The sequence below is a fragment of the Pezoporus wallicus genome, unplaced genomic scaffold (assembly GCF_028554395.1).
Source record: "Pezoporus wallicus isolate ANWC-B61680 ecotype Strahan unplaced genomic scaffold, APGP_CSIRO_Pwel_v1 contig_8108, whole genome shotgun sequence".
NCBI lineage: Eukaryota > Metazoa > Chordata > Aves > Psittaciformes > Psittacidae > Pezoporus > Pezoporus wallicus.
The window spans coordinates 674816-745480 of NW_026638088.1; the positions used below are offsets into that span (position 1 = coordinate 674816).

Below are 70665 nucleotides of genomic sequence, written 5' to 3' on the forward strand. Positions count from 1 at the left end.
ATGCACTGCAAAGCATCCTCACATTGAGTCAGCTGCCAGCACTAGTGCAGAGGTTTGTGTTTTGCATCTAGTTGGGTTGCAACCCCACAAGGACTGTGCGTAATTGCAGGGGGAGCGGGGCCCGGTCACGTATATCACAGGATGTATGGGGAGGTTTCTCTTTAATTAGTTTAATTTAGAAAAGAAAATCTTAAGTAATTTCCTTAGGAGACAAAAAAGAACTTGCACATGTGGCCAATACAAGATTTGCCTGTAGCTCTTGCAGAGCGTGTGATTAATAGACTTCAAGAGCTGTGGGATGGGGAGGAGGATGAGGAAGGAGTCAAGGAAGGGAGGTGTTTTCTTCACAGGATTAATCCTAAACATGCCATGGAAAAAAAGCATCCCCCCAGGTAAACTGTCTCAACAACTTCCATCCTCCCAGCAAAGGTGAAGGACACAGAGCACGTCCCAGCCTGCTCTGAAGCCAAACACACACTTCAGCTCCCCGAACTCTCCATCTCCTCTAGAGAAGTCTAAATATTTGGGCTGGCAAGGCTGCAAAGCTGCGCATGCTTACAGGGGCTTGCTTTATTTATTTTCTTATTGCAAGGATGGATGCAGGCCAATGCACTTAATAGTAACCACATGGTAAAATAAATAAGAATGCCTGTATAGACTTAAAAGTAAATGTTCAATATTTGCTCTGGGGTTTTTTTTTTCCTGATGTCTTCTATGCCAGCTTTGAAATGGCCGTATGGCAAACAGCGCTTTTATTTTGCTGTGTTTCCTTAAGCCTGGAACATTTAATAATTTCTAATTAAACCAGCTACAATTTTAGGATATTTATGAGCAAACTGAGAGGGGCTCTTACAATGTGCTGGGGAGGGGCAAAAGCTGTACACTAAGGTCATGTTTATGGGTTTTTTTTTCCTCCAAAGTCATGTAAAAACCCCTATCCACGTTCTTCTGCTTCAGAGAAGGTACCCACTGGATACACTGAGGAGAAGCCATTAGCAATTTATATTTCTCTTCCTACAGTTAGGAGCATTTTACTTTAAATAAGCAATCATCCTCCAGCCCCACAGCGGAGAAGAGCCCGAACACAGGGGCAACTGTTGGGTAACTGCCTGCTGCTGTGAGGCGGTGGGAGCCAGAAGTCAGCCTTTACATATCTGGGATGCCAAAGTTAGCTTACAAAAATAAAGTAAATTTGGACTGAATGCTTTATTTACTCTTTTTTCATGTTTTTTGGAGAGAAATGAGTCAAATTTTCCTCCATTCTGTATATTTAACACAGCACGAGTGGTGTGGTGCATACTTCTTGTCCCAGTACTTTTGTCAAGACCAAAGCCAGTTCAAATTTATATGGTTTGTTTGTTAAAGAGCAAATCTTTGGGGAATTCTTGCAATTCTAACACCTAAACCAGAGAGTAACAAGATGGAGCAGGTAAACTGCAAATGTAGGTATGTTACGGCTATTTCAGAGCGGACCAACAAGGTATTCCAAAAAGTGGGAACTACAGAACATAACTAATGTTGAAATAATCTGCGAAGACGTGCTCTAAATAACAGACAAAAAAGGAAAATCTCTTGTGCATTAAGCAGTGTAAAAGTGTAAAAAATAAAGCTTTATTTACACGTGCATCACCACTCCACAGGTGATCAATGTGGGGTCTCATGGACACAGGAAGCACAGAGAGACCTTCAGGGATGCTCCTGGGAGAGCAGCTCTCAGTTAGCAGTATCTGTCTCAAGAAAAAAGGCAGTTTCACAGCAGTGGGCACCTGGGCAATACAGGAGGTTCATTTGTACCAATTATGCATGAGCATGCAAGGAAATGATACTGCAGCAGGGAATTTAAGGGTGTGTTTTGGCAAGGCAATGCACACCAAGTGGCCCATGTTTGCAGCAGATGTGGATTAATATGGCATATCTGAAGGCAAGTCAAGAATCTCCAATTTAGAAAAGTCATGACTGGATGGGGTTTTTTTTAGCCGCAGTTGGACCCAGCAAACCAGCAGCCTAAAACTGGAAATACTTCTTTAATATTTAATACTGGCTGTTTACATTAACCTTCCCCTGCCTTCAGAAGTTTTAAGTACATTTCCCCAGCTCTCAGATATCTATACACAGGAAGGAGAAGAAAATATGCATCATAATAAATAAAATCTGAGTTTACCTGAAGTTCAAGTGCTCCACTAGAACATACCCGTCTGAGAAGGGGGGAAAGAGAAGTAAATTAGTAAACTCCTGAGCAAATAAAGTCACAGTGGCTAAGCACAAAGACTGTACTGTTGCTTGTGAAGCTTATTTGCCCCTCAAACCAGGACTGCAGTGACCACCCCTGCCAGAGGCTCACATCTTAAGAACTTACATCTGCCCTCCGAATTGCGGCAAATCACTGCATTGCCCTCTGCGACATCGATAACGTCCAGCTGTTCTCCAGCTGTGACCGGGAGATCAACTCTTCTCTGACTGGGGACCGAGCACTCAGCAGTGGCTGTGCTGATGACATTGATCTCCTTATCATACTGCAGAAAAGAAATACAACCACAAGTTACTATACACTCAGTCAATCTCCTTAAAGGCGGTGGGGAGGGATGGAGAAAAGACTTTCCAGGATGGGTTGTGAGGCTTTGGGGTTGAACGGGGAGAAAACCCCAGCAACATTCCTGAGGAAGATCCCAGATTAGAGGAGAAGGTGACCAGTCAGTGGGACATCTCTCCCAGCATAGCTAAGGACCAGCTTTCCACCATGCATCTTTTAAGTATGAGCTGTAGATGCTTTCCTCCTCTGACACTATTGGCTCTCTAAAAAGACACATACCATAAATGTTTCTCGAAAAGACTTCTCTTCTTTTCCCATCTTCTTGCTTTTTTCTGCACTGCTTTTCTTGACTTTGAAGATATTTCTGTATCAAGAGAAACACACACACACTACTCAGCTCCATCTAAATAACAACTGGCACACTGGGAAATGAAATCCAGAGCCCAACAACTCCAGCCGTGTCTGCAATGAACTCTTGGAAGAGCAAAGCACACCATTCACATTGCTGTTTTTCAGGAGAGGATGAACACACCACTCGGATCTGTTGGTGAGCAGAACTTGAGCCATTTTGTATCTCCATTTGGAATAACTGTTTGCTCTATAAGCAGTGTGGGAACAAACAAACTATCAAGTGTTTCAAATCAAACGTATTTTTATGGAAGACAACAATTCACTTTTCCCCCAGCAGTTTGTCTCCTTCTGGTTTTATTTATATCCAAACATAAATGGTCCCCCGATAACTCCCATCCTAAGTCATTTATGGAAGCAGGGTTTGATATAGCTCTCCAGATTTGTGTTGCGTTTTTAGTACATGGAGGAGAAAGTCACCCAAGCAGACATTTATATGGCATGGTAAAGTGAAAAACAAGCTCTTATAACCAGCTTAAAGGGAGCAATTGCCATTCATGCTAAGGCATTCCCTGGGCATGGACATGCCGCTCTTTCTGGTTTGTACATGAACTTCCAGCTATGACAGTCATTTTAAAACTAAGAGAAAAAAAGAAGCCCAATCAACCAAACAAAACCCACCAAGTTACAACAAATCAGCCCCCTTTGGCTAGCCTTCACGCACTTAAAATGAAGAGGAGGGGAAACAAGAGCTGAAATTAGGAACTTTTAGGGTGTGAAGAGATTTCTCCTTGGTAAGCTCAGCCTGCAGGTCCTGCCACCTTTAAGGAGTGGATGAAAATGCATTGACTTCCTGATAGCCTGCAAAATCATACACATGACTGTGCACAACAGAAGTGGTGTTTGTACCCCATGGAGGAGCTCTGTGGTAAGAACGTGGACAACAGATCTCTGATTTCCATTTGCTTGAAGTCCCAGGTATTGGGTCATGAAAAAGCTCATTGCAAATACCTATTTTTTCTGATTTAAAAGGGAAATGAAACCTCCTATTTCCATGCACATTTTTTTTCTCAGCACCGGTAAGAAAAGGTTGTATTTTTGCTTTTATGCACAAATGCTACAGCAACAGCCTATAAACAGCCATAAACCCAATTGGAAAAAGAAGACCCAAGAAATCACTACTTTAAAATAAGGGCAAGAGGAATACACAGGCAATTACTACGCTGTGTACAGGGCTTCTAAACACAGTGAGCTGCCAGAATAAGAATAGCTGATCATGGAGATCAAATACTTAACCAATGCACAATTAAAGAAGCAATGGGACAGAGCATGGCAGAAAAGCAAACGAATATACAGCAAATAACACCTTTTCATTTCAGCTAAGTGAGACACATGATAGGACTAAAGACCCCCAGGGTATCCCCCACTTGCAAACAGCTCAGATCATAGAGTTTGCTTTGCCCTCAAGATGCTGTCTGCAAAGTCTCTTGAAAGCTGGATTCAAAGGGAAAGAAAGGACCCTGAAGCAGCAGCAAACACAAAATGTCAGTGCAATCAGGGCCAACCCACTCCTGCAGACAACTCAAGGGACAGAGGTACAGAGTGAGACAACGTGGGAAAACACAGAACAGAAATCAAGACCTTTCCACATCGCCACTGCTTTTCCTTTGGTCCTTATCCTCTTTCGCCATCAGAAATTTTGGCATCCAGGGTTTGTATTTGTCATCCTTCTCTCTGGGAAAAGGGGAAAGAGCCACAGAGAAATTCCAGTTTTTTCCCAGCAGACCATGTCCCCCCTTCCCAAACCCATGTACCTACAAAGTCATGATTTTTCTCTCTGTCTCCCCCACCATGACCACCACAGAAACTCAAACACTTGCTGTGATTTATACCAGCACGCACTGCTGCCGCAATCATCTGGCAGCAAGACATCAAGACATGCTGTTCCTATTAAAAGTAATTTTTCTGACAAGGAACTTGCCAGGACGGGGCTGATTATGAGGTCTGGGAGCTGGAGTTTTCCTTCCTTAGCAAAACTACCTGAATTTTCACATGTTTCAGGGAGCAGCTCTCACTTTTTCACATCTCTGGCGCTGAGTAGGTAACACTGAAGAAACATTCTGTGGGATGCTATTTGCCAAATCAAACACACATGGAGAGGGCACCTGGAATTTCTCCAGAGGGCTGAGTCCCAACCAGCTTCATGACCCTCAGTGGCTTGCAGTACCACAGGCTCCCCAGGGCACAGGTCTGTGCCAAAAGGAACATCTTCTTGCCCAAGACCAGCCTCAGGAATGGACACCGTCCTCACCTTGGCTCTCTCTGCCCCACCTCGACATCATCATACACCATGTCCTCCTGGGAAACAGCCCCTGTCAACCAAAACGCAGCAAAGAAAGTTAATATTAAACGTCATCCTGAGCCAAGTACTCAAAGCCATGTATTGCAGAGGAAAACTGGGCTGCTGCTAGTTGCTCAAACCCAAAGGGACTAAAGCAAAGCAAAAGGAAGATCCCAAAACCTCAGGGCTCCGAAACTTATGCCAGAGCAAAACTCCAGTATAAGGCAGGATGCTTGGGTTTGTTAGTTGTCTCTATGGACAATTATCTAGATGGGTTTGGCCACCCAGATCCAATAGGAGCAGCAGCTTCACCCTGTAGTCAGCCCAGGCAGGGTTTCCATCCTGAGCAGTTTCTCAAGCTTGATTATTGGGACAGGTTTTGTGTCCACCCCCATTTACACAGGCATGAACTTGCCCCTCCACCAGGCAGCAATAAGTAGTTTTACAGGGAGCTGCTGGAGTGCCACTGGCTGCTAAATGCCACTGCATGGACCACTTCACACATTGCCTTCCTAAGTATATATGTATCTACAGGAGGAATGGTCCTCTTCAAGAAGAAAACACTCAAAAATGAGGAAAAAACCCCAGTCTCCAGTGAAGCACAAATCTCTATCAAGTCTTCAACATTAACACTGCCACATTACATGATTTTCAGAGAGGCACGATGCATTAAGGTTGATTTTCCATTGTGCAATGCATTTACCTCTTCAAACACAAGCACAAAGCCCCAAGAGTCAGATACATATGTTGCTTACCTAAATTTGGTACTGAAATGGAAAACAACCTGTGGATAGAAAGAGGCTTTTAGGAATGAGTCTGCACATCACCGTCACCCTAAAGTCATGAGCACCAGCTCTCTGCTGAAGATGTATTTGCTAGAAATACATCCTTTGCTGAGTAAGCAGCAACTCCATCCTTTGTGTTCATCAAGCAGGTTAGGAGACGTCTACGTTGCACCCAAAGAACAATCCAAATCAGCAAAAGGAACCTTCTCCTTCCCACCTCTGCACCCCTTTCCCACAGCTGGAGGGTTGATGGGCAGCTGGTAACTGTAGTCAGTAATAATTCACACCTTGTAGTCTGCCAATATCATGGGTTGCCCAGGAATTTAAATGTGACAGTAACTGTAGATAACTAAGATGCTTACTGGAGCTTTAAGGGTTCTTTGTGACATGAAACCTGGTGGCTCTTTCCTTGGAAATATATGCAGCAGTAATGCAGGAAGGAGCCACTGACATGGCAGAGCACCTTGTGTGAAAAGGATTTTAAGCAAAACAAACCTTCCTCATTTAAAAGAGGAAAGGATTAATCCAGAATTCCCAAAGAAATAAGAAAAAGTAGCATTTTCCTGGACTTCAGGCACTGTGCGTGAGATGAAGCACATACTGGCGGCAGTGAAGGATGGGTTCTGCAGGCAGCCACTCTGCACTGGAGGAAAAGGCAGTTTCCATGGAACCTTAACCAGGGTTTTGAATGTTAGGGTACCCAAAAGGGCACTACAGGAAGTTATACAATATCCTCTCTCCTTACTTTTTAGACTAAAGACTCAATAATAAACCTCTTCAGCAGATGCTGTTGCCAGCTTGACTATAAATGGAATAAGAGTAAGTGCTTGGAATAAGAAACCTCAACCCTTGAGAGCCACAACAGCAAGACTTTGCCTAATCCTGGCCCACAGATCCAGGCAGCAGGTAGCACATTTCTATGTTCCCTTGTGTATTTGCATCATGTTGAGGTATCAGAAAGGTACCAAAGGCAGCAGAAAGCCTGTGAAAGCTTGGACACTACTGTAGGGCCAGCACCTGTAGCTTCCTGATGCCAGAGACTTTGGAGAAGCTGCTCAGATGGACCACTGGCCAACAGAGAATCATGGAATCATAGATTGGTTAGGGTTGGAAGTGACCTTAAAGATCATCTAGTTCCATCTGCCATTGCAGCTTCTGTTGAGTAGATAGAAGCACTTTGGGCATAACTTTCCCAATAAAGCTGTATTTCTTACTCCTAGACCTCCTCCTCTCAAATTATTGCAAATATGAATGCTCAGGACTGGAGGGGGAAGGGGTTGCACAACCAGCATTTTCTTACTTTAAGTTTTCCTTGAACCTGGTATTCTTCAGCTTCAACTTTTCTATCTTAAACAAGTTTCCAAATCTCTTTTGTTTTTTTGTTCTGTCCAAAAGAGAAACAGATTTCAAATTAAAGAGGCACCAAATGCTGAAGTATGTGAGAGTTGCAATACTTGCTGCTCCAGAGATCTTGAAGCAGATAAAGGCAGGTCAGCAGACCTTACACCTTAGCTCAGCATTAGGTTTTAAACCTTAACAGCATCATACAGATGAATGATGGATTCAGTGGGATGGGCACCAACAAAGCAAAAGATGCTTAATTATGAAATCCAAGCTCAAACCTTTGCTTAGATTTAAACTTTGCAATTGAAGGTGTTCTCAGACCGAACTACAGAATGGTCCAGGTTTATTTGGAGTAAAAATTCCTGACAAAAGGGAGAAAAACTCCCCAGAAGCAGACAGTGACCATTAAAGGAGCACATCAGGACCATTTACCTGTCTCTGCCACCCTTCATCACACATTTCTGCTGTGTATGCTCTTGAGAGGGACCTTTCACTACATGTGCTTCTCTTTGTGGCTTACAGGGGGTTGCACAGCTACAACACAGCAACTTCCTAATGAAGTATCTGCGACCAACCCAGATCCTCACATGGGGGACATTACCCATGTGCAAGTACTATTCAAAATATTTGATCTGTATCAGCACCCTTAATCCTGCATGTGGCATCAATGGAAAGATTACAGAAAGACTGGTTGGGGGATTGAGACATTGACCTCTGAACCCTGCGAATTTGGTCCCAACCCTAGCTTTGTCATGACATTCCCTTGCAAGCTCAGCAAGACGCACTGCTCCTCTGTGAATTAGCAATGGAGTTTAATTTCTGCTACTGTTCAGCACCCATGTGCAGAAAGGTGTAGAAGAGGTGTGGGTACGCTTCCCGATAGGTGGAAGACATACAGGGCTGGTCCAGGAGCCAGATATGGATGCCAGCACACTACTTACTCCCTGTCCAGGGAAGCTCAGGCACCTCCAACACACAAAGCCATGGATAATTTGCAGAGAAATTACTTTGCCTTTTAATAACTGCCCAGTCACCTCCATGCTTTTAGGTTTCTCAACCCTTTTTGCCCTCTCTGACACACACAGGCTCTGCATCCACACAGAAATTAGACTTGAATCCAGATGCAAGCCAGTGCGAGCCTCACATCCGTAAGGGAAAAGCAGATGTACAGCAACACCTTATTATTCCTCCCACACCGCTCCTTAGAAGAGAGCCACCAGCTGCATTCGAAGCAATTGCGCGGCATCCCCAGCCCATATGCTGCTCTCAAAGGCAGTCTCTATTTCTTACAAAGGGATGCAGGAAATCTTTTACTGCAGGAGGGTAAGGAACCACACAAAGCTAATAAGTAAAAACACAATGAACTTCACATTTCACCTCTTAATCCATTTGGGAAGCTCAGGCAACCTATAAATCTGAGGCTGCAAAACTCATTGCTTTTATAACACACCCTGTGGAAGCAAGTATCTTGAGAAGCTGAATAAAAAAGAGCAGGTTGCAAGTTAGTTACCGCATGTCAGCCTGGGCTCCTTTCAGCTTTCCAACCTTCACTGAACTGAAATGTGAGCGTTTTGTCCCTTTTTATGGGGACAAGGTCCCCGTTTGTCCCTTGACACACAAAAAAGATGCCCTTTCTCGGCTACAGCTGAGCAAAACTTTTGATCAAGAGGCAGCCAGCAATACTGTCCTGTGTGTTTTATGCAAGGAGAGTTCTGTAAGGGAAGTGCTTCCAGTGGATGGGGAGTGCTACAAGTTCTAAGAAAAAGGCCTCACTGCTTAGGGATTTCATTCTGGTAACTATTTTTCACTCCCTATAAGTGTCAGCCAAAGGGGAAACAGGGAGGAATAGGAAGAAGAAACCCACCCATACAACAACTCTTCTGCAGTTGCATTAGGGAAAAAAAAGGCTTCCAGCCAGTAACTGGCATGTGAGATCTAGGAAGCATGGTCAGTATTTCAAAACACAGAGTAAGAAATTGCAACTTACTCCACTTTTGCTGGATTATCACTCCCAATCTCAACATCTTCATATGTTTCTTCATAGCTGTTTCCTGAAACTTAAAACCAAGGCATGCCATTATCAGAAACCACGTTCAGCAGCGATGAGGTGAGGCTCACTGGACAAATTGCACCCAGGCTGTAATATTTTACTCTTACAGATGCTTCAAGGTTGCTCAAATTAATTCCATGCAAGACACGGTTATTGCTCCCCACTGGTTTTAATGGGAATTTAGAGCAACCAGGCCAAAAGGAGACGCTGTAGATGTTGAAAGTTAAATGAAACTATCCACATCATCTCCCAGGGACCAGCCCAAATTAAAAGCAGCTCCTGTTTGAGCTTCTCCACGTGCTGCACTTACCGCTGGCTGAAGTGAATGGACGTGAGGCGTCTGACCCATGGCTGCTAGAAGACAGAAATATCACATAGGGATTTGCTACAGCATAGCTTTTAAAAGCCATCTCGTAGACACAGCTATTGCAAAGAGCCCAAGTCCATACTCACCGCCTATCTTGCATTTCTTCAACGTCATCATATATATCCTCTGGTGCCTGCAGAGACTGCCAAGTGCTTTGGTCCAATGCTGTTCTTTCTACCCCTGGCTCTGAAGCACCAACATACACATAACGCACTGGAAATGAGAAAGGAGCTTTGCTTTAGAGGCTTTTCTGAGGACCTTGTCACAGGGCAAGGACAGCTGTTGAGGGTAACAGTTGATAGCACGAGAAATAAGAGCGTACAGACATACTTTCTATTCCAGGAGTCCAGGAAAGTCTCTGCTCTGAGCCACTTTGAGATGGACAAGTGAAGAATTTTAAAAGATTTGAAGTTTTAAACATTTAACTTTAAAATATTTTGAAGTACTAAAATACTTTAATAAAAATTAAAATGCCCATCAATATTCTCAACTGTGGCAGCTCTGGCTCAAGTCCTCCTCACCAGAAGACATTCCAAGAGACTGTTTATGAATGTCCAGAGAAGTGATTTAAGGGAGGGCTTAGCATGGTTGGTGGAGATGCTAAGATCCAAATAACAGGCCTCTCCATTGGGAATACACCTATAAATCAATATCTCAGAAATGAAACAAGGAGGGAGAGTCTCCCAGAGATGTATTTCACCAAGAGCTGGAAGCAAGCATGAGAACTGCACTTCATGAGCTTAGAAAAAAGATTATTACTAGAGGACTTGGTTAGTGGAAATAGCAAATCCTTAAAACTGATTTAAGGGAGTTGAATGTACATGTAATACAGAAAGGCAGCCACACAAATAGAAGCAAATAGTGTTTGTAATGAACATGGGTGTTTGCAGTAGGTCTCACCAGAAACATGCACCACCACAGTATGGTGGAGTTAATGACCAAAGTTTCTGCAGAGCATTCAAACCCTATGAAGAAGAAAAGGATGGGGTGGGGAACCAAACAATTCCCTAATGAAGCAATGGCAGGAGGCTCAGCATGAGCACTTCTAAGGCAGATTCCCAACAGAAATTGCCTCCAGCTGTTCAAAAGTCAAGCAGATTTCATACAAAACCAGACACCAACCATAACAGAAAATTGCTATGAAGTGATTTAAAATAATAATAATAATAGTAATAATAAAACAACACCTGAGGACCACACCACCACCACCAGCCAGTCAATTTACACGTTCTCCTTCATACGCCTGGTCTGTCCACAGAGCCCAATAGAGCTACTTTTCCCTCTTTCATCTTTGAAATGCTGCCATACCATACTAATGGCTTGCAGAGCGGGAGTAAGCCCACGCACACTTAAACCTGAAGCTGCAAAATAGTATTGGCAAAGGAAACATGACTGAGTTTAATTGTGCAACTATAGTGCATATCAGAAGCTCCAGGTGCTACCTTAGAGCATTGCGAAAGAAGGAGCCCAAAGAAAAGGCTCACAGGAACTACTAAGAAGATGGACCAAGGAGCCATCATCCATCTTCATAAGGGACAGGGCGAGACTTCAGGCTCTCATCCTGCTCACGTGTGTTTCTATCACAAGCCTTAGCCAAACCCTTTTCTAAGACTCAATAAATTATGAGGAGCAGAGGAGATGGATTTCAGCTCTCTTGGATAAGGGCAATCTGCTAGAAAAACAAACACCTCGGTTTGAGTTACACAGATGGTTAACCAACTTAGGAAGCTATTTGCAAAGCCAAAATAAATGATTCAGACCAAAATACAAATGCACATGCAACCTTTTGCCCTGGTTTAACTAAATTGGTTCAAGAGTTGCATCCAAATTTAACATTATTTCCCATATGGAAGAGACATTTGGGCAACAGATGGGACTGAGGATTGAGGAAACACTCAAGAGCGCAATGAGATACTCACAGAGCTCTGCTCTGTCTTTTGCCAGCCCTTTTGGGGTAGGATGCTTTGCAGTCTGGGTACTGGTCACATCCTCCTTCACTTGCAGAGCCTTCATCCCGCTTTCACCATCTTCCTTCGTTCGGTTAGTGGGAGATACATATTCATTTCCACCTGTCTGAGATCAGACATTTGGTTTGGTCAATACAGTCTTTAGAAACAGCTTTCCAGTAGAAATGGGTATAACTTACATATGCATATCTGTAAGAATATAAGTTATCTTTGGACTTGAAACAGTTCCACACCTTTTTCCATCAGGAATTTCTGGTAGACACAGATGCTGTTTGGCAGCACTACCTTTTAGGTAGTCTTTTAGGCAGCAGCAGTTGAGCAAGCAAAAGAGAAGGCAGAAAAACCCAGGTGATTAAGGACCCACATTCCAACTGTTTTCCAAAGAAAGGGAGGATAAAAGGAGAAGAGATATCCCACAGTAGTTATTAAAAGTAATCTCAAGGATACAATACCTTGAAAATTTTCTTTGCTTCCTGCTCCTCTCTTTCAAAATTTGCTTTTCCCTCTTTTTCATCATCTATTGTAGCTCTTCCAGGACTGAAAGTTTGAGAAATGAGAGATATCTCAGAACATAGACACTTTAGTAAAGTCACGGACAAACTGATTGCTTTACACCTGTGCTCAAATAAGCAGCTCATTTTCCCTTTGAATGAGGTAGGTTACAAAAAGACTGTCTGTACCAAAAGTAAGGACAAATCCAAGTCTAAAGGTTGCTGGTTACCTGGAGTAATAGCAGTCACTTTTGGAAAAGAGACAAACTAAGATGATTGTTTCCTAATAGCAGGAATGGACAAGCTAGATCTATTTGCCAGTGGTGGTACCTGGCTCACGAGCTGTGCCTCTCACCGTACTATATTGTGGCTTAGGAAAGAAGATACAGCAACAGGAGGAAGAACTTGATAGCTTTCTTCCAGCATCACAACATTTCCCACTGAAGGGACCCTGTTTTATCACATGATTCTTCAATTCTCATTGAAAAAACAGCCTTCAGCCAGTGACAGTAATTATAAAGTGCAAGGAGTCTGAAACGTGACATTTATAGGGTGAAATTCAGTGTAGACCTTGACTTACTACACAGCTTTGGACCTGGAAGCAGGTGTCCCAGTTTGAGAGCCTCATACCTCATACCTTCTTATACTGAAAGAGTTCAGGTTTCAGTAGGAAAAGATAATGTATTTCCTTGTGTGCCAGAGGAGAGAAGAAAATCTCCCTTCCAGATATGATTTAGAATGAAAACAATCATGAATGCTGACACAGAAGAGCATCATTGTCTACATCGTCCTGGTCACAAAACGTATGATATTTCTTTGTATTTACTGAGAGTTACAGTATTCTAATCCTAACCTGAATTAGTTGTGGGTTTAGAAGAGGCTTGAGAGAAAGGAAAGGAAATTACCTGGATTTGGCAAAGAGAAAAGCCTTCTGTTTCTGAAATAAAGAAGAGGAAAGCCTTCAGTCACTGTGCTTTTCTCAACAGTCAAGCTTTTATACAAGGCTTCAGCTGTCATCCAGTATTTAAAGAAATATTTCTTTAGAAAGCCCAGAAGCATTTTGCATTTGGAATAGTCATCAAACAAGGATATTTCCTCCACTTCGCAGGACAGGAGATACACATATTGACAAGCTATGTAAGGATAATATAACAGTGCAAGCTACTGGTCAGAATGAAAGCAATTACAGGTTGGAGACCTTACAGAAGAGGAGGATTTTTTTATTAATTAAAGATTTTCCAACCTACCATAAAATAAGACTGCAGCCAAGCCAGAGAACCTCTCTGCAAGTCATGCATAGATAAGTGCATTTGGAAACCTGTGTTATTTCCTGGACAATGATTGCTTTGCAAGTCAGGGCTTGAAAGAGGAATTTGATGTTTCCCAAAGTGTAGTTTCCCCTCTTACCAGAGCCAGAACTGATACCCAGTACATGATCATCTCCTGACATGAGGTGACCTGTTCTCTTAGCCCAGCTACTCACTGTGAGCTCAGCCATGCAGCCAAGCAGGTCTTCTCTAGGACAACAGCTTTAGCAGTTCCTTCCCTGTGCAATGCACTATCCTGGCTTCATGGCAGGATGTCCGCACTGCCATGGTGAACAGCCACCCCTTTCGCAGCCAGAGTAAAACGAAGAGAGTCAAGTTGTAGTTTGCAGCAGAGATAGCCCCAAAACAGGGGATGGAAATCTGAACAGTCGCGCCCACAGCAGTTGCCCTCACTTCTGAGCCAAAACAGGGAGCGTGCTGCCATGACAAGGAACCTGGCACAATTTCTCTTTGATGCCTTCATAGAGGGTTTACCAGCACCAGCCCATCTTTGGCAGGAACCTCCAGAACAATTCAGTGGGTTTTTCCTCCAGGAATTCATGATCTTGATATCAGTGCTCGACACTTACTTGGTCTACCACCAATGTCCAGATGGTGTTACTGCTTCCTTACAACAGAAGTCAAGGGAACTTACTCTCGCCCCTGGTGTGTTTGGAAACCTCATTAGTCTTCGTGTCCCCTCTGCAGCTTCTTGTTTATTTTATGAGAGTCTTCACAGACAACACACACAAATACTCAGCAGGCAATAAATGCCGCTATTAAAAGGTTTTAGGACAGGAAAACATGGTGTGTATGGCACTGTCAAGACTGAGAGATCAAAACTGGCTGTGATGAGAATTCTTACCTTGTGTTCTTGAGGTTCTGCCTTAGGTACTAGAAAAGAAATTTGTGAATATGTATTACTTTTTAGACCATGTTAAAGTCACCACACTTTCAGTTGCAAAACCCAACTTCAGCTTGCACACTCAGCATCCAGGCACACGTGCACTATGGCATGCTCACCACGTCCTACAGGCCAGCATCCTTCAATGTGTTATTTAGCACTGGCTTACATGCACAGGACTGTAGCACTGAGCTTGACTTGCCACAGGTTTCATAGTCCAAGGGGCAAACCCAAGAAGGATGTAGCAAGTACCCCCAAGGAAGTTGCTTGGCTCCTGATCCCGTGGGAGAGAAAACCAATGCACATGGCAGAAACAAACCTCCCCCAAAAAGTAGAAGTAGAGCAGTGGCAACTCTGATTGATAGAGAAAATTATACTGGGAAGAAGTACTGCTCTGTCTCTGTACCCGTTCCCAAGAAGATGCTGAGGTTTGCCTCACTGTCTTCTTTTGTTTCTCTTCTACATCCGTAGCACCTCCTGACTTTTCCCCACTGCAGCTTTACTGCAGCATTTCACCACCAAAATGCTAACGTCTGTGCCCCAATGTCCTCACACATAGCCAGTGCAAAGAGAGACAGTACAGGCAGTCATATTTGGTCACCTGGACCGGTGTGCATCTGCTTTTCTCAACTGTGTTATTTCCTTTCTCAAAGGCTCTATCCCAGATAGCACATAATTCACCTAGGAATGAATCATGCTTTTCAAAGTACCTTCAATGACACACAAGGTTGTGGTGTCCCCAGACTGATTCAGGTACATTGGCGTTTCTTCATAATTATGCTGCTCTTCAAGTTGAGCACTGAGAAGATGAAAGAAAAGAGAAAAGAGACTTTTTTTTTTCTGGCCCTTTTAGAAGTTTGGGGGAAAAAAAATCATCTTAACAACAAGGAATTCAAGTGTTTTGATACTGAGCCTACAAGAAAGCAAAGTGAAATCGGGAATTCCTCGGAGGAAGACCTGTGCCACTGCTTTTCCTTTGGGAGGCCAGGTTGTGCTTACAGGACTCAAAGCACATCAGGGCACTTCATACTGCGATTATGGTCTTCTGCCTACAGCAATCCCTCAAAAGTAGAAAGAGAACAATAAAAATCCAAGGAAATCAAAGTGTAGCATTTTTCAAGCCTACTGCAGCTACTTTAAAATGAAAACCAACCCAGTTGCACTGTTTGGCATGCTATTTCTCAATTAAGGAAACAGGAAGGGGAAAGCAGAGGTATCAGAGGGTAGGTTTAAACATCCTGCTCCCAAGTTCAACAAGCTACATGCTCCATGCTGACACAGCATGTGGGATATACCAGCCGCATCTCAGCCCCAGCACCACAAAGCCTCAAGTATTGAACTTCCCAACCCAGTCTCCACCTCCTCATTCTCCTTTTTCCTTTCTTTCTCTGGAAATTTAAATTAGCATCATTTGGGAATAGGTGCAGGGAGAAATCCAAGCCTTCCCACATTACCCAGGCAAATCCCAGAGGCTTCTTCCCCTGTGCCCCCTGCAGCAGAGGTTTAGGCACCTCAGGAGCGTACTAAGAATTGGCAAATGCACATAATACAGCTTGTAACACATGCAGAGGACAGGGTAGGGTGGTGAAAGAGTACCAAGAAAAGCTATAGTGAGAAGTTCCATCTTTTAACAGTAAGTCTATTATAAACCTCAGGGAGGGTTTGGTTTTCCTTGAATCACCCTAAACTATCACAATTCATCTTCAGCAGAGTAAGGACTAAGTAGTTGTTGCAAAACAGAACATGAGGAACAAGAAACTCAAATTGCATGTTAAAGTAAAGTAATCAGAGTAAGAAAGGGCACCTAAAGTCAGTCAGAAGCTTGTGCTAATACCAAAGGCTGCCCTAGTCCCTGTTCTGAAGCCCCTAGGACTGGGGGCAGTGCCTCCAGCTTGCTGGTCCCACAGCTGTTCTGGACATGTCTCCCACTGAAGGGGACACACATATACATACAGGTATTTTGTCCCTGGTACCATCACTTGAGGAAATGGAGGCCAGGAAAACCCCTGACCTTTCACTTCCCCAGCCCAACCCCCGGATAAAACAGCATCCTGGGAGTTTGGCTGGACTCCAGACAGCCCTTTATATACACCACGGTGCTACACCAGACCTGAAATACAACTGGGTTGATGGATCCCTGACTAGCACCAGTGAAAGCAGAGTGTTTATCCCCAAACAAGGAATCAGAGCTCCAGATTGGTTGGCCCAAGCAACTGTGTCAGGGTCTCTAAGAGACCAGACTTTATTACAGGTGAGCCGTAGAGGAGGGGAATTTCTGCCTTTCCAACCCCATGATCAATGCTGGAATTCATTGAATTCATTTCCCCAGTTACACCTGATTAATATTTAACAAGTGACCTATTGTCAAGACCATATCAGAAATACTAGCGTAAGACAGCTAATCTTGCTGCAATCTATTGCTAAGACAGCTTCCTTGTGGTGCATGACAGCTTTGGAGCTGGTTATTTTTTGACCACTTTTCTTCCGACAAGCACAGGTTAAAAGTTAAACGAAACACCAGCCAACACTGGCAGGAACACCTCATGATGTGAAAAGCACAACTTGCTATGTCAATAACTGCAAGAGTTCATTGTTTGGGAACAGAAAGTATTTTAAGTATTCGGCTCTTTTTGCCTTGGATAAGCCATTCTGTTTCCCTTTTTTCACAGCTGTATATTCAGGCAGATAAGACAAAACACATATATGACTATTTTCCGACACTTCAGCTGTTCTTGTGGCAAAGAACCAGCACCACTAACAACCACTCATGACAACTCAGAGACACAGCAGGAAAAATCCCCTTGTATACAAAAGCAATGGTGTCTGTGAGATTTTGAGCCATTTTGGACACTTATGGTATCAGAAGCTGCACCGGTCGGCTTGTGACCTCTGTTGACTTTGGACCACCACTCCCTAAAAACCTCATTTCAGCATGTGGAGACAGATGAAGCCCTGGCGATGGGGAGGGGGGGGCAAAGGCTCCTGTACTCTGGCGTTCTGGCTGCACAAACATAGAGTCACAGAATACTTAGAGTTGGAAAGGACCTTAAGGTATCTATGCAGGAGGGCAAGCTCTTCTGCTGCTGGCAACAACAAACCCCTAACACCAGCTGGTTACCCCAGGGCTTTGTTTCACAACAGTTCTCAAAAGCATCTCTTTTATAAAAACACCACTTGAGTACATGGAAAACAGGAAGCAAAAAACACGGGCGCTGAGTGATCTCTGCAGCCAAAGCACTGGCAGTGTTTTCCCTCTGGCCGGCTGAACCAGACCTAATGACACACAGGTAGGATTCTCCACACTGCTCAAAGAACCCAGAGGAGAAAACAGGGATGAAGCTTTCTACTTTAGGAGAAGGTCATCCCAGCAAGTTGCTGCCTTTGGGAGTGGGATGTTCCCTTTCAGACTACATAGGGATCATTCAGCATCATGGGATGGAGATGCCTTCATCACTTATGAGCCACACGTTGCCTCACTACACACTCACCTTTCCGGGGTCAAGTAATCCTCTTCGTCAGCAGCTGCACACAAACACACAGAGGATTAGTATTTGAAGGCAAGACCACTGTCTGCGCACACAAAGAAAGGTGTGAAATAAGATTGCCAGCAGAAACTGGGGATGTGGCTATGTTAACACAACATTATTTCATGTTTCCAGGCAACAACCTCAGGCTTTCTAGAGTTCTATAATTGAGCAATATTGAGAGGGCACGGAGATGATAACATCTAAATGTAAATAGTTCCTTCCACCAAATTAATATGTTTAGAAGCATTAATATAGTTAGAAGCAATGAGGTTAGAAAACAGCTTCAGTGAAAACCTCTCTTTCCCTCTTATTCTTATCAAGGCCAGGGCAGAACAATAAGCACTGGCACAGTAAAGCCAAAGAGAGTTTAGCAGAGCCCTTCTTAGAAAAGCAGCCTAAAGATCTGGCTATAATTAAGTCTGTATCTATAAAGAAACACCATTTAGCTGCTTAATAAGTGGTCCAGAATATTCTATTATGCAACATCAATAGGGTTTTATTATGGGAAACTGAACTTTTGCGATTCTTGATGTTGGAACATTTAACAACATTGCATTCTGTTGTGTTTAAAACAGAAGGGGGGGATTAGCAGACCAGTTTCTACCGATTTTATTGTGCCTTCCCACAGTTGTGTGCTTCAGAGTCAAGGCATTTCCCATTGAAGAGGAGTGATAAAGATCAGCTTGCCTCAGAGGCAGCTGCTGCTGCTTTACAGCCAGCTGTAAACCACTCACAACACGCTGCAGCTGGGAGGAAGGCTGGTTTCTGCATGGGGGATAACGGCCAACCTGGAAAACCAGATCCCTTTTCCAGATTAAGAGCAAAAATCAGCCTCGCTGAAGCTGCCGAGCACTTCTTGATGTTTGAGAAAGACGTTAGAAACAAGTAACAACATCTTATGTCTGTGCACTTGGAATCGTGGCCGTATGGATGTCAATAAACTGCAGATTATGATTCCTTTTGTACAGAAGAGGTCTGGGGAGAAAGACTAGAAATCTCTTACTTGTTTCATTTCCTCTGTGGACCAAAGGCACGGCGCTTCGGAAAGCACTGAGGTCAAACCCTGGGGGTCTTGCAGGCTTCGCAGGGGCAGGACCAAGGGATTCAGCTGAAGGGAGAGGTTTAACTCTTGGCCACTCACTCTGTGGGGTGTGAGACCGTTTTCCTGCTCTGGCCTGGCAGAACGCGGGCTCGGATTCTGCTCCAGAGAAGCACAAGGACAGGCAGCAATTAGCCCTCATTTGAACAAAAATCCATAGAGGATCATTAGTTATTATACTGACATTTCTACCCAGCTCTATTTCCTCCCAGTTTCGGTGTCCCCATCACACAGCAAGGTTCCAACCATGTTACCAGGATGGAAAAGTAAATGGCAATGTCCATTTTTACAGTTAACCATGTTGGGGCCTCAGCTCTCGACAGCTACCTTCCTCTGGATTATAAAATACTCGCCTCGTTTTCTGTACCGATAACAGTTTAATCTGCCAGGATTTAGTGGCATAGCTGTTTTCAATACACAGCCCAAGAGAGGTAGCTTTCCAGGGTAAACAAAGGCTTAATCTTTTCAGTGCCTCGTCACTTGGTGCGACGTTAGCAAGGGGAACTTCACGGCATTTGAGTTTCCTAGCACCCGTTTCTGTATGAAATATCGCAAGGAGAATATGCCCTCCGAGCTCAAACATGACCTTTTGCAAAGCTGGGAGGGTTGCAGAGGGGGGATATCAGGTTTAAGCCATTTTAATTCAAACTGAAGTGTCTTTGCAGAAAAGCCAAGCCTTTATATGTCTGTGTGCAAACCGAATAGCGGGGTGTAGCCACATTTACCTTGTGATTGTGAAAGGCCAAAGCAGACCAAAACCAAAGATACTCCCCTGTCCTCACTCTTCATCCTACTCTCAAAATGTGGACAATGTCTTTAACTGTATATATCATAGAAGGATAGAATGGTTTGGGTTGGAAGGGACCTGAAAAGTCATCTAGTTTCAAACCCCTGCCATGGGCTGGGACACGGAGTATAGCTTACTATACCTTTCTGGTGCTGAGGCTGCTCTCTCGATGCACGATAACCCTGCTGGCAGAATGCAGTTGCCACTGCAGTCTCAGTATCTGCTTCTTCAGAGGTCCTGTGTTTCCTGGGAGCCTGAGGAACAGCCTGCCCACTGCTGAGCAGAGCATCCTTCTTCTTCTGGGCCAGCAAGTCCAGCACTGGCTTGCTTCGAGAAGGTCTTATCCTACTACTGCTTGTCTCAGCAGGAGCATGTGTTGCCCTCTGCTCCGGGTGAGGGTGCACATACAAGTTCGACGTCCGTTGGGTTGGGAGCATTGCATTTGCTTTCTCATTGTGGGATAAGGTGTTTTCCCAAATCTGTAGGGCATGGTGGAAAGAGTTTGGGAACGAAGGGCTCTCTGGAGCTGTTTTGGCTGATCCTTGCTGGTCAGTGCAACAGGATGGCAGAGGCTTCCCTGGACCATTCTTGGGAGAACTCAGCCCTTTCTCTGTGATGTTGCCTTTATGCTCCTCATTGCGCCCTGCTGGCTTCATGTAACCCAGCTTGGCTCGAGGCCATACCAAGGGGTTGCTTTGGGTGAGCGCAGAGGGTAGGGAGGCAGCTTCATCCTTAGGGTATAGTATTACCTCTTTGCTCTTACTCCGGGGCAGAGGGCTGGGCACAGCGTTCCCTGCAGAGCCCGGCTTGGGTGCAACCTCAGGGGGAGGCTTCTTGCGTGGCTGCACCAGCTTGGGGGCCACGTTGGAGTCACTCTGAAATTTTGCTCGGAGGGCTCTGAAATCGCTCACACCTTCCTGGGTGGGGGGAGAGAGGAGAGCACAAAACATCTGCTTTCGGAGGTGCAACGGGCAATTTATATGATCATGGTTGGAGCATTGTGTGCAGTTCTGGTGTCCTCAACATAAAAAAGGACATGGAACTGTTGGAACAAGTCCAGAGGAGGCCATGAGGATGATCAGGGGACTGGAGCACCTCCTGTATGAAGACAGGCTGAGGAGTTGGGGCTGTTCAGCCTGGAGAAGGCTGCGTGGAGACCTCATAGCAGCCTTCCAGTATCTGAAGGGGGCCTACAGGGATGCTGGGGAGGGACTCTTCATTAGGGACTGTAGTGACAGGACAAGGGGTAATGGGTTCAGACTTAAACAGGGGAAGTTTAGATTGGATATAAGGAAGAAGTTCTTTCCTGTTAGGGTGGTGAGGCACTGGAATGGGTTGCCCAGGGAAGTTGTGAATGCTCCATCCCTGGCAGTGTTCAAGGCCAGGTTGGACAGAGCCTTGGCTGACATGGTTTAGTGTGAGGTGTCCCTGCCCATGTCAGGGGGGGTTGGAACTTGATGATCTTAAGGTCCTTTCCAACCCAAACCATTCTATGATTCTAACATCATTTCAGAGGGAAAGAGGTCACAGACTCCACCCTGGTCACCAAGGATGTGTCAAGCATATAGTGAGAAACTAAAAGCAGGAGAGGAGAATTAGCTCATTCAAAGGATGCTCCAAACACTCCCAAATCACTTCTGTAAAGACAACAGAGCTGAGACAGGGGGAAACACAGGAGCAGAGCATGGAAACCCAGCCAAGCAGAGCCAGTGGGACCAGGTGGAAACAGTTTCTGCCCCCTCAGTATCACCCAGTGTTGGAGAATCTCCCTCCGGAGGACTCGGCAAACACAAAAATAAACGTTAGGTCTTCCTGGCAGAGGCTCTGTGCTACCACTTATGCACTTGCTGGGTAGGAAATCTGCTCCTTGTTTTCAGTACACAAGCACAAGCCAGGGGAGAGGCCAGTGGAGATCCCCAGTCCATCCCCTGCTTCCCTTAGAAAGCTCCACCACAGGAAATGAAGTACAAACATCCTCCTTGGCAGGTTCTAAATGATCCCTGGGGCACAATCCTCCTCTGCTGTGCTAGTTTAGCTCAGACCCCTAGAACCTTTTGGAGGTCTCTCCTCTTGCTGTTATTCCCTCTCACTCCCAGGAAGCAAAGGACATACAACCCAAACATGTGCCACACAAGGACGACAAGAGCATCTCTCAGTTCAGGTGATGAATACTCAATGCAGGCTGAGATACTCAATTCCTCTCCAACACAGTTACCAGACCCCATATGATTTTGAACAAAGAGAGCTAATAGGTGACAACACAGTTTAAAAGGGCACTTAACATTTTGTTTCAGGCCTTTGTCCCCAGGTATCTCCCTGTCCCATGCTGGAGAAAGGGGACCACAATGTTTACCTGCAACATCCAGGCTTCGATTCAACCCTGGCCTGAACTACAGAGAAAATATGAAGAGAAATTTATGAGCTACTTAAGTCCTTGAACTGCTCTATAACATTTTATATGCCGTGATTACATTAGGTGCACTACTCTGGCAGTTTGGTTCAGTGCGGAGAACTGAAAGGCTTCACGAGAACCCGTCTAATGAGGAAATTGGAAAAAATTATCTAGGACAGAACTTCGTTATTCTGAAAAAAGCCCCAGCCTTAAGTGTTAAGGCAGAGCAGATGAATAGCGCACTGAGGGTTTATTGCATTTAATTGCACAATTTATTAAACACTGACAATTTCTCTTGAATAACCCCTTTCAGTGGCTTTATTACTTTCACAGGGTAGTGCATGATGTAAAGAACCAACCCTTGGGGGAGAGGGTTGAATTGCTCCAATTATATTTCATATTAGTGGTCAGCAGCATGATGCTGGGTAAGCTGCCCAGACAGCCTAATCTAGCGGCGAGCCGGTGGGAATGGGAGTTTTCAGAAGCACACGGAGGATCAATCAGATTTGGGAGGAAAAAAATAATCCCCCATGTACCCGATCCCTCCAGGATTGCCAGACAGGAAATAAAGCAGCGAGGTGCCCTAATGCAATCGCACCGAGCTTGCACACGTGCTGCAGCTACAGTTGAAGGGTTCAGTGCTGTTTACCTCTCCATAGTGATTTTCTTTACTGTAATGCATAGCTCCTCATCAGTGTCCTCAGAGAGGAGAAAAACAGACCTGCATGTCTCACTGTGCCACAGATGAGGAGGACTCATGCAAAACAGGGGTTTCAGCCTGGCAGTGCTGTGACAGAAACAGCCGTGGCAGTCGCTAGCTTGGCATTACCTTTAATTAAAGCGGGATGGATACAAGCCTCCTGTTCTCCCCCTTCCCTCAAGTTGCTATTCCTCTTGCCTTGAAATGGCAGCTTCAAATGATTTGCCTAATTAACTGGAAGATTATCCGTGCTTAACGCACTCTCCGTGCCCTTCACTACAATATAGCTTCCCCCAGTTTGCCGCATGCTGGGGTATTCACGCTGACAGCATGCACAGACCCAGCACAGGAGGGACACGTACGGTCCCCGGCCAAGCACAATGAACTGCCTGGGAGGATGGGGTTTAATTGCACCCCACGGCCACCTCCTGCACACCCACACCCAGCCTGATGCTCTCTCCCTCTCCACAAAGCTCCTGCTACTGCTTCCAGGCACTGGGTTGAGCTTAGTGTGACCCTCTGAGGTGCAATGAGTTCTCCTGGTCTCTGCAGGGATAGTTTTCCATCAAAGCCAGGACCATTTCAAACCTCAGACCCACCCAAGCAACTCTTCAGCTTGACCCACGCACTTCAAGCTAACACAGGGAGATGTTCAGCCTAAACATGGTGCCAAGCAGGTCGCATGTAGATAGGACACATGTGAAGTCCAGGGAGGGTTCAGCACAGCAGGGAGACAATTAGACCAGTTGACAAGTGAGGAGAATGCACTAATACATTTAAAGGACTGCCAAAAGCTCACAATGTGCATTACAGCTACATCTGGCCAAATAATTCGCTGTGAATAATAACACATTTGGCAAAAGCCCATGCAAGATGAGAGAGGGAGAGAATAAAAAGGAAACAAACTTCCACTGGCCGGAAAGCTGTGAGCATCACAGAGTCAGGGGACAGCTAAACTCTCCATATTTTCTCCCTATAAATAAAATAGCTCTTCTAACATTAATATCATTCTAGGAAGCAGAATAAAGCTCATCTTAAGCCTATGATAAGCATACCTTTTAGAAAGAGCAGCAGCTGGAGGTCTGTGCTGTTATTAAGGACTAACTAAAAGGAATTTATATTCTCATTAGTTCTCTGCAATTGCTTGCCTACAATGAAATCAACACCGGAAGAAAAACCCAGTTCAAGACGTGGCATGCAGGACAGCCAAGAGGAAGCACTGCATGTTCCCCTCCTGATTTTTTTCTGGCTTAATCCCTTCTTTATCTTGATTTCCAAGGGAGGTCCTGTGGGTAAATGTTTAATCAGCACTGCCCACAGCAGGGCGGCTGGAGCTGGGCCCAGGACCCCGAGCACACTGACGAGAGCACAGCACAGATACCATCTTCTCATAAACCAGAGGAAAACATCAAATCCACCTCTACTTTTTGTTAAATTAAAAGACAGAAACCGCAGTTGATCTCAGAGCAAGGGGGGGGGGAGAAGACAGGCAGTGGGAGCCCCTGCTTTGGGGCAGGAAAGCTGCTGGTTTGTGGTCCCCATGCAGCGCAGAAGCAGCAGTGAGAGCACACACCTAAAGTCCCGGCTTAAACTGCACTTGGTGGAGAGAACAGCCCCAAGCTACAAAGCACCAGCACCCGGTCCGGGGGAGAGGATGCAGTGAGGGTGAAGGGCAGCGGCGCCCCTGCAGTTACCGCATCCATCCCTGCGCTGCAGGAGCCTGGCAGCCGCTATCGGTGCCCGTATCCCGGCTCCCGTCGCCGCTCCCAGCGCCGCGTCCGTCCCCGCCGCCGCCGCCGCACTGGGCAAGGCGGGGCAAGCCCGATAACACACCTGGGCCAGGGCCGGGTCTGCCCCCGGGGCGGGGAGAGCTGCCCGCCCGCGCTGATCTCCGGATCCCTGAGCCAACAGCGGGCAGGCTTTGGGATGGGATCAGAAAGGGGAGAACCGGGCTTGGTTTGATGCTGAGGGGGGGAGAACGGTTCTTGCCCTCATCATGTTAGGCAGCCAACAGCATCCTGGCTTGTATCAGCAGCAGTGTGGCCAGCAGGACTGGGGAAGTAATAATCCACCTGTACTGGGCACTTGTGAGGATGTATCTTGAATAGTGGGTTAGGTTTTGTGTCCCTCATTACAAGAGGGATACTGAGGTACTGGATTGGGTTGAGAGAATGGCAGTGAAGCTGGTGAAGGGCCTGGAGAACAAGTGTAATGAGGAGTTTGAGGGAACCGGGGTGGGGGGGTTAGTCTGGAGAAGAGAAGGCTCTGGGGGACCTCATCACTCTCTACAACTGCCTGACAGGAGGATGGAGCCAGGAGGTGCATAGTCCCTTCTTCCAAGTAACAAGCAATAGGACAAGAGGAAACAGCCTCAAGCTGCACTAGGGAAGGTTCAGACTGGAGATTAAGACAATATCTTCACCAAGAGGGTGCCCAGGCATTGAAACAGGCTGCCCAGGGCAGTGCTGGAGTCACCGTCCCTGGAAGTGTCCAAAAACTGTGTAGATGAGGCCCTCAGTGATGTGGTTTAGTGGTGGCCTTGGCAGTCCTAGGGTATGAGTTGGACTTGATGATCCTAAAGGTGTTTTCCAACCTAGTTGATTCTACAATTCTGTGATCATGGGTGGCCATGTCTGTGGCAGTTCTCAGGTCCCCTCTCACACCTGGGGCAAGCACAGCTCACACCCACCCCACTGCATCAGCCAAACCCACACCAGGCTCTTCCCAAGCAGAACCCAGAGACCTCAGAGTGATTAAAACAGACGTTTCCCTGAAGGAGCCAAATGTTTTCTTCATCTCAGCACAGCAGAGCCCAGCAAAAGGAGTCATCCTCTCTGAAACCCACACATATTCCCTGGTGAAGCAGCTCCTTTTCAGGCTGAGCTGTTTTCCAGAGTCCTAAGGACAGACCAGTTAAATTAGGGCAAACAAGACTTTTCCCATCACTGGATATTTCTGCTCTGGAGAACACTGTCCAAACCCTGAGCCCATGTTTGTACAGAGCATGTCTCCCAGCTAAAGGAAGCCAAGTTTGCTTGGCAAGAAGAGAACTGAGAGCCCCAAGACTTGCTTTTTGCTTCCACAACTGATCAGATATTATTTCATCTTTCTCTGCGGGAGAGCTGGCTGTTTTCCTTCCAGCAGAGACAACTGCTGCATGGAGCCCTGGTGCTGGGTGGTATTCAGAGGGGGATGTTGATAGAGCTTGGGTGGGCAGGGAGCCATTGGCAGCCTGAGCAGCAGTCACCCATCACCAGCAGACCCTAATCCCACATAATAGGACATGACATCTCTCATATTTCTATATCTATATTTACATCTGTATCTATAAAGATATATAGCAGCCTTCCAGTATCTGAAGGGGGCCTATAGGGATGCTGGGGAGGGACTCTTCATTAGGGACTGCAGTGACAGGACAAGGGGTAACAGGTTAAAACTTAAACAGGGGAAGTTTAGATTGGATATATGGAAGAAGTTCTTTCCTGTTAGGGTGGTGAGGCACTGGAATGGGTTGCCCAGGGAAGCTGTGAATGCTCCATCCCTGGCAGTGTGCAAGGTCAGGTTGTACAAAGCCTTGGGTGAGATGGTTTAGTGTGAGGTGTCCCTGCCCATGGCAGGGGGGTTGGAACTTGATGATCTTAAGGTCCTTTCCAACCCTAACTATTCTATGATTCTATATCTATATCTATATCTATATCTGTATCTATTTTCCAAAGAGCTGCCTGGAAAAGAAACTCTGCAGCAATAGCAGGCCTTAAATTTAGGGGGAAAAGGGATTTGTAAAGCATGTCTGTGATGTGTAGGATCTGATGTGTTTATGATCGTGTGTAGGATCTGATGCGCATATGATTGTCTGAAGGTGATTTCTCTCCATGATTTGAAGGTAATGGCTGCGATACCTGAGTCATGGACGGACATTCCCTCTCTGCACATGGGTATGGAGGAAAGCCTTGCCTCAAGCATCCCTAATGCCTTCGAGAATGGGACCAATGCCCTCGCAGCCTAACCTGACCCCACTTTCCAGAGCCAAGCTTGGGGAGAGCTGAATAAAAGGGAAAAGAAACTTGGGGAGGGGAGGAACCCAATTAATTTGTTGGAGACATGACTCGAAGCACCAGTCTCGTTCCTCACCACATGAAAAGTCCCGCTGCTGTGTGGGGGTCTTGGAGAAGAAAGCGGGGTCCTGCTGAGCTGAGAGTTGGCAGGGAAGTCCCCAAAGTCAGGGCTGGAATTGTGGCATGATGAAAATGAATGCCAGCTTTGTGTACAGGTAGCTGGGGAGGATTTATGACCCGCCCGGTGGTATGAACACAGGCCGTGAATTAAAGCACTGTTGGAGAATCAGGAGGTTGTGACTTCAGAGCCGTGTCCTGGGGAAAAGGACGGGGCAGATTTCTCCATCCGGGCTCTAAAAACAAACAGAAAAATGCCAAAGGTTTCTTTAAGACATGCATTTTGTGCGTGCTAGCCCTGGTGGGAGCCCGCTTGCCTCACCTCCCTTTGCCAGCAGCCCCAGGGCTGCCATAAATCGCACCGGGCTCTAATAACTGCAGCGGGAGCCCAGCGTAGCCATGGTGTTGTGTAGATCAAACACCACAGAAGTGGAAGCCGGCTTTTTTCCTCTGGCTCTGGACCTTCCTGGGGAATGCCTGACGGTAAAACTGCTGGCGCTGCTCTATGTAAGTCACCTTTTAATGGGCCATATGGCACGATTTCCTTAAAGAACCTAGACGGATACGTCAGGAGATGACAAAAACAGGACCTAATGCCCTTTCCGACATGCCAGGCAGGTAATGCCTTGGATAGCCCTTCCCCTCCTGCCCCACCTCTGCCCGCAGTGCTGGTGCCTCCCATCGGTCCCCACCAAGACGCAAATTGCCATGAATGATGATGCCCCTGTAAAACACAATGACCACCTTGTCCACCGCCTGTTACAGGCAGCAGTTTGGAGCAGGAGCTCAGCGTTTGGGCTAGGTTTGTGTATCAAAGGCACTGACCCAGAACAGGCATTCCCAGGCACAACCCTAACTGGGATAAAACCAAACACCACTGCTGAGAGCAACAGCACAAAACACTTCCTAAGCATGCAAAATCTCCCAGAACGAACAATTTCAGCCTGTTTAAAAATGTAAAATCTTATGATGTGGATTGGGTTCTTTTTTGCAGTGGTGCAGTTAGTATCTTCTACAGATACAGCAAGTCCAAGGGCTGCAAGCATGGCATTCAGCAGACCTTTTGTCCCTGCGTTATTCATTTCAGTTACTTAGCGACTGGTGGGATTTGTTATATGTTATATTATATAGATTTGGGATAGTTTTGTGTGATTTTAAATTTCAAAGGGCTGCTATGAGAGACCAGAAGCGACAGCAGATCTTAGGAACAGAATCATAGAATCAAAGAATGGTTTGGGTTTGAAAGGACCTTAAAGATCATCTAGTTCCAACCCCCCTGCCATATGGCTTATTTATGATATGGTTTATTTAGGAATATGATTTATCCCTAATATTTCAGGCTTTTAGGAAGGCAGGACATTGTGACTTGTGAAGACCATGGAAATTTTGGGGCAATCCAAAGTCTTCTTTGGATAACAACTGAATTCAGGTATTGCCCATCACATAATCGGTGATGACGTTAGCCCAATGTCATAATATTATGGATTGGGGATGGTCTGAGGAGTGATTTTTCCTTGTCACAGCACTGTCCCTGCACGTGGGACAGCACTGTGTGAAGGAGATGGGAGGGAAATAGCTGCTCCTGGACCCGATACAGTGGGGTCTGTATATCTGAGAAAACACCTCGGAACCCATAAAAATGGACAAAAGCAGAGAGGAGAGCACAACCTTGTGCTAGGGGCAATTACAGCTCAAGTTTTATGCTGTATTCTGGCCCCAGGAGGGCCAGAGCAGTCACTCCAGCCTGCTTCCCTGCACATCTCATCCTTTTTCTGCCAGGAGGTCATATCGTGGTTTTCCAGCAGAGGGGGAGATAGGATCACTTGTTCCACCATCGAGCCGCTTGCTCCGTCTTGCATCACTTGCATTAATAAGAACTATGAGAAAATGCAGTACTATTGATCCCTGCATTCAAAAAGCTAACGCTCCCTTTTACTGGCAGGGAGAAACTGGTGTTTAGGAGGAGCCAGTGTAGGTACCAATGTGGTTCCTTCAGGAGCTTTAAGATCAGCCCCATTGAAGCACTGTGGCAGTTAAGAAAATGAATTTAAAAGCCTTGCAACGTGTCAGGTTTTTTATCTGTCTAAACAAGGCTGTCTCTGCAGTATGGCCTTGATCCCACACTTAAGGGCATACTTCTTTCTTAGCAATATAGCCCATAGAGTTGCTTGTGTGTTAAAGGCTGCTTATACTGTAGAAGGCATGTTACCCGACCAGCTCAGTGTTCAGTGACACCAAATGAGGACTGGCACATCCAGCACTAAAGCTGTGCTTATAGAATCATAGAATCATGGAATAGTTAGGGTTGGAAAGGACCTTAAGACCATCGAGTACCAACCCCCCTGCCACGGACAGGAACACCTCCCACTAAACCATGTCAGCCAAGGTTCTGTCTAACCTGGCCTTGAGCACTGCCGGGGATGGAGCATTCATAACTTCTTCTGGTCCTTAGGTGGACCTTTTTCACTCCTCTCTGCACACACTGGGGTCAGTAACAGACGCATGCCCAACACGCATAAATGACACATAGTTTTGTTGGTCCTTACGAGGCACGATCTCACTGTGAGCACTCAATAGCCAGAGAATTTAAGCTGGGGATGAAAACCAAATAAACCTCAGGAAGCTGTGGCTGCCCCATCCCTGGCAGTGCTCAAGGAGAGGTTGGACACAGGGGCTTGAAGCAACCTGCTCTAGTGGAAGGTGACCCTGCCCGTGGCAGGGGATTAGAACTAGATGAGCTTTAAGGACCCTTCCAACCCAAGTAATTCCAGGATTCTATGAATAAACAAGATGTACAACCAATGCACAGAGGAAAAGCATGTTGGTGGTTGCAGAGGTGGTCAGCCCTGTTAGCAGGACACAACTATGGAGTGGGACCATCACTGTGAGGGTGATCACTCCTGCCAGTGTCTGAAGGCAGCGTTTGCTTTCACCCCACTGACACAGAGATGATGACCAGGGTAACGTACAGCCTTTCTCTGCCCTGTAATAATGCAGCACACCCAGGCATGAAGCCTTCAGGACTGCACAAACATCATCTAACAGAGCATCTGCTCGGCAGCATAAACTATAGCAAACACATTACATCTGTCTTACATTTCTTAATGCTTCTACTTGTGTCTTCTGTCTTCTGTACAATATCTAGCCATCTTCCAAACGTAAACCCTCCTCTTGAAGGTATCCTCTGCTGAGATTTTGAAGTTCGGAGATGAAGACTTTGATAACCAGCTTTGCTTCTTGGGCAAAACAGATGTTATTTTACCAAGCTGCTTTGCAGAGCAAGCTCTCCAGCACTTGCAGAGAGGATGAGCTCAGAAAGCCCATGTGTGCTGCGAAAGCACGTGTGAAATGGCAAACTTTCCAAGGGCAGCGCTCCAATTGCTAGGCATCGTTTCTTGATCTTGCCATGTCTAACATCTCTATAACCCCTGAGCACTGCAGCAAACTCTATGTTTTAAAAAGCACCCCCCTACCTCTGAATGAAAGGCTGTCTGCTCTGCACTTTTCCCTGGGGAACCACAAGGGAACAAACAGCACATGGCAGGTGTCAGTCATACTGCTTAATGCATGACAGCAAGAAGCTCAGATGCAACTTTATGGGTATGATGTATTGAAGAGAATAAAACAGAACAGGGCTCTGCCTTTAGATGTTCATGGTCTTCAAGTCAGGAATGAAATTCAGATTTACAGTAGTGCATGAATAATGTACTACAAAAAATTATAAATAGAATATTGGCATTAGAAAAGATTATTCTTTTAAGTAACTGCATCCCCTGCAGCAAAAACTATATGACTACACTAAAAATAAAACCCAATGTATAAAGAAAGTACAAATGCAAATTGCTGGACAACAACAACATTATTTTAGCTCTTGTAATGTAACTTCACCCTAGAGCTAGGTTCCTGTAGACAGACACATTACCAAATGTGCTGTTCAGGTGCTATTTAAAAGATCAATGCATTCTGCACACAGAAATTAATTCCTCTTGTTGGGCCAAGTGTATCTGAAGCAGAGACCTTTTGTAGTGGAACAAAATCCTGTATTGCTGTGAGTGAGGAAAAGAGGGTGCCCAGGTTTGTTTACACTGAGTTCATCTGCCCCTGATTTTAGACACAGAAGAGCTGTAAATGAGTAGTTACGTGTCTTCTAATTAGAGGTTGGCAGTGAAGAGCTCTTCAGTGTCAGGGAAAAGAGCTTTGTGAGGGGAATAGTCACAAAGTGACGATGCTCAGCCCAGCCTGCTCACGGATGCTGTGTCCATGCTCCTGAAAAGCCCCAGTTCCTCATGCTCCTGCAGGTGACTGTGTTGCTATCTCTCATTGCATGCCCGAGATTCAGAGAGTTCACTCAGAGGTTTAGAGGTAAGGATCCAACACACATTTTAGACAATTTCAATTCATGATGTTATAAATGGAACCGTAACTTTTATATACCTCACTTTTGGAACATAACACCTTTAAGAAAGGTTCTTTAATTTCGCCTCTAACGTGGTGTGCCTTGCTTGCTGATGAAATCTCTCTCGCCTGCCTCCCCCCAAGCAACCTCACCTATCAGTGAGAAATTGTTGTTGTGCCTGATTGCACAAACCAGCCCAGCCTTTTACCTGGGAGATGTGGCACAAATAACTTTCATTATATGTATGTGGTGTTTCTGATGCTGCAGTCAGAGATGAAAAGATACAATGCTTCGACAGTCCTGCTTAGATGCTGAGGAGGCACTTGACTGTGCAAGCAGACATTTATATCACAGGATGGCCCAAGTCTGAACCAAAGATAGATTTGGGAGATGGCCAGAAAGGTTCTAACCATGGGGACAGTGGGGTCCACCCCTACCAGATCTCTATATGTATTCTAAAACCTTTTAATGTTGTTCTGTCTTAACAGCAATAAGCAGAGAGGCTGGAATGCATAACAGGGAGGTAATGGTGGTGATTGCCTTAGGCCAGTTCCAAACCCCTGCTTTTCCCCCAGGCAAAAGCAATTTAGGTTTAATAGTATATTGAAAAAAAATATTAAACCCCTTATTTGAATTCTTATTGTGTAGAAGAAAGAAGAAGAACTTTCTGAACTCATCTGAAGTGCCGTAGTAGGTAAGGGATTACCTTAACATACTCTCGAAGGTCACAAAAAGGCAGTTCTCATTTCATTTCACTACAGTTTACCCATGTGCAATATTTCTTCATGTTTAGCAAAGACAAGCCCAAGGGTCATTGTGAACTTTAATTACATTAAAATAACATGGTAAGAGGTCCTTTTATTTGATAATATACAATGCCAGCTATTGAAATGAGCCTTGCAATTAATGTGGGAAATGCACAAAGCGACACTTCTCTCCTAGTCTTTTGTGGACAGAGGACAATTCACTGTCTGTTTAATAGGTGTCAGATCACTTTTCCCTATAATAATTATGCTTCCTCTTGAATTTATTGAAGCTCAAGCTTCCAGTTGTCTACTGGGAACACTTCATTTATGCGTGAAGCATCTCAGCCCACTTATTGCGGAAGAAAAAGCAGGGAAATGCAGAGCCTTGTTTGAACGCAAGTCTCCATAGATCTCTTACTCTTTATTTAAAACTGATATCTGATGAAGTTACAGAATTCTTTTGCGTTTTTGTGCCTGCCCAGAAGCCTTCAGGGGAATTTTGCAGGCTATGTGCATGCTTGAGGAAACAGGTATGTGGCAACTTGGCTATAGAATGACCAAATGTCTTCCCAATGGCCATTTTTCCTTTCCTCCAGCACAATAAAACTAAATATTCTCATCTTATGACTATTATCTTAATAGTAAACAACTCACAGTGTTGATTTTCTGGTATTGCTTTCTTATACTTGTGCACATCCACTACTTCCGTGTCAAGATTCCAACCACCTAAAAGCATTAGAGCCACCACTAACAGATGGGTTTGCACAGCATATGGGTTAGACACAGTTTCAGATTTAGGGGGCTTCTTCCTCACCCCATATCACTTTAGAAAACAAAGACTTAGATACCTGACTATGTAGGACCATCCAAAAGCCAAGTGATAACTCACATCAGCTTTGGAGATGGGATGTTATGGCAAGTGGGAAGGAGCTGAACTGACATCACTTTGATGTGTCTGGAAGGTTCATGCTCCTCATAACACAATTTAATGATGAACTTCGATTTGCTGTCCCGGGAAGCTTTTCCCTGGTCAGCAACCAGACACACCAAGATTACAGTTAAGTCACTGTGGGAAAGAAAATGAGTTTCCTCCTCCTTCAGATTAAAAGGAGGGTGCAGGCTGGACAAGAAACACACTTCTGCAATAGGACTCGATTGACTTTAATGTGGAAACAGTCACACAGCTTAATAAATTCCCTTGCCAGAAAACTGGGAATTTCTTTCCAAAAGGACAAAGGCCTCCAGGATGTGTCCTGATTCTTTGTGATTTGATCTGTGCTATTGTCAATGATTTACCTCAGTGTTTTGGAGTCCAGTGGCCTCCATGCTGCTTCTAGCAGTGCTTGCCCCACAGCATCCTGAAGCCTAAAGATCTGCAGCTAATCCATAGCAAACATTTACCTATGGAGAAACCATGTGGTGGGGCCCGTGTCAGCTTTCTCCTCTGATTCTGTCCATATGCTCGCTGGCTTTAACAGCAAGTCAGGCCACAGCTACAGCACACAGGGAGCTCGAGGCATTGCCTTCCCAGAGGTAAGTCCATTTCCCCCCCCCCAACTTTACATATAGAGATTACAGACAAGTCAATCAGGCCATCAATTTTGTCCTGACATGAGGCATGTGCACACTGTGCTCTCTGTAAAGAGCTACCAGGGAAAAAACATGTTGGCAGTTGTCCAAAGCCCAAGCTAGGCATCGTAATTCCTTCTTATAGGAATTGTTTGCACAATGGTTTTTCTTTCACAGATGACTATTAAGCCTTCTTAAACTCCCTTACCAAAATTACCATACTGGGTTTGGGCACTTGAAATTAATTCCCTATACAGGATGATTTATGAGTGAATATTTTTTGTATTCCTTTTCATTATAATTATGTTGCATTTGCCAATGGGAAGTTAACAAGTGCACGGGAATAACCCAATCTTCAATCCAAGCCAGAGCATCATGCCTCAGGTTTTTTCCCCAAACAGTATTATTAACCTATAGGACTCTCACTTCGGCTTTGAAGGAAGGGAATAAACAAGTTACTTCTTTTCTAAAGCAATAGTGTTATGATAGGAAAACAGTTGTTTTTTTTTCCTACAGTTATTAATTTCAGCCTTGTTCTAAAGGCAAATATGATTTAGAAGGATCAAAAAGGGTATCAGTGATAATTGGAACATGCAGACAAGGAGAAGACGGAAAGGGAGGAAAAAAAGGGGTAGTGATACACTTAATTATGAAGGCTTATTCCGATAATCCCTTTTGAAAATGAACAAAGATGACATTTTTGATGTTTGATGAACTTATCAAACAAGGCAGAATAATGAAGAGGTAAATGTAAAACCCGATCGAAGGTGAGCCAATTAAGCACTTTGTGAAGTGCTGAAGGATACAGCCCACAAATCCTACTGTCAGAGCAAAAAGGCATCAATACCTGCGTGTCCTCCAGCTCCGTGTTTGCCTGCAGGCTCCTGTTGTTTTCCTGGAGCCATGGTCGGGTTTTATCTCACACACTTACCTGCATCCACGGGCTCCCTTGCTGAGCTGTTGTGGCTTTCATTTAGTAAGTCTCTCTTCTACGGCCTCTGAGGAATCCCCATTGTGCCCTATACCTCTAGTAATTATCAATATTTCTCTTTGGACTGCAGGCTTGTAAGTAAAACAGATTGCTCATTAATTAATCACCAAAATAATAGTAATAATACTACTAATAACAGCATTTGGCTCAGAATAACCCCTCAAAATGCTTCAAAGGCTGTGGCAAATGCAGAGTTGTATTAGCAAGACACAGATTGCTCCTCAAGACAAAGAAAGGCAGTATACAAAGAAAGACTGTAGGAGTAGGGGCAGAAATAGAGCTCATAAACTCTGGGCTGGGAGGCAAGAGAAGTATTTTCTTGCTGTTGTATAGTGGTATTCAGTGTATGTGAAGAGAGTCTGATCCAAGGGATTCTGGATACAGAACCCTTGCCATTTTCTGCTTTTATAATCTCCTTTTAGTTACTTTCCTCTTCTCAGAATTTACGTTTCCTTTTAGAAATAGTCGATCAACAAATTCTTATAGTTAACATGGCTTTTTACCTTCTCTTCTCAGCACTGTTGGTGCAGCCATTCCCACCACTCCACAAAGCCTCTGCGAATCCAATTCAGTAGGTTTCAGAACAGGCCCCAGGTAACAAAACATCGCTTCTGGAGCACCTGATGTGCTTCTGAGAAGAAAGAACAAAAAGAAGCCTTTCCTTAAAACATGTCTGTTCTTGACATTCCTTCTATTTACCCAGTGTGTTTGGCCTTGGATATACACAGGTTTTATTTCAATCTACTTATTGGGAAGGGCGAGGATCTCTTGGGAGAGCCGGAAACCCAACCCAAAATCCTCAGGTCCTGCACTTGCTGCCCCTGACCCATTCTGATTATGAATACTCAGATGGAGCATCTCGGGTAGCGTAGCCACTCTGCTAAGCAATACTTCCCGTTTCCTATAAACTAGATTCCCAGTGGAAACCCACACACTGATCGTTTTCTCCCTGCTACTCTCCACCCCTCCTTAAGACACAACTTCAAAGACCTTCCTGCTATCTCTTCCCCTCCTTAGAAGAAGCAGCAGAGATGTTAATTCTCCAGTTCCTGTTGACTGTCAGCTGAGCCAGTGGTCAGAATGGACTGATTGCTTTCCTTGCCAAGAGAAAAAAGTAAGACTCCACAGTAATGTATTCATTTATCTTCAGATGTGTCTGTGATGAGGATGTACACACATTAATTATATATATTATACATATTCATTATTCTGAAGCATCTAGTAAACTCATCCAAATATGATGGAGATGCTCCTCTACTAAAGAGACTCTTACCCTGGTGTAAACTGGGGAATAAATTCCTTTAAGGCAGCAGAACATCAAGATGCAAAATCAAGGCAAATGGTGGAAGAATCCAGCCAGAATATTTGCCCAAGACTTTCTTCCTTTTCTATCTCAGATTTAATTGAGTATCTGCTGATTCTTAATGCAAATATTCCAATGAAAAGAAATTAGAAGCAGCCTTCATTCATCAGCTCCTGTTAATTTTTTATATCATTCACATCTTCATAATTCAAGAATTTCTTTTCAAATACCTGACATAATCTTGCTTTCTCACTGAGTTTATATCCCTGCAGTTTTTGTTCCTGTGCTTATAATCAGTAAATGATTTGGCTTTTCCCTCTTTCCTTTTATTTCCTAGTCTCAAGAGCAGCAATTCTCATTAATAATCCATCAGAAATAGTGTGGGATCAGTGCTGCAATTAGTGTCTGTGTCCATCTGAGCCCGTTACATTCCAGGACAAAGCACGTATAACTGGAAAATATATGTATTGTTTCTAAGGTATAAAATAGGGAAAAGATTTTTAAAACCAGTTATTCCAACCCCTTCAGCATTCACTTGTGTGAGCTTCAAGCAAACCTCCTGCTCTTCCACCTCTCTGCCACCTCTCCTCCATTTCTCATGTACAAAGTCTTTGGGCCACAAAAAGAATAATAATATAGATAAAAGCAATAGTTTCAATTGCTTTATAGCCTGTGGAGGTGATGTCTTGGTGGGATGTAAGTTAGGCGTTGGTGATGTTTTTCTCTCTTGTGGGGTTCAGCACCGGTACCGGAGGCTGGTGCAGCCGGCGCGGTTTGCAGGGCGGCAATGCGCAGGGCATCTTTGGGATGAGCAAGCTTGCCGTACCGAGACAACATGCACTGGCCCCCCCCGCTGTGAGAAGGACTTTCAGTGTGAGGAAACAGGTGAGTGAACCAAGCACAAGCTTCTGCCAAAGAGGTTTTGGTCCTGGGTGGACAGACCTAGGGTAAGACCTGTCCATGGTATTACCATGGGCAGAGCTTTGCCAACCGGCCAGCAGGATGGGGAATTGGTGCAAGAGAAAGCAGCAAATTTCCCTGTATTTGTTTTTTTTTTTTCCCCACTTTTATAGAAATCCACCCATGTTCTACTCAGATTTAGCTAGAAAAGAAGGCTGTATGACATGGAAAAGGTTAATTTTCTCAGTGGAACAAAGAGAGTAGAAATATTCTGCTCCAACTGCTGTGCTACATGCTCGCACTTCCCTCCATGGGCACCAACGCGCCCACAACACACCACTTTCTCTCCTTGCAAAAGACATAGTTCAATCATAAATCCAACAAGCAATCTGTTGGGGTGATTTGTTTATTTTTAGCCATGCCCAGCTCTGAGGATTGGGATGTAATACGGCTGTTCACTGAAAGTTTCACTAGCCTTGACAGATTTCTGGTTTTACACAAATGGCTCAAGCTCCCATCTTGAGTATTTAATGAAAATTCTACTGACATTTAGAACTACATGCCAGCTCTGTGACCAGCGCATCAGCTAGAGCAGGTCATCATAGAACCATAGAATCCCAGACTGGTTTGGGTTGGAAGGGACCTTAAAACTCATCCAGTTCCAACCCCCTGCCACGGGCAGGGACACCTTCCACTAGAGCAGCTTGCTCCAAGCCCCTGTGTCCAACCTGGCCTTGAGCACTGCCAGGGATGGGGCAGCCACAGCTTCTCTGGGCACCCTGTGCCAGCGCCTCAGCACCCTCCCAGGGAAGAACTTGTGCCTAAGAGCTCATCTCAGTCTCCCCTCTCTTAGGTTAAAGCCATTCCCCCTTGTCCTGTCACTACAGGCCCTTGTCCAAAGTCCCTCTCCAGATTTCTTTGCTCCATGGTAGCAAGTGTAGCAGGACCAGTTCCCTCTGCCCACAAATGTCATGTCAAGGCTTCCTCCTCACCCCCAGAAGGGAAAGCACCTCCAAGTTGCCCTTCCTGCAAACATCCATTCTTGAGCTATAATTACTGCAATAAACTTCCCAAATACCTCCAGCAAAGGGAAGAGGCAAAACTGCACTTTAATCAGATGGAGCTGATTTCCCTGAGCCAAGTGGAGAACCTATTGCTTCCTGCAGCTCCTTTCCAAGAGCATGATGTTAGATAATAAAATCAGGCCAGAGATGTGACCTTGATTTGACTCCCACTCCATGGAATCCCATGGGAGCAGTCAGCTTGGACTCTGAGCTGTGCTCACTCCAGTTTGCAAAGGAAAACCTGCCCTGAAGGAGATGAGGAAATCAAGCTCCCAGTGTAAAAGGCCTGTGTTTAACACCCAGAGGGACTTCTTGTGGCCCCAAGATATGGGTGGAGAACAGCACAAACAGTGCAAGCTGCTGAAAAGGTTTTCTGAAGGGCAGGAAAGTGAGATCACCTGTATCTGTGCCCTTTAGGTCGCTGTATTAAACGACATCTTGTGTGCAATGGGGAGCCAGACTGCAGAGATGGGTCTGACGAGGATAACTGTGAGGATGAAGATATTGAAAGCCCTTGTGAACATCTGTTCCCAGTCCCAGGGTCTGAAAAAGCAGTCCAGGGGTAGGTAATTAATCAATACCTGCTACTCTCACAATCAAAACAGGATTGTTTCATATTGCATTTCCTTAGTAATTGCAATGCTCCATGAATTGATAAGGTGCTGTACAAAGCCCAGAGGAGAGGTAGTGTCCTGCACAACCATGGGTAGCAATGAGGGAAGCAGGAGGGCTCATCCCAGCTTTTCTTTCAAATTCTGTCTTGGATTTACTTATCTGACCTTGGCCTCTCCCAGCCACTCCATACTTGTGATGCCCTCTTTATATCCTGCAAAAATATATCCCAGTTATCTCACAGCTTTTTCCAGTTGTTAAAAGCAATCTATTAAAGCAAACAGTAGACTTTGGAGATGCAGCATGCTGGTGGCATTCATTCTTAAGGAGAAGGTTTAACTACAGGAATTAGGACTTCAGAGCACAATTCAAGGCAGAGAGCCTGAGCTCCATGTGAATATATACAGGGTAAATACTTCTGTCCATTAAAAAGTCCCTGTTGTGAGGAGCAATGCTGCTGTCTAGTTTGAATAATGCTTTCGTTTGGAGCCATGGAATTACAGGGAATACTAAGTAATAGGCAGATTTCAGAGGGCAGCAGCTGTGATGGCTGAGGAGCAGGAAGAAAGAGGCATAAGGAAATAAGAAGTGAGAGACTTGGCAAAGCACAAGCAGACTGCAAGTCTAGGGAGGGTGCTAACTCCCCTGAGAAACAGGGCCATTATTAAAGGGAAGAAGATGAAATTAAGATAGAAAACAATTACAGGGAATGCCAGGAAACACTTTGTGACAGTGAGATGCATTAGACCCACGGGGAACCTGGAGGAATTCCAGGACCTTGGAACTTCCATAACCGCACTTGCTGGGGTAGACTGGACACCTTTACTGGTTTCTTCCATTTCTAGCATATGAGCCCAAACCAATGTTTGGAAATAAAATGGCTCTTTGTGTCCCATTCGCTTTGAGAAGCAGATAGCAAGGACATAACAAACCCAAAGATTTTAGGTGCTATCCAAAGGCAGAGACCTGAGGATAGGCAACTTGTAGTGTGAGGAGAAGAGAAACAGTGACAGAGGCTGTTGAGGAAATAAAACTGGAGCTATGGGTAACTTCCTGAACGTTAATTCTTTCCCAGGTACAATATCCTAACGCAGGAAGGGAGACAGTACATATATGACCCTAACTTTTTTGGAGGCCAATGTGAGTATATCTACAATGGAGAGTGGCGGGAGCTGAAGTACGATGCTGCCTGTGAACGTCTGTACTATGGAGATGACGAGAAGTATTTCCGCAAACCTTACAACTTCCACGTATACCAGTTCCTAGTAAGTCCTTTGGGTGATCAGATTTAGCAATGTTTTCCCAGCTAAGCTTCCCACAAAGATGTTAGGTGTATTTTGTCATTCACTATAGGTTGTCTTTCCAGGTACCCAAGCTGTCCCCAAGACAACAGGCAATCGATGATATAAATGCTATTTTATGGCACATCAAGGAACTAACATGCTTTATCACCCAGGCATCGCCACTGCTTACTCTGGCCTAGTAAGAGCCAAGAGAAATGGGTTTTCTCTAAATTCTGCTATTAATGAACTGTAGCGCTTGCACAAGCCACTTGCCTCTCTAGGGATGAATTTGGCCATGTGTAAAATGGGAACAATGCTACTGGTTCTATCTTTGAAAGCATTTTAAGCCTTTGGCATGGCTACAAGGAACATAAATCCAAATTCTGAGTGAGACAGAGATCCTGAAAGCCATTGCCATGTATCACAATGCCTATAATCTGTGGGATCATATCTGATATTGGAGACTGAACTAAAGCAGAGCAAGGATCCAACCTGGGGCTCCCATGTCTTAAGTGGGTGCCTTGGCCACACTGTTAAACGTTTATCATGCTTTTTGACATGAATGAATAGAACACATTATTCCAAGGGAATATTACAGCCACAGGTTCAATCAAGTGGCTTTCCCTTCCCAGCAGACAGTTCCCTGTGCCTCTTATTCCCCAGTTTGAATCCAGACAGACCCACCAAACGAACCATATTTTCTCCTCACCCTTACCTGCTCCTAGTGGTGGAAGGCCCACTTTTGCATCATGGTCAGGCACTGAGGAACACTTGAGCATGCCCCATATGCATCTTGACTTAGGAATGTCTACCTGCTGGGTCTAGGAAGTCACGTTAATGTGAGATGTTTTCTTCAGTGTTGGTAATTATTTAACTGGCTTTTTATAGAGATGGCAAATGGCACAGCCTGGATTCAGCAAGGCTGCTCAATTCCACATGCCAGCAGAGTAGAGCTGTCAAAGAAAAGGTCAGTGCTCTAAACCACAGGCAAGACAATGTTTGTTTTCTAGCGCTGCCATTGCAAGCGGCTGGATCACTGCTGTTGAATTTCTTTTCCTAAATAAATTCATCCAGAAGCAAGCTGGAGACAAAAAATTCACTCCAAATCGTTAGGATCTGGCAGAGCTGTAAAGAACTAGAAGGAGGGTTTTATAATGGGAAGTGTCAAGCTAGCTAAATAAGTACCATTACCAGCTCTGGCTGTAATGGCACTGTTTTGAGTTGGCTAAACACAAGCTTTTCCCCTGCCTGGAGATGGATGAAGCTTCATCCACATTTCTCACACATTTCCAAATGAAATTGCATGTGACTTAATTCTTTATTCCACATTCACTGCAGTCAGTGTTGGTGCTGTCAGGACCATCACAGGCTTCAACAGAGGCACCATTAGCTCCTTAAAGAAATAGAGATTTAAAATAAAGAGAAGTACCTAAAAATTCATCTCTGCTCCTTTCACTTTAGGCTCATGCTGATTCTGGATTCACTTTTGAGTTTTATGATGATTCAAAGGATCTGCTTGAGGCCCTTAAAAGCGATAAATCCAAAACAAAAGGCTTTACCATTGGAATCGGGTCTACAGGATCAGCGTTCCAGTTAGACCTGGGCTTCACTTTATCAGGTGGCAAAGGATCCCTGAAGAATTTCACACAATATGCTACAAAGGTAAAAGAAAAGTAACAAATCAGTGATGCATAATGCTCCAGTTGTGTCATCTGTGCATCGCATGTGCTGGCTGTAACTTATGTCAGTTGATTCTCTCAATTGCGTTTTTTAACACATAGTAATTGTACCTTAATTTGTTCATGTAATTGCAAATGTATCATCGTTAGTAATCCTGTTTGTTGTTCTTCTTATGGTTTAGCAAACCGGGAGTGGGAATAAAATTGAATTACGAAGCCCCACAACACATGTCGTCTCCCCCCATCCTGTTTCATGGCTACATTAAGCCCATAAATAAAAAAATGCTTAAAGTGACGATGAGGGAAGAGGAAATACCAAGATGTTGATCAAAACAGTTGTCTTCAGGGAACGATCTCTGGTAGCACATATATTTTGTTCAAATTAATACAAGCTGCCTTATGATGCTGAAATATGCTACATTTTATGGGCGGTTAAAATAGCACACTGAAAAGAGGATACCCAGTAATAGGGTGTATTTCTCATAGTGGGTTTACATCATGGACTAGCTGGGGCGATCTCTTTTCGATCTAATAGCATGAAGGCTGGCATTTCCCACATTTACCATGCCCTGTCTCTATTTCTTTTGTGGCTGCTGACAGAAAACGATAAAGAGGAATTACTTTGATAGTGTTCTCAGTTAAAATGCCCTTAAAAACTGCTTGAAATGGGCACCATTATAGCATTTACTGTGCCCTTGTCTAGACTCACACGATGTTTACAGCAAAACGATGATCAATTATTGGAGGAATCATTTAAAGGGCTGTTCTGGTTCCACTGGAGCCTTGTCGAGTCAATGGCTCATCTAGAAGAGGGGTCGTGGAGCTGGTGGCATACCCAGGAAATCCTCCCACAATCAGCATCTTCCTCCTCCAGTGCTGGGCTGGGCTTGTCTTGAGCCTTTGTCCTGCATCACTGATTAAGGCTGTGAAAAAGGCAAAAGGGAATTAACACTGTGGAAAGGAAAACAGGAAAAAGGAATAGCAGAAATGGAGGACAGAGGGGAATCATGTGGAGCCTGATTCTGATCATATGCACACATAAAAACCCCAAACCCATGGCTTTGCCCTTCACCTCACACAGCACGCAAGAAAGATGCACTCTGAAAGAGTTACCACCAATTTCATTTAAACCTGGGCTTGTCTCCCTGCCTTCAACATACACTGACAGTCAGAGATTCAGGCTTTCTTCTGCAAATCTATAGACCAGAAATTACTTCTATTTTATTTTAATTTAAAACGTATGTTGAATGGCAGCTCTTCTTTTCTTCACCTGCAGGAGGTTGGTTTCATTAGAGGTGTGACAAAGGTGCAGACAGCCCGTTTCAAGATGAGAAGGGACAACATTGTTTTGGATGAAGATGTGTTGCTCTCCCTGCAGGAGCTTCCAGACACCTATAACTATGGCATGTACGCCAGATTCATCAATGACTATGGTACCCATTTCATGACATCTGGCACTATGGGAGGCATCTTTGAGTACATCCTTGTCATTAACAAGGAAGAAATGAGAAGAAAAGGTTAGAAAATGACAAAATACTCTCTATTCACAACATCCTGCTCAAAGCCAGGCATTTCCAACCTGGTGACCATGGTGTGGGTCCACTCCACCAGAGTGATTCATCTGGTTCTGGTTGCTCCCACCTGCCATTCTCTCCCTGAGCCCTGGGAGAGCGGGTGCTCATTGACACCTCTTTGCTGAGCTGGCTGGCCTGTCCCATCACAGGATAGACACATATGCATTGCAAGCCCAAAAAGGCACAGTGGGAGTGAGGTAGAGGTATCTGCATGTTGTTCATGAGATGGATGCACTACTGGCCAGAAAGCAGGGGATAAGCTTGAGTGTCACAAAATGTGCTTCCTGATCTAATTTCAGAAGAATCTGGGTGAGATTTTGGTAGTTTAGGAAGGAACCTGAGCATTTTCTCCCTTTCTTTCAGTGTCACTTCTCTAAACTTCTCCTGTTTCTTACAGTCATTGTTCATGTTCAAGGACTTCAAACTTATTCAGACTAAAGCAACTTAGCCTGCTCTTGTTTCAGCATCTTGATAGCGAGGGTTTCAATTTCCTGTAAACGGAAAGAAAACATTGCAGTTGGCAATACCTCTGCCACTTTGCTCTGGTTACTGCCACATCTGAAGACTAACAGACCTCTGTTAGCTCCAGTTCTCAACATATTGGAGTGTATGAGGCTGAAAAGCCATACCTCTAAATCTCAGTTACATAAAACATCCACCACAGTTGTCTACAACACAAGAATAGGCATTAGTGGTGAGCCAAACCATAACCTTTTTCCTAATCCGAAAAATAAGATGCAGAACAATAGTATCTTACTTTGGAACATGAACAAGTTTTGCAAAGGTGTTGACAATACAATAGATCCCACTTCCCCTGTGGAACATCATTCCATTCTGTGGAGGGTAAGGCTCCTTGGTAAGTCTAGGCTGGACATTAATGCAAAGAAAATCATGATCATGGACAAGAGGTGAAAATTGCTGCAGCTGGTACAAACTGCTGTAATTCCATTAATTTCCATGGTTCTGCCCCAGATTCTGCTCCTGGTCTGAAACAGTTTGGTACCAGCAGCACTTTGGATAACTGTACACTCCATACTGAGTATTAACCAGGCCAATTTTGCACAAGAAATTACCAATTGAGAGGATTTTCATCAAGTCCCTGAACTATTATTTGGAAATATGATGCATCTTCACACCATTCATTCACTTTGAAGAGTGAGTGATGTAGAAGTGAACAAGATCTTGGCAAGCAAGTCTTAAGGAAGCAGACTGCCAATTTCAGAGGAAGAATGAATCCAGAGCATGCGGAGGGAGGCTATTATTTTACTTCATCTTGTGCTTGCTGTGTATATAAGGAGGAGATTTACTGCTACGAGATGCCTTATCTTAGGAAAGAAGGATGTTGAAGTTCAGCAAAAGACAAAAATATGCCCCAGTGGAGATGATGTAATTTTCATTCTAATGAAGCACGCTTTCGTAACATTCATCTAACCCAGGCTCTGCTAGAAAGCCCACATATACCAAGTCAGCACCACTCTAGGACACACAGCAGACCCAGAAGGACTCCCACCTGCACTGGCTGATATGCCCCTGTCTAAACGCATTTAGTAAAAAGCCCTGATTTCTCTAATGGCAATCACAGCCATGTTTGAAGGTTGTGTGTGTGAGAGGATTATCTGCCTTCTCTGAGGAATAGTCAGGATCAGGATGTAAGTGCTCAGGTCTTAAAATCAGAGCTTCATAAGGTGAGTTTGAAGCTCTGGAGATGCCTGGAGATGTACCAGGGCTAAGAAGCATGGCACCTGCTCTTTGGATCAACCACCGCTTCCTTAGAGCCCACCTAGCCCATAAGTCTATGTATTAAATGCTCTGGAAGAGAAAGCATTCCTTTCTTATAGACCAGTGACTAAAGCACATGCCCAGGAAAAGATCCCTAGGCTGATCCCTCCCTAAACAAGAGGCAGCTTGGGCAGTTGCTGAGCATCTAGCTAAGTATAGGCATAAGCTGGACTTTAAGCATAAAAATGAAGTCACCTTCTGGGTTTAAATACCCAAGAACAGACCACAACTCACCGGCGCATAGCTTAGGACTGCTGTTTTGCTGCAAGACCCATTTCTAGCTTTCAGGCTGCAAGGGCTTGCATGGATGTGGTCATGAGTGAAATAAATACATGTGTCAGAACGAAGTCCCTCATTGCTCTGCCATCAATATTTTTCATTACTTGTTTTTAAAATAGATTGTTATGGTTCTATTATTTAGCAGAAAACAGCATAATGTGCTCACACATTACAAGAACATTTATGGGAGAAACATTACGCACAGAGTAAATTAGAGAGAGTCTTCATATATTCTGATTAATTCAAAATGCAGCAGTAAATCTTATCAGTCGAGCACATTTAACTATTGCAAATTATATCATATAAAAAACGCTACCAGGGCTCCCCCCTCCAGTGCCAATATTTTCTATGGCCACCCTTTTGCAGTGATAACCACTTTTCATTTATCAAGACACGATCTTGCTGCAACCAATAGCAAATTGTATTGACAGAGCCTCGCTGAACATAATTACTCACCGGGAACCATGGCAAATCAATTAATCAGGGTGTTCCTCAAGTTTAATTTTATGCTACTCCACCACCAAGATAAGCAATCCCTCATGTTGCTTTGGGTGAATGAACTTTACCCACTGTGTTTACAACTGTTGAACAGTTTAGTAGCAGTAATTGAGTGCTACACATTTAATCTTTCTCAAGAGCCCAGTTTTGCAATGGGATGTAATTCCCCCTGAAGTCTTGAGCATGTTTCAGCTCTCACAGGTTTGAATCCAGGACTTGTAGCCCCTTCTCTCAGGGGCTATAGGAGCACCTCCACCCTTTGGGAGAGCCAACGAGCAGATCCATGCCCCACATGGTTCCAGCCAGCCTCTTCTGCAGGGTGTGCAGAAACAGATCTATGGGCGTTTTACCAGTATTTTAAACATAGGCAAGGCAAGCCACTGCTCCCCAGTGCTGGGGTGAGGCAGTTCAGCAGACAATACTCTACAGTGGGGCTTGGCTGTAGGGTCAATCTTTAGACCATTAAGCCATGATGTACAAATCCCGATGAGCTCTGTTGCCTCCCTTTCAATACTGTGGTATTGATCACAGGGCTGCTTTGTAAAACACTTTAAAGCCCTCTGACAAGAAGGGCAACGTAAAAGTTACCTATTACTTACAATACCTGTATTTATTGAAATCAATGGATTTTTTAACTATTAAAGAAGACAGCCTTATATTCGCAGCACACTAAAGTGTGTACATAAACCCGGGCTGTATGAAATATGCACATTGCTTACCTTGGTGAAACCACCTCATTAGTTCCCCTCTCCCCTCTGCAGTTGCTTCATGGGTCTCCAGTCACATATTTTCGTGATGTATGTGGCAGTGCTGGCAGCAGCAGCCCAGCAGCAGGCAGGAAGGCTTCGGCAGCTCTCAACACGCAGCAACCTATTGCAAGTTGCTAGTCGAGAAGCTACTTAAGCCACTAACACACGGGTCAGATCCCAAGTGGAGGAAGATCAGTGAGGATCTATCAAGTTCAGCTGCTGTTCCCAGCTTTATCCTAATTATGAGGTAGGCTTTCAAATAGCAATTAAAACAAAAATTGTATTTTTAAATAAATAGACCAAATAAGGAAATACATGCCTAAAGCCTTGTGTTAATGTCTTTTCTTTTTCTAATACTTCCCAAGGACACAATTCTTACAGTAAGGACACTTCCCTACTCACCTATCATGCGATGGACCCAATATTCCCCAATTAAACACTGACTTTTCCATTGCAAGGCTGTCCTCTGCCCAGAATAGCTCTTGACTTTGAAAAACATGCCATGCAGATAACCAAATATTTTCTTTGTTCATAGAAAAAAACAAGCAAAAAGCCCCACAAATGAGAAAATTCCTATGCTTCCACTCAGAATGAGTCACTGATTTTACTGGTTTCCTTTCTGTTTTGCAGACATCAGAGCTGAAGAGATAAGTGCCTGCATGGGCTGGTCAATTGGCCTTACAGGCAGCATGAATAAAGCGCTTTTGGGAGCATCCATATCATCCTCTGCTTGTGCAAAGAAAAGATTTCTGGAAACAGGTAGGATATCAGGGCAGATGTCTTGCCAAGGCATCTTGCATCACTTCTTTTGGTCACTTGGGCATGGACATTCAAGTAGGGTAACACAAGGGTTCAAAGAAGGGAGCTCTGGTGCCATCCCCAGTCATGGCTCAGGCCCAGTCATGGGACCAAAGCAACTTTGGGTCCAAGTCTCCAGGAGTCCTGGTTGCTCTTGAAGGAGGAACTAAGATAGCAATACCTGGATTAGAAATGCATGTAAATAGAGGCAGTGGGGAACGCCTCAGTCCCTATACCCATGACAGACTGAGCATGGAGGATAAGGGCAACATGGCAACTATTAAAGAAGTCAAAACTGACTATAAAAGTACTCAAAGAGGCTATGAAGCCTCAGATTTGTAAATCCCTTAACCAGCTACAGACAGCCCCAGAGCTCCCATTGATTCCAAGAGGCAGCATCAGTGCCGCTCTCTGACAGCTCCTTGCACAACTGATCTCCCCTCCATTAAGCAGTTTCTAGTCTATGTGTGGAAATGATAACTAAATAATACGGCTTTAATTCAACTTTTCAGATGCTGAGAGCAACAGTGCAGTTGTAGAAGATATTATTCCCCGGATTAGAGGTGGAGATAGCAGTTACAGCGGAGGACTCTTAAACAGTTGGGATGGCAATATGTATCGTCACTGGGGAAGGTCATTAAAATATAATCCTGCTGTTATTGATTTTGAGGTAAGGCTTTTCTGCAGTTGAAGAAACTCTGCCACTATAAGGAATGAAAGTGTAGTCGAGCAGATCATTTCGTATTTTTATTGTGATCCCATCACAGAACAAGATTAAATGTAATGGGCCACTGATCTGGTAACCTCTTATTCATTTCACAATGGGGAGTACATCTCCCACTGACTGCATCCACAGGGAGACTGACAAGGAGCTTAATGCTGGATTAGTGCCGAGTTAAGTTTTTGATGTGTTCCCAAACAGCTTCCCAATGAATGGCTCTCTGAGGTTGTATTCATCCTTATTATACCCCTTGATGCTGCCTGCCCTCCTTTATAAGAAGGGGACTCACAGCAGGCTGAGGAAGCAGTCTTGCCTCTCCAAAGGGTAAAGATCTCTGAAGCATCCTATAGATGGGGAGGAGATGGGTGCAAGCAGAGGGGATGGAAAGGGAGACAGAAGAGCAAACTAACAATCCAGCAGTAGAGACTGCAGAGATGTGAGAAGCTGAGCATAACTCCTTGGCTGTGGTCAGGAGCACCACATCTACCCTGAGATGCTACAACTGCTAGTCTGCAGTAGGGGTGCAGAGGGAGGACCTCAGTCAAAGAAACACACTGGCACTTCCATCCCTCTCATCTTCATTTGAGAGCACACCTGCTCCTGGCTCTGACAAAGGGTGGGAGAAAGAACAACGGAATCAGGAATTATCTGTGCTATTGGCAGGGCAAGAAGGACTCTGCAAACCTTCCTGGGCAGCACCTCGCAGGCAGAGAGCCCTGATAGGCAGGTTATTTCAGATGCAGGTTATTCACCTTTCTGCACAAGTTCCCATCAATTCTGGGCAAAACTTACTGCAGTTTTCCAGTAACCATGTGCTGACCTCTCTGTTGGCTGCTCTGGAGCTCAGCAGTCACTCTGCAAGCGGAGCTGCCGATAAGTGTTCATGTCCACTTCAGCAGCTCTTATCGGCACCTCCCTCTTGTTTGTTAAACAGGCTTGTGCAAATTTGTCTAAGAGCTCTTCCCAAAGCCCCACAAATCACTCTCACTGCATCTTGTGCAATGAGACGATGCCCAGCTCCTCTCTGGGACCAGTTTCCAGCAATTCCTAACCAATACACAAAGCATTTGCACAGATGCACGGATGGGCATATGTAACTATGGGACTTCAGTCCAGCCCTGAGCTTTTAGACTTAATAGTCACTCTAATATTAATATTCAGTTGGGTGAGCTATAATTACACTTGCCCAAACTGGACTATTTTTGCTGAATGGTATATAAGAACTAGACTTTGCTACTGGAACTATTATGAGCATATATTCTTAAAGCTGTAGATGGCACAGTATTATTTCACTGCATTGAAGGACAAAAAGTATGTAGGCAAAATTCTCCACGCTCAGCATTCACAATCTGGTCACCATTAGTGATAGGCTGGCATTAGGTTTTGATGATATCCAAAAAGCTCTCAGCAAAACACTTTGGTTTAAAAAGGCAAAAAGCACGCAAGAATCCCTGAGATCGGGACAGCACTAAGCAAACAGTCAAAAAATTGGCTTACAGGGGTGTTTTAACTTATCATTTGAATCCACACTGAAACTCCAAAGCATGTCCAGGAAAGCCAATCCTGCACAGACCTCTAAGATGAGGAACGTTTTGGAACGGTGATTTCCTTCTGATGCTCATCAGTCGTAGCAACACATTTGCATGATGTACATGGAGCTGTCAAGGAAGACAAATGGGGTTTTTCTGAGCCCTGAGTTTATCCAGCAGTGTCACAGCTCTTTGCCAATGGTGTGGCAGCATCTCGGTTAATGCTCAGCTGAAACTGTCTCCATGCTATTTATCTCCATCTTATGCAGCTGCAGCCCATCCATGAAATTCTCCGTAGAAGCAACCTCGGCAACGTGGAAACCAAGCGGCAACACCTGAAATGGGCTTTGGATGATTACTTGTTGGAGTTCAACACCTGCCGCTGCGGACCATGCCAGAACAATGGGGAACCTGTTTTGGTGGGAGACACGTGTTTCTGCCAGTGTAGACCAGGTTACAGAGGCCCTGCCTGCGAAGAGACAAAACGCCAAGGTAAGATGCATGTACCCACAGCAGGGGAGGGCAAAAGGCAGCAAAGGGACAGGATTTTCCCCTCCTTGGTTAACCAACTGCTCTTTCCATCTGTGCATCAATCAAGCCTTCACTTCTGTATTGTTTTTTGCTGCTACCATAACAGAATGAATTGGGTTGGAAGGGACCTTCACAGTTCATCTAGTCCAACCCCTGCAATGAGTTAGGGACATCTTGAACTAGATCAGGTTGCCCAGAACAACATCCAGCCTGGCCTGGAATGTGTCCGGGGATGGCACATCCACCACCACTCTGGGCAACCTTTACCAGTGTTTCACCACCCTCATTGTAAACAATGTCTTCCTCATATCCAGCCTGAATCTCCCCTCTTTTTAAGACCATCACCCCTCATCCTGTTGCAATAGGCCAAGCTAAGAAGTCTCTCCCCATCTTTCTTATAGGCCATTCTTTCAGTACTTTTAAGTACTGAAAGGCTGCAATAAGGTCTCCTCAGTGCCTTCTCTTCTCCAGGCTGAACAACCCCAGCAGTCTCAGCCTGTCTCCATAGGAGAGACGTTTCATGCCTCTGATCATTTTTGTTGCCTTTTCCTAAGCAGCCCTACAAGAGACTGAATCAGCAGCTCAGGTGTTTATTGTAAATAAATCAGTGGAAATAAGGATGCATTTAGGAGCTGGAGACTTACCAATACGTTGCAAAGAGCTGATGTGTGGTGTAGCAGCCTGGCCAAGCCCAGCTGCTCACGTTACCCACAGACCTTGATGGGCAGGGAGTGAAGGGAGACTGAGAGGGTCAGCCTAAGCAAGCAGGACTTGGTGGTCAAGCAACGTGCCACCAAAAATGCTCTTTTACTAAAAAGAAAATGCCACATTGCCAGATTTCCCACCTTCCCTCCCAGGAAGCATTTTAACTAAAGGGAAGCATCTATTTTAGGGAGAAAAATGTTTTTTTTTTTCCAAAATGACAGGCGTTTATTTATGTTTTCTTTATCACTTTATAAACTATCCTAAGAAAATCAAATGGGTGGCAAAAAAGCCTACCCTGAATCATGCTCTTTTGTTTTTAAAAATGGCACAGTTCTTTCTGGGTATTTTTGTCCTGATTTGTGAGGACGAAAAACTTCCACATCTCAGCACAGGAAGCTGGCAGGAAAAGTCCATCCTCAGAGCAATTCCACCAGGCAGAGCTCGAGGCCTTCAACCATGTGCTCAAAACAGGGGTCTCACCACTGGAAATCAAAGCTGTGGTGAGATAAGGAGGTAGAGCAGAGAGGGCGATGGTTTATGGAGCTGAACTCAACAGCATGCTTCGGTGACTGCAAAGTGGGCTTCTTTAAAAACACCAGGTTCTTCCAGTTGTCTCCAGTTCCAAGGACTCTGCCTTACATGATTGGGAAGCTCGGGATCCGGTCCCAAAGCAGCCTACTAAGGTGGCCAGCCCCTGTGCTCCCCGATTTCAGAAACGGCAGGGACAGACACACTCTCATGGGCAACTTTTAGCTTCAAATCTTTAATTCCAAAACTCATTTAAGACCAAACCTAGTTGATTTTAAGGCACGACATTACAGCAGATGTGAAACCCAGCTTTCCACCCAGCCCAAAGTAAGAGCACACACATCCATTTGCGCTGTCTGGATTAATAAAGTGCCCGAGCCAGGTATGAAGGCCAGTTGAGTAAATAAAAAACGACAGTAAATGACAGCTATCAAGCATTCTCATCATTCAGGAGCACTGCCATAATCCATAGTATCGAACGCTCCTGACAACTCAGTCTGTACTGTAATGAAAAAGCCTTGAAATGACCCATCTCCAAAAGGATGGGCACTTTTCACAACACAGCCTGGTCTAGTGAATGGTGCCACTGCCCATGGCAGGGGGCAGGGAACAGATGAGCTCTAAGGTCCCTTCCAACCCAAACCATTCTGTGATTCCATGGCGTTAGGAGACTTTTGTCCCTCTGCCTTGGTCAGGGGTGAGAAAGTGCATATAAGGCTGTCAGCTGCCCTTTGGGAAAGGAAAACCAAGCCACAACTTTTCAGACAAGCAGAAAAGAAGAAACAGACATTGGTGTCTGAAGAAGGTGATGCTGCTTCCTCTTCCCTGGCTTCAAAGTGCCTTGATCTCAACAGCCACCCATATGCTGGGCATGGGTGGTACAGACAAGGAGATCCCGCTCAAATCACAAACTGCCAGTGGCAATCAGCTCACCCCTCCTGCCCTGCTCCCACCCAAAGTACGTCACTGCACTTCAGACCTGAATACTTGGGTTTTCCCCCTTTTTTAATGTGTTTACAGGCAGCAAGATGGATGGGCGCTGGAGCTGCTGGTCAGACTGGAGTCCCTGTCAGTCAGGCACAGCGCGGCGCAGCCGGCACTGCAACAACCCGGCCCCACGACACGGTGGGGAGCCCTGCATGGGGAGCAACCTGCAGAGCAAAGCCTGCTGAAAACCACATTGCTCTACACAGGTTGAGACCAGTTTGAAGTCTGTGCTGGGCTAGAAGCACTCCAGGCATGATCCCGCAATGGATTTACCCTGGGGAAAAAGAATTGATGATCAATATTGCATTCCTATATGTACGGAGGCATGCTGGATTCAGTGTGCAAAACCACACCTATTGCTCCAGCTGCCTGAATGCAGATGCCCCCACACCACAAGAGGTGATGGGAGCCCCACCAGTTCGCAGTGGCTGCAATACAGGAGATGGTGGAGAACCCACACGGGTGGTTTTGCTGCTGTGTGACCCTGTCATGAAATAAATATACTGGAAGTGCCTGCATAAGTATGCTTGACTTGCAGGAATATTTATATTTGTCTTTGGAAAACACATTAAAAGCTCATGATCCTTGCATTTCCATGCAGTTGGTATTGACATATGTGCCAAGAAACTTTTGTAAGTTGACACTGTCACATTTTTAAGCCCAGCATATTGGCCAGGGCTGCGTTTGCAGCAAAGCCATATGCTGATCTGCGTGGGAGGAGGCTTAAGCCTAAAGACGCCGAGCATCACAGCGAAATGTGAACCCAAACTGATGAAGAATCTTAAACAGATCAAAAAAGAGAGGCTTGAACACAACCGTTTGGCAGAGGATGCTCACACAGAAGCGAAGGCTAGTCCTCTTTAAAATCAGTGATGAATTGACTATTAGGACACAGGCATTTTATCTCCCAGGCACCCAGAGCAGGAGAAGATGCTAACAGGGTGCTTGATTTAAGGGGCTTTTTTGAGCGCAAGATGTAAATCTCAGCACAGGAATACACACAGTATTGAACTGTGTGCAGAGATTGCAGTGAGAGCCCACAGCTCCCTCTTATTAATGAACTACAACAAAAACCTGGGGTGGATGGAAGGCGAACGGCGCTTCATTTTAGTGTGCTTTTCACTACAAGGAAAGCAGGGGGAAAAAAGCCCTGAGAAGGAATCGGGCATTATGAAAAACAACAACAGCAACAAAACCTCAAAGCACAAAGGGGCACTTCTATATACATGTGAATGGGAAGAGGGAGTAGAAAGGAATCATGGTTTAGTGAAAGAAATTGCTCCGCTAGAGCTCTGCTTCTTGGAAATGCTTGTTTTTCAACAGCATGTCTGTGGTGATTTAAAGTCTGACACTTAGCTGATGTAAATCAGTGCTGCTCCTTCAACAGAGCTGATATATGCTACCTGAAGATCTGGTCCTGTATTTTCTTTAGTGTGCATGTTTGCCAAAGGATGACTTTTTCACCACTTTTGCTTGAAAATGAAACTATGGGCTGGTTTTGTTTAAGAAGACAACAAAGCCAGGTTGCCTTGAGCACTGAGATGGAATTGTTCTGTGAAAAATCCCTACAATGAGTGGCAAAGCTGTGGCCTTTTTGTCAACTTTGCTTTTGCAGGTAAAGGCGCTAAGTCACTCAGAGATGAATTTGCTCCCAAGGGCTTGAATCTGATGCCTTCTATGTTGGGAAAATGCAGCAGCACAAACCACTCATATATTGGTATGATTTAGACGTCCCAAATGTGAAATGAAGGATCAAAAGTTTTCCCATCGGTGGTTTTATCAGCACTGTTTGACACTGGGCTGGCAGGTTATGTAGAAACATGACACAGTGCTCTTGAACAATGACTAGTTTGGATCTTAGGCAATTCTTACCTTTACACTGACTGCTTAGGAGTCAGGGCAATGATTGAAAGGAAATGAGTATAAAGTCACCTCAGTTAGAAAGCTGAGTATGCTCCTTTTGGGACTAGAGGGAAGAAATTAATGAACAGACAGATCTGATGCCTTGGAGGCTGGGGAAGGATGGAGCCTGCAGGAAGGCAACCCGCATCCTCTGCTTTTAGTGGCATTTCTAGAAGGGCAGATCACAGGCTGCAGAACCACAAAAAAAGAATAAATCCAAGTGATAAAGAAATGTGAAATACCACCATGAAGCATATAAAAATAAGAGCAAATAAGCTGGGGTTTACCTGCAGTTGTGCGTTCTCCCTGTTCACCTCACCACCCAGGCAATGAAATACAAACCCAAGCGTTTCCTTCAAATGCCAAAGGCAGCTTGGAAGCAGCCCCTGTCCTCCCACTCCAGTCCCCTGCTGCATCCAGGCTCAGGCATCCACAGGGCTGAAAGTCAGGAGCGGTGAAGCTGAAGTCAAAAGAAAGGAAGAAGCTGCCTGTAAGGTCTGAGGGGAAAGGAAAACAGATTATGAGCAATTACACATTTACAATGCCAGTCAAAGCAGCTAATATATCTCATGCTGAAGTGGCCAGCATGAGAGTTGTGCTAGATGAGATAAGCAGCAAAAACGTGCGTTTCTTACTTAAACTAAAAGCTTGGAGGGTACAATAAAACACTGCAGTTCCACCCTGGTTTTAATGAATGGATTTTCCCCTCTTGCACACTGACATACATTTGATATAGTTATTCATCCTATATATTTCTTGCGGCATATTTCCCAGGAGACCTTGTTTATCTCGCTCATAAGTACATGATGGATGTATGGTGCTTTGGATAAATGGTATCACAATCAGATATTTTTATGGATATAGGCAAACTGGGTTATTAACAAAGGAAGGGCAGAGAGGAACCAGTACGCTAAAGAAAATAACAAATGATTGATGACAATACACCTGAGGTGGCAAGGTGCAGTCTCCAGATAACCAGCTAACAGAAGAGTAGATAAGGGCAGTGCTTGAGACAGAGCTGTTTTCTACCTCAGGGTCAATGTCACGCTGACTGCCCAAATGCCTGCATCCCTTCGAGCTTGTGATTTTAGAGCAGGCGAAAATTCCCCAGCAGGAGCAGCTCAAAAATTATTGCCTTCCTTTTTATACTCTGTAATGCAGAGGCACAGGAAGACAGAAAAGATTTAATCCTCCCTCAAAAACCTGAAACAAAAGAAACTCGTCATTCTGAAGAGTTTGGGGAGGGACTGGCATTTGCTGTGCTGCTCCATCACCAGCGAGACTCTTGGTCCTGCATCACAAGTAAACATACAGGTTTATGATGGTAATAATTACTGTTTTCCTCTCTAGTTTTATTCCTTTAGAAAAGCAGGGGGGTGGTAAAACAGGATATAGAAGGCAAATCTACAGGTGTAATTTGACCTGAAATCTGGCTGCTATCTTGGGTGCTCACTGGGCTCTTTAGCCATCAAAGTAAAAGAACTAGGAGTTGGAAATCTGGGGACTGTTAATACCTCTGCATGGACTCGCTGGGTCTTTCAAGAAAACCTCTCCTTGTGGGTGAGAACCTGGGAAGGAACAATTATATCCATCTGATAGTGGGAGAAACAGGAGCATGATAGAGTAATTTAGCAATACTACAGCTACCAGAGGGTTTGCAAGTCCCCAGCTGCAGCCTAGATCATATTCCAGCCTCACAGGTAAATGTAAAGTGTCTCTGTGACATGAAAAGGCAGGGAGCATGTGAATCCAGGCTGGAAACCAGCCTGATTTACCCACTGCTGATGGAGATGTTATATGCTGAAAGAGACAAGCTGGTTTTGTCCTGGGAGAGCTCGATGTGACAATTACAACTTACCTAAAATACTCTTTTGGGAGTTGCCTGAGCCATGTTGACCAGATCCAACATAAATCACAGCAGCAATGTTTTCAAGCATGGAGGTAAAGAAAACACAGCTTCTCCATGTTTCCTGTATTTCTTTTCTGAGAAATTACTAGATATCTTTTCATTACGTGAGAACATGATATGGGATGTAGTAAAGCCCATTGTGACAAGTGGCTTAACCAGAGAAATGGGCTAGAGCAGCACAACCAGTGCAGAACATGCACGCAAGCTGCCTGCTGCCTTCTTGTTTTCATGTGTGGGTTATTAATCTAAGCTTACACAGAAGGGGAAGTTAGAACCACCAGTAAAAGATAGTACCAAAATTTAATGCATACCAAAATGAAACAATAAAAGCTTCAGCACAGTATTTTTTATTACCCTCCGGGTCATAATAAATCATTAGTTAGTTGAATCAAAGCACAAAATCACAAGGACACGCTAAAGTTACGTCCTTTATGGGAGGCTTCTAAGCCTTTGGGCTCAATATTCAACCACTACTGAAATCATACTTCAGTTAGACTGCCCTGCTGATATCGAAGAGCAGATGGGGTTTGGAGCAACATGGTCTAGTGGAAGGTATCCCTGCCTGTGGCACAGGGTTGGAACTGGATGAGCTTTAAGGCCCCTTCCAACACAAAACATTCTATGATTGTCAAATCTCTCCTCTCTTCCTCCAAAAACCCAGCCAAGTATCCAAACCCAGGCACTGCCATTTCAAAAACCCTGGGCTTTTCTGATGGGGGAGCAGCAGTCCAAATTGAGGTTGCTACATTTGGCTCTTCTCGCCACAGCAGTGGATAGATGTGCCATGGCTATGTGTCAGAGTGCTTACTCCAGCTTGATTATCCAGAAAGGTGGTCACATTTACCAAAGCCACTTGATTCATCTAGGAAATTTCCTTCATCAGATTACACTGATGCTTCTCAAGAGGGGCAGGCAACCACACTGCAGTACCTGTCCTCACGGGCACCCATGAACCATGACCAGGGCTCTCTGCTGCAGAGCTTCCAAAGTGTCCCTTTAGGCATCTCTGAAGGATAACATACTTCACATAAGCAGTGACCTCATTACCCATGACCCAAAATGATCGTCTTTGACAAATCTTTATCAGACAAAAGATATCACAGCTACACAGTGGATAACGGAAACGTTTCGGGTTGGCAGCTCAATTATGAAGCCCATAATGAGTACAGAACACTCTTCTTTTACATATGCAATGCGCTCTTCCTTTCTTAAAGCTGTCACAGAAACCTTGTCAACAAATGTGGAGGCGGCATGAGGGCTACAACTAAATGCATGTTCCATTGTTCAGATGTCAGAGAGCCTGAGTTGTTACATTCAGACAACGTCAGCCTGAAAGGAGAGGAACCGATGATACCAACCCGTCATCACCAGCATTGCTAGGAACCTTCAGAATAGCGTTTGACCTTGCAGATGTTGGAAGACTCACAACACGTATGAACAACTTTGCACTGGTGGAATCATTCTCCTGGAGCAAAGCTATTGCTGATTATTTTACATGATGCCCCATCAAATGTCTTTGCAAAAAATCATTAACCACCAATAGGGCCATAGGAAAAGCCCCTGGAATGATTCAGGCTCAGGTCAGTCATAAAATAGTGCACAGTATTACACTACAAGTTTCTCTTTGACTTGGATTGCAATGCACAGCTCCAGGGACAGTAACAAAGGGGAAACCATTCACTTGGCTTTGAGTCTTTCCATAGCAAACTCCTTCCATCTCAGATGCCCTAGCCTGAGCGGATTAACAATGCAGCTGCTGAAATACACGCTTTCATGGGATCAAACCAATGCACCAGAGCCTGCTTGGGGCAGAGGCAACTACTAAAGGCAGAAGACCTCAGGGGATATGCAAAGATGTTTGTTCCAAGATGTTCCATTTATTCTGCCCATGGCAGAAAAGCCGGCCGCTCATCCTGCACATGTATCCATATATACCATTGAAGCAGAAGGAGCAATAGCTGCTTTCCAGTTCCCCATCCAAGCAGCATCCCCCTATCCTTCCTTCCCTTTCAAGAGAACCAGAGCCTCTGTGTATCTGAGCATACCAGGGCATATCCAATACTCTCAGTGTATCTGTTCTACTTCAAGCAATGCACAGGAGGAAGCTCATTGCTGCAGGAGGAATAGAGCTGCTATATAGTCTAACAACACTGGTGTCCCCAGACTGTTCTTCCCAATTCAGTTTCCACTCCTTCAAGACAATCTCTAATACAACGGACATTTTAAGTTAAATACAATAAATTGAGAAACTGGGGTATGAGGCACAGCAGCTTTACATGTCACATTAGGCACTATTGGGCTGGTTGAGATTTAGACTTTAATAGGCTGTATTTTGCTCCACATCACACAGCTGCCTTCACAGAAGCTGCATATTAGTGCACATTCTGGTGCACGTAAGATCAAAGAGTCTTTCCTTATCTCAAAGGAACCTTCACAAACAAGACAAGTGAAATTTAAAATCATGCAGCTACCAAAGAGGGCAGGAGATAAAGCTTGTCTCAGCCCATTGCAATAAAAACAGAGAAAAGTAAAACTTAAGAAGAGTAAGCACATTCAGCCCCATGAGACAACTGCAAAGCATGTCTGAAGGTGTGATTTATAACACACATCCAGTTCCCAACATCTTCTGAAGTGTTTCCAACTTCAATGCACTTGGGTGAGACTCACAAGCAGATTGAGGCCAACTTAACAAGCCAGTCGGATGACATTCTCCCACTCCATTTGCAAACTGCTCATCAGTACTGTGTAAGTTCCTAATGATTCCCTCTAGCAAGTAACTGTCTCAGCATCAGGCCCTGAGCACGATGAACCACCATTCTGTGGGGCAGGGTTGTTGCACTGTCGTCTCCTTGTTCGTTGACCTCCTGAGCATGGAGACCAGCTGGCCCAGCAACCCCAGTTTCCATTAATGGCAGCATCTGCAAAAAAGAACCCAAAGCCAGAAAGAATTGTCAGAATAGAGCAGCTCTTTCCATGGGAATAGCTGTCAGCTTCCATGAATCATATTTAATACAAACAGCTCTGCCCCTGTCCACACCACTAACAATATACTTGAGTCAACAACAAAGAGTGATTGTTTTAAAGATGCTAATTCGCTGTTCAATATTTCTGGTGTTCATTCAAACTATACAGCAAGGACAAGGGAAAAAACCCAATTAGCTTTATATTTGCTTGTAGGATGTTTCTCTCTCTGCCTTAGTCAAGGCTAGGTAAGAAAAACAGCAACTCAACTCGTGTCAGCCACATTCTGAGGTGCTAGGGGAAACGTTAGCACGTTCTTCTTCAATGAGCAACAGCTTGAATATTCAGTTTTCTATCCATTGCTTTTCCTATAACACCGTTTCTTCTGGACCCTGAGCATGTGAGTGACATTAATTCAAAATCCTGAGAATGATGGAGCTGAACTTGGAGGCAACACATAAAAGGAGGAAAGGGGCGTGAGGAAGGAAGTTACATGTTGATAAGTGGAGGGATGTGAGCCTTTGGGGGGGTCGGATGCGATTATGTGTGTGGTAAGCAGACTGGAACAAGGTGTAAGAGACTCCACAGTTTAAAGTTCCATAGAATTCCTTAGAAACACCTACAAAATTGACCCTCTGCTCGGTGAAATCTTGGCTTAAAGCACTTTTCAGCCTGGCTTAGCTGGGACGCAGTCATACAGAATGAATACTGGATAACAGACTGTAAACAAAGCTCAATGATAGATGCAGTACATCAAATTGTGGGATGGTGCCAGAGCTCGGAGTGCCTGAGATCTGGTATTATTTAGCACCTAAATTAATGAGCTGGAAGAAGTAAACAAAATGATTAAATCCACCGATCATCCTAAACTAGGAGTTGAGAGCATCAGTTGGAAGACAGCAGTGATAGAAAAGTGACCAAGAAGCATTAGTAAATGCTTCAAAACAAGATAATAAGATTTAAAGATTAAAATGCATGGTAGCATATCTGGGGGAAACCAGTTTGCAACAAAAGGGAAAAACTTAAGAAACAGAGCTGTTGGAAACCTGAGGCTTGTCGTGGATTGTACATTAGGTAGGGGGTTGAATTCTGATACAAATACTAGGGACATTTATGCATGTTAGCGCTGCAAAATAAAGCCACCCCCCTGTGAGTGGCAAAGAAATACAGAAGAGGACAGGCAAAGCGTATCTGTCACCTTTGCAGGACCCTAACACCTTGTCAGTTGGTCTGGGCATAGCGGGGACAGACAGCACATTACCCCCCATCCACCAGCTGCAATCCCTGGACACTCCTAAATATATCTGGGACTGTCTCCATGGATCTGGGATCCACCTTACCTTTCCTCTCGTTGATCTCACAGGCAGTGCCACTGTAGCCAAGGGGACACAAGCATTCACACTCGGTTCCTGAAAGTAAGCAGAGATGGTGGGACTAGAGACTTCAGGTCACAGCTCCCTCCAGATGCCCATTTGTTTTCAGGGCTTCATCTTCTGTGAGGAAGGGACAGCAGGTGAATTATCAGCATCTTTCTCTAATGGTGAGAGTATAAAACAGCAATAAAGCAGGGAGCTGTGACTACCCTGCCATCCCTCTCACCTTCCTGGTCATTTGTTCCCATCGCTGCTATTGTAGCTCAACCTCAACTACACCAGCGCAGCAATTCAGCAAGCCAGGGTACCACAGAGTCCCTCTGCTCCTCTCCAAAAGAGATTATCTTGCTAGAGCTGAGAGGGAGCAAACTGCAGGATCAAGAATGAGCACCTAGGACAGGAGCATTCCAGCTTGGCTTTGTGGCAGAGGAGAAGTCCCTGTAACCCTGCTTTGGCTGACCAGGGCTGGGATGTGCATCCCACAGCAGAATGGGAGCTCCTGCTTAGGAAAATAAATGGTCATTTAAACCTTTTGTTGAGAAGATCCTAAAAGAAACTCTAACCTGATTCAGCTCCTAAAAAGTTAGTTAAACAAGGGTAATCACGAGACAAATCCTTTAAGTGCTACAATCAACTAGCTGGTACGTGAAAGGACGGTCTCTGCATTAGATGATACATTTAGATGATAACGATTCTCATCAGGACTTTTGCAGATGCAGATTGGAATTAGGCACTTGACAAAATGGTCCTTTTGTTAGAAGCTCCCATCACATCATATCTCTCTGTTTAAGCAGTGCAGTTTTCATTCAATTTGATTATTTTTCCCCTTCATTTTTAAATCACAACCTGCTTACAAAGGAGGACAGCTTCTGCTAAAAGCGGGGGGAGGTGATGGTGCTAACTGCGCTTGGCACTTGTATGGTGCTTTTCATCTTCAAAACGCTTTTACAAACACTAATTAATGCTGAGACAGTAGTCACTTCTCTAGGAGGATGGATGCAGTCTTAAAAGCAAAGGAGGAGACTTAAAGATGTCAAGGCTTTCTTTTTTTAATGCATAATTGAGAAGGAGCAAATTCTTCCACAGAATTGATACAGATGGTCACCCCCATTTACAAAGACACATCCCTCGACTTTACCAGCTTTACTTCCTGGAGGCACTGAAGAAATAGACCAACTTAGATACAAAAAATTAATTACCTGGAAAAGAAACGACAGGAGAAACAAAAGAGCGGATCACTTACCAACCTTACTCGCTCCCCACATACTCCCAGCTCATTTCATTCCTAGAGAAGGGGTGCAAAATCCACCCACCTTGCAGAAAGGGGATGCCATTGCTGTGGCAGGGAGCACAGCGACAAGAACTCGTCTCCATCTGAAACTCATCAAGAGCCTGTCGCAGGTTTTCTTTTACGGTGATTGCATTGGCCAAGTCAGTTGGAGTCACCAGCTGATACAGCGGCTCTGCCTAGAGGGAGGGAAGAAACTGCATTCAAACCCAGATTTAAGATGGTGTGAGCATCACTGGGCTCGGTGGTGGCATAGCTGGAGAGGGAAATAAAGGCTCCAGGTTTCCCATTAGTATTCCCTTAAACCTTGCAAATGACAAGGCAGCGACATCAGGAATACTCACAGGGATCCTTCCCTTGGTTTATACCACCAAAGGAGTTGAAAATGCAGAACAAAATACAACAGTTAGTCAACAAACTGGCAAAGAAGTTTCATTGAATCCTCTCTCATCTATTCTTTTGATATTGACATTTTCCAACCAGTTTTGCTCAAACTTATGTTTCCTGAGTGCTCTCCCACTCTGATTTAAAGAAGGTCCCCCCCAAACCCACCCACAAGAATCTCCTTCATTCCTCCTACAGCCACACAGCACAGCCAGGGGCGCATGATCACAGGCATTCAAACACTTTCACTACAACCACTTCACATTTCAAGGCTGATTTCTCCCTATGAAGCCAAGATAAGGGTTTCCACTGCCTTCAGAAGGGAGAGGATAGCAATCTTCATCTGCAGATGGGGTCAGTGGGAGAAGATATGGGGATACAGTGAACATGCAGTAGGGACCAACAAGACTTCGACCTGCTCATCTATTTTCCTCCTGAGAACAAGGGAAAGTTAAAGAATGGTCTCAATATTGCCAGTCACCCACTCATGCCAGAGGCATGTGCTCAGTCTACAAGAAATAGAAGATAGAAGAATGTTTCAATAAAATAATGCTCATTTCCTCCTGCTGCACATCCTCTCTTCATCAATTAGGTGATCCATGCGTTGCCTTTTGAATTCAGATCATACAAATGAGGAAATACACTAAGAGTGACCTGCCAAGTCCCTTCAGCAGATGATTTATGAACTGATTTGCTTTAGTTTTCCCTAACTAAGCATTCTTGGGCTGACATTTAGTCACACTCTGCTGGTACTTTTGATCTTCAAGCCCCACAGGGGTATTGGCATGGAAATGAAGGATTATAGATAACCAAATCCAAACTACATCAGTCCACTGGGCAGCCTGGTCACTGATGCCAGGCAAGACAACATCAGCATTTCTTGTGGGAGCATTTTCTGTACGTGGGATCTAGCACAGAGGGCTGCAGTTCTGTTGTCTTCTGCCCAGATACCTCCCAGGGCACTTCTGAAAGGTCAATCCACAGCACACCAGGGGTTTGGGAAAGCCACCTCTGCTGCAGCAGGTGCTAGGCAGGCACTGGCTGTGTTTCCAAAATAGGGATTTTTGCTTTGTTTCATAGTTTTTTTTTAGAATTCATCTCGTTTTTAACGTAATGTCGGGATTTTCGATGAGAAACAAGCACCTTTTACAGATAGATTTGCTGCCTAAAATTGAATTTCACCATTAAATCAAATACAGTAATAGAATTAACTTCCAACACTACCAGCCCAAACTCCTGTTTAAAAGGATATTTTCTCACACCTTTGTACTATTCACTCTGAGTGAGCTTATTTTGACATTAAAAATGATGAGCCAGAATAGCTCCATACTTCTGCTCACTTTTTACTCTTACAGTGCCCTGCAGTTCTAAACCTCTTCAGGATCAAAACCCCTTCACTTTTCAAAACCTAACTGGTATTTCTAAGGTTTAGCTAAGCTGCATGAACACCCAGGCCTGGATGGTGAACTACCTGATCCTCTGAACCAGAGAGAATTGCTGCTGAGTAGTCACTGGTGCTCACAGAAGGCAGAAGTTTGGAGAACAAAAATGTCCTTATAAAATATAAGCTGCCAGATATGTATTATTTGATAAGTGATACATTGGTAAAGCAGATGCATCGTCTGATCTGCTTGGTAGGCAGCAAGTGACCACATCTGCATCACCAAGTTGGAAGGGTTAAAGCTGTTTACGTCACATACTTCCAACACATCACACCTTTGATTTTCTGAACCTTCAGTCTTAGAGAAACTAATTTGCATTACACACATCTATTATTTGCCCCATAAATCTCCCTGTTTTCTTTAAATCCTGTTTATTCAAGCGCAGAGCTCTCCAAGCTGCTCTGCCAAGTGAGGCTGAATGAAGTGATGGGTACAATACCTTTAGCTTTATGATTTCAGGGTTGTACTGTACAGCATCTCCCCACTCCTGCAGGAGCACAGCCGTCGGCAGGTCTTTGTAAGCCAGTGTGGTAATGTGTTCACTTGCTCCACCACGAACGAGGATGATGAAGTCTTCCACATACTGTTTTTTGGAGGTGCTGTCTGCAAAAATGCATTCAGGAAGTGGCCAGCTCTGCTCAGGTATGTCTTTGTGGATTGCAGTTGAATCCCAGACTGGTTTGGGTTGGAGGGGAACTTAAAGCTCATCCAGTCCCAACCCCTGCCACAGGCAGGGACACCTTCCACTAGAGCAGCTTGCTCCAAGCCCCTGTGTCCAACCTGGCCTTGAACGCTGCCAGGGATGGGGCAGCCACAGCTTCCCTAGGCACCCTGTGCCAGCACCTCAGCACCCTCACAGGGAAGAACTTCTTCCTAGTACAAGATACTGATATTCTGAATACAAGATATTGAGATACAAGCTGACAGCTAAACAGCCCTGTATATGACCCATTCCACCGAGAGGGCAAAAATGGGCCTCTTGAAGAGAAAAAGGCCACACCTGAAGCCTGGTTTCCTATCCTGCATATCCTGTGCCCTCTTTGCAGCAATACTCCCACCCTCCTCTCCTGCACCCTATATCTTGACCCTAAATTTCCTCCCTATGGTTATAAGCTTGCAGGTCATTCTACAGCTTGATGCTCCTCACCACCATGAATACTTCAGGTGCATCCTCCTCCCACTGCAACACTCTCAGCTTCCCAGATGTCCCCTGAGGCTTCCACAACACCATTACCTCCCTATTTTCCCCATTTGGGCTTTTTTTTGGATGCAAAAAAGAGCATGCTGGGCTGCTCTGCTGAGCGCTGGGTTGATTGGTACCAGCACCAACCAGGCGGGTAATGGTTGACCTGTCCCTGCTTTTCTCTGGGACACCGAGCAGATATTTCTTCTCTACCCAGCAAATAAGCAAGCTTTGAGACATCTGCACCTCTGCTAAGCAGGCAAGACCCCAAAGTCTTGTTTTCACTATGACAAATGCTAGAAATTAAATGGGAGAAGTGCTTCATGCTTACCTCCAATCTCTTTTAGAAGGGATTTACAGCCAGCTTCTGTTATTCCAAGACTCAGATAGACGCTGTAAATATTTGCACCAATGTTAAAGCCACGCTGTGCACATTTCTGGACATCACTCAGAGAAAAACCTTAAGTAGACACCAAATTTTTGGAGTTTTAATAGAAATGTTTGATGTTTTATGCCCATCTACACAGAAAATGGGAGTTGGTAAGTATTTTTCCTTTGGGAAAAAAAGATGTGATGAAGAAGCCTTTTTTTCTGGATATTTAACAAATCTATATACAATGAAATTAAATCTCTGCCTTTTATAGAACTCCAAACCCAAGGAGAAATGCAAGGTAAATGCTGGAAGAGGAGGCTTTTCATTGCTAACCCAGCTGTATTGGGTTATGCAGAGCTGCAATGGGTGGGAGCCTGGGCTGTGACTTAAACACCAAACGTCTTTGACAAAGGACTACCCACCACTCATCCCCATCATCAGGAGCCAGGCTTATTCAGAGTACCAGATGAAGCAGCTTTTCCTCCCTTTGATACCTCACATCTCCAATCCTTTGCTGTTTCATGGCAGTTTCTCCATAAAGCTCTACTACAGTGATTTTTCATGACATATAAGAATTTCCCCTAAAAATCTGCAAATCCTTCATATATTCTTCTCCAAAGCCCTTGCTGACCTGACACTCAAGAATATTTAAGCAGTTATCATGGTGAAACACCAGATATCACACTCAAGTATCTTGTTTCTTTCTCTGCTTTTTTTGTTGTAATCCCCCATCTCTCCCTGAATTCTTTACTTTTTTTAGTTAAACTCATGTCTTGATGATACAAATGAGCCTGTACATGAGTTTACATAGCTCACAACACAAGTATTGCTGTATGCTTGTCCTGTTCTTATGCTCTCCTCATATCTGATACTGGCCAGTGTCAACATCAGAAGAGAAGACGCACTGAGTTTTGGGCTGACATAGGATGGCCCCTATTAATGTTCATAGTCACGTACACCTGAGGGCAGGAACCACTATTTTATGACATCCTTGTACAGCACAATCCAGACCTCTCTCCTGCCGCCTTTCCCACTGAAAGCATTAAAACATGAAGCACAGCCACATCTGGCATATTGGATTATATGCAAGAGAAGTGCAAGTACTAACTATATGATGTAATGTTTGATACTACATAGACTCATAGAACAGTTTAGATTGGAAGGGACTTTAAAGCTCATTCAGTTCCAATGCCCTGCCATGGGCAGGGACACCTTCCACTAGAGCAGCTTGCTCCAAGCCCCTGTATCCAACCTGGCCTTGAACACTGCCAGGGATGGGGCAGCCACAGCTTCTCTGGGCACCCTGTGCCAGCGCCTCAGCACCCTCACAGGGAAGAATTTCTTCCCACCTGCAAAAGAAGGCCTGATTTCCAGTACAAACATAATGGATTTGAAGGGAAAAGCGTGGATTCTCAGACTAGACCTACCAATCCCCAGAGAGAACTTACAGCTCAGCTCAGCTCAGCCCTGGGGGTAGTGTGAAAATGTTGGTACTACTGTAGGACCCTCATCTAGGTCAGCACATGCTGACAAGTAGCATTTTGATGCAAACAGTGATTCACATTAGTTCAAAGGAACACGGCTTGTGAGGGGCCCACACCAACAGCTGAGAAATTGGGCAGGGCTAATGATTTGAATATCTGAAATCTGAATCTCAGTTCTGTCCCTCCGGGCTGTATCTAACTACGGCATAAGCAACTTCCTAGACAGCAGAGAGCAAACTGAGTCACACACAGCAGAGCCCACAAAATGCTTCTGCAAACAGACAGCGAAGGCAGTTACTCACTCCCATGCCAATGAATAAATAAGAGAGTGCAGCTATTGATTAATGTCACACGGCACGCTCTGTCCTCCACAACAATCATCATTTCTCGCAGAAAAGGAAGCCAGAGTCAAAGAGCAAGAGCAATGTCAGGCACAAGAGTCACCCAGCAAATTATTTACTGTTTCCTACATGCTGGAACAGCTCTCGAGGCGAAAGGTGTTTCAAAACTGTCATTTGAAAAGCAATGGAAAAAGAACTTGGGTGAAGGTTTTCAAAGCTAACAAAAGCATTCAGCTACACGATTCCCATTCATCTCAACATCTTGTCAGCCTCCAAAACGTGTCATCTAAAATACTTGCTACAGGGCCCTTTTTCTGTGAACTGGCAGCACCCATAGCTTGAGAGCTAGATGAAGCCCATGATGCTGAGCACGCTTTGAAAACCAGGCTCTTTATTCACTGCCATAAAGCACTTATACTGCCATATTTCCTGCAGGCTTTCTTTGAGATGTTGTTGACTCCTTTTTCCACTATGTCTGTTTTCTGACCTCAGACCTGAACCATCACTGGGTGTCTGCAGAGGGGTTTGCCCAACCAAAAAGCTGGCTCCAAAGCTTCTTCACAACCACATACCTGCCTTTTGGAGCTCACTGCTGTTCATGACTAAAGTGTATTCGTAGATGCCACCGACAGTAGCCTCCGTGATGTAATGGGTGCCATAGTCTCTGTAGAGCTCTCGGTACTCCCCGTAGCTGTACTCTGATGGGAGCTGATGGAGTCTCTGCAGGAACTCGTAATGCAGCATCAGGGCTCGGGGCTTCAGCTTGTAAGCAGCAACAGCCAGCTCAGAACGGGCATGAATGAATTTGCTGGACTACAAGAAACACAGAGGCACAGAAGAATCCACAACTGAGGGACGATATTCTTGTGACAGCATGTAGTTATTTGCTATTAAATAATGAATGCTGGTCAGGATTTATCAATTTAAGTTTGCAACTGGAAATCTATAAATTTAGCGAAACCAAACCTTTTAGTAGCAAAGTTTCTGAAAATCAGGATTCTGATGGGTATTAGAGAGGGTAGAAGGAAGAGGGAGAGACACCCATTCCAAGTAAGGTGATGACTTAAGGCATGACTAGGACATGGGCTCCAGAGGCTCCAGGCTCTGCTCTGACAGATGCAGGGTGCAAGGACACAAGGAGCATCCCTTGAGACTGCTCTGCTCCTAACACTGTTGACCAGCCTTTGCCTCTCACAAGCTATCCTGAAAGATTAGGAAATCTGAAATCCTGGTGATTTCTATGTGAAATGAGAATTCTGATCCAAATTTATATTTGTATTACACAGAATATGCCATTAATGAAACTCAGAGGAAAAAGGAGACACAAACACACACATATTTAAATGCCTCTGTGTAGATATGTGTACAGGGATAAATACTATGTCTCCCCATTCTGGCATAAAGGTCAAGAACAGAAGAGGTGTTTTGTTGTGTTCAAAGGATTTAGCGTCCATTTTTTTGGGGTCCAGCAGGACAAGCACATTGGTGTGTGTGTGTGAGTGTCAATGTAGAACTCTGTAGCTTAAATCATAAAATCAAGACTTAGTATTGGGTTTCTTTATGGATATATGCAAATGCCTCTCACACACCCCTGATCTTGTCATGGGAAATGCCTCTTTGCAGGAAGGAAATGTGAGTTTAATAGCAACATGGAATACTCTGCCGTTCCCGAATGTGCTTTATACTGTAGGGAGAGACATAGATCAGTGCTACTATTAAAGCATTGACAAGAGCTAGGTTTGTTTACTGCAATAACAGATAAAAAAAGAGAAATCAAATGATGCTGCACACTACCTCAGACTAAATCTCATAAACCAGTCCTAGGAGTTATAGATTAAAGCATCTCCAGCCAGCTTAAAGTGAGCCTCAGATCACAGCTACGACCAAATCTCTGCAGACGGGACTGGAAGTGATTGTGCCATCCTTATTTTGTGTTGTGCGTGAATGAAGGGGTCAGTGATGTACTCAGCAGACAGACCACATCAGCCAAAGTAAAATGGGATGTATATGTGTAAAATTAAACCCATGGAAGGCCTGCTAGCAGGCTTTGGTTTACTTTATTGTCAATGCTGCCCCACAGTTGAACACCTTGGCTTCGCTGCTTGCATTGCCATTTACCGAAGCGATAGCTCCTGCCTTGCTGATGCCCCTAAAAGAGGGATGGCTCTTCATGTGGGAGATGATATTCAGCAATGATGGCCCAGACATTGCTGAATATCATCCATACAATGGATGCATATTGTGTGGATCACAATAGCCATCCACATCACAGTCTGTGTGTAGAGGTGCAGAAATTTCCAGAACTGGAGAAATCCTATATGCCCTTCTTTCACCCCATATTTCTCTACTAGTCACTGTAACCCACCCATAAGGCAGAGAGAACCTTGGGCTCCAGTGTTCACTAGCTAAACCCCAGTTCTACCTGCACAGATTGCCTTGGAGGAGTCGCTGCGTTGCCCATACACACTGACCTGCCAGACTGCTTTGGCATCAGTGGTAAGACCTTCTTAATGGCCGGCAGGGCAAGGTGCACTGCATCCCGTGGCCAGGGTACAGCACCAAGGCCCTGTTAGCAATGTCACTTGTACATCTACTAGCAAGTCCACTGTATGGAAGAAAGGTCATTCCAAGTGGCTTCTCAGTTTCTTTTCTTTCTAAATGACTTCACTACAAACATCCAAATGTGGATGCCCAGCAGGACACCGGGCGATTGCAATAGATTGTGGCTGACTTTGGAGATCAAGCAGTCTGGATCCTGGCCAACAGGTGAATAGAAAAGCTCCTGGATGCTGTAAGCACAGATGATGTTGTTGTGGCCTTAGTAAAACTTGACCAACACAAACCGTAAAGTCCCATCAAGAGGAAGTATTTCATGTACTCTAGTCAGGGCTGCTGGCCTGAGGATGAGGGTCAGACCGATACACACACACACATACAGACAACATGTTAGCAGAGGATTAAGTGGAGCAGTGCTTACAGTTGAAGAAAACCTTTTCATCCTTTGAATGAACTTCTTGAACCTGTTGTCATTTGAATTGTAACCAAGTTCAAACACTTGCGGTATTCTTACACCAAAGCTGAAGCTAGATTGTGAAGCTTTTGCCTTCAGGACACTGCTTTCATAATCTGAGTAGGAGTCGTATTCAGTCATTGTAAATTCATATTTGCCTTTGGTCTAAAAAGAAAGCAAAACCAACACATCTAATTTCCTGCATAGCAGTTGCATACCCGAAGCACAGGGAAGGAATACAGATACAAATATACTTGTGAATTAATGCTTGCACTTTGAAGATGAAAAGCCTTGTATAATTGCAAAGCACTATTATTATTAACACTGGTACTTCAAGAGTACTTGATTTACAGCAGCAGGAAAGCTACTATCTCCTCTGTACTGCAATGACCTTAGGCTTTTACTTAGTATGTCGATCTCATGCAAAGAAGGTGAATCTTGAACACAGGCATCAATTAAACTATGAATTCTGAAAGGAAAAGGTTTCCTAGTGGGCAACACTCAAAAATATCATGCTATGTCATCAAAAGCATTAAGGTCAAATATATAACATTTGAAGTACAGCTTTGAAGCTTTCACACAAAGCATGTGGCGTGTGGCTACATCCTAGGCTCTTGCACAAGGGCAGCTTTCCCAGCCTGGCTCTTGAGGCACTCTACAATGCTGGGTGGCTTTTGGGCCCT

At 44.7% G+C, this 70665-nt stretch overlaps 3 protein-coding genes across 9 annotated transcripts in view; 1 reads left to right on the plus strand and 2 right to left on the minus strand.

Annotated features, from left to right (window-relative positions):
- Nucleotides 1-1589: 1589 nt before the first annotated feature.
- FYB2 (FYN binding protein 2) lies at nt 1590-24706 on the minus strand. 4 transcript variants are annotated; one of them, XM_057409254.1, is made up of 20 exons: nt 24634-24706; nt 19990-20764; nt 18965-19159; nt 17923-17956; nt 15145-15233; nt 14396-14424; nt 13129-13160; nt 12185-12269; nt 11685-11838; nt 9852-9978; nt 9709-9752; nt 9336-9405; nt 7305-7388; nt 5975-6003; nt 5190-5250; nt 4520-4612; nt 2810-2894; nt 2357-2513; nt 2162-2195; nt 1590-1727 (listed from the first exon to the last, which is right to left on the minus strand). In XM_057409254.1, the coding sequence occupies exons 1-20, from the start codon at nt 24640-24642 to the stop codon at nt 1718-1720; spliced, it is 2196 nt and encodes a 731-aa protein (XP_057265237.1). In that variant the 5' UTR covers nt 24643-24706; the 3' UTR covers nt 1590-1717. The 4 variants fall into 4 exon arrangements, 3 of the variants coding, with proteins under 3 accessions (XP_057265237.1, XP_057265236.1, XP_057265235.1); XR_008972155.1 differs by having other exon boundaries at nt 2162-2513; XM_057409253.1 differs by lacking the exon at nt 1590-1727 and having other exon boundaries at nt 2012-2513; nt 9709-9749.
- Nucleotides 24707-33536: 8830 nt separating this feature from the next.
- C8A (complement C8 alpha chain) lies at nt 33537-52856 on the plus strand. 3 transcript variants are annotated; one of them, XM_057409259.1, is made up of 11 exons: nt 33537-33786; nt 35831-35927; nt 36857-37001; nt 38498-38642; nt 39768-39957; nt 41437-41637; nt 42931-43087; nt 47164-47292; nt 47844-48001; nt 49851-50073; nt 52366-52856. In XM_057409259.1, the coding sequence occupies exons 1-11, from the start codon at nt 33668-33670 to the stop codon at nt 52515-52517; spliced, it is 1716 nt and encodes a 571-aa protein (XP_057265242.1). In that variant the 5' UTR covers nt 33537-33667; the 3' UTR covers nt 52518-52856. The 3 variants fall into 3 exon arrangements, with proteins under 3 accessions (XP_057265242.1, XP_057265241.1, XP_057265243.1); XM_057409258.1 differs by having other exon boundaries at nt 33538-33786; nt 42931-43171; XM_057409260.1 differs by lacking the exon at nt 35831-35927 and having other exon boundaries at nt 33559-33786; nt 42931-43171.
- A 5587-nt stretch (nt 52857-58443) lies between these two features.
- C8B (complement C8 beta chain) overlaps nt 58444-70665 on the minus strand; it is a 19640-nt gene continuing 7418 nt past the window's right edge. For both annotated transcript variants that reach the window (XM_057409257.1, XM_057409255.1), the window contains exons 6-12: nt 69950-70147; nt 67545-67785; nt 65106-65234; nt 64031-64194; nt 61791-61944; nt 60445-60513; nt 58444-59061 (exon numbers count right to left, since the gene is read on the minus strand). In XM_057409257.1, the coding sequence (XP_057265240.1) occupies nt 58910-59061; nt 60445-60513; nt 61791-61944; nt 64031-64194; nt 65106-65234; nt 67545-67785; nt 69950-70147 (1107 nt within the window). In that variant the 3' untranslated portion in view covers nt 58444-58909. The remainder of the gene's footprint in view (nt 59062-60444; nt 60514-61790; nt 61945-64030; nt 64195-65105; nt 65235-67544; nt 67786-69949; nt 70148-70665) is intronic.

Excerpts from the sequence above, each read along its gene's own strand:
- FYB2 (XM_057409252.1), bottom strand. Across the intron at positions 11,839-12,184 it reads AAGCAAAGAAAATTTTCAAG|ACAGGTGGAAATGAATATGT; the intron begins GTATTGTATCCT and ends GTCTGATCTCAG. Across the intron at positions 6,004-7,304 it reads AGGTTCAAGGAAAACTTAAA|GTTGTTTTCCATTTCAGTAC; the intron begins GTAAGAAAATGC and ends TTCTATCCACAG.
- C8A (XM_057409258.1), top strand. The coding sequence starts at position 33,668 with ATGTGGTGGGGCCCGTGTCAGCTTTCTCCTCTGATTCTGTCCATATGC. Across the intron at positions 41,638-42,930 it reads TCACACAATATGCTACAAAG|GAGGTTGGTTTCATTAGAGG; the intron begins GTAAAAGAAAAG and ends CTTCACCTGCAG. Across the intron at positions 47,293-47,843 it reads GAAAAGATTTCTGGAAACAG|ATGCTGAGAGCAACAGTGCA; the intron begins GTAGGATATCAG and ends TCAACTTTTCAG.